This window comes from Schistocerca serialis, chromosome 5 (assembly GCF_023864345.2).
Source record: "Schistocerca serialis cubense isolate TAMUIC-IGC-003099 chromosome 5, iqSchSeri2.2, whole genome shotgun sequence".
Taxonomy (NCBI): Eukaryota; Metazoa; Arthropoda; class Insecta; order Orthoptera; family Acrididae; genus Schistocerca; species Schistocerca serialis.
The window spans coordinates 465317850-465389938 of record NC_064642.1 but is presented as its reverse complement, the minus strand read 5'-3'; positions in this window follow the sequence as shown (position 1 = coordinate 465389938).

Genomic DNA, 72089 nt, shown 5'->3' with positions numbered 1-72089 from the left:
AGAGAAATCATAGCTCGAACGGAAAGGTTTTGGTGTTCCTTTTTCCCACGCGCCATTCGAGAGTGGAATGGTAGAGAAGTAGTATGAAAATGGTTCGATGGACCCTCTGCCAGGCACTTAAGGGTGAATTACGGAGTAACGATGTAGATGTAGATGTAGAAAGCCATTCTACCCTCTCTTGTGATAAACTGGCCCGCAACTGTTGTAATTGGTCCCTGATGTTCCAGACACTGGTGGTGGGACGGAGTTGACGTCCGGGCTTGCTCCCACACATTGATAAGTAACGGCTATCTCTGCAGCTGTACATACTTCTATGTGTCGTCCAGTGTTCAGCAGCCGCTACTGCAAACTGCCTGCATACTCACGAACTAAGCACACAAAATACCAAACAACCGATTTTATGCTCAGATAGAATCCAATACAATCATACAATTATTAAGTTGATAATTGTTCACACTGCTACGTATGTACTGTTGCAGCTGCAATTTCAGCATCAACGAAATAAAAATTTAATTTAATTCATTTAATTAAAAATGACCCATCTGATTTTCAAGATTAAAAGAAAACAGATGTTTCTCGTTATGCGACCAGTAAAACATTGGAAACACCGTTAAAGTGAGACTGCCACTCAGTGAGCAAGAATCCACGGACGATATACACCGAAGCGTCAAAGGCACTGGCATAGGCACTCAACGTGACTTATTCGTGTGACCGCTGCCCATGAGAAGTTTTGCTGCGGAACCTCATAGAAGTCCGCTACTGTCCACCAACTGCTGAAGAGTTGCTGGTGCCATGCTTCCCCGCATTCCACCAACAGAGAAAAATGTGAACTAATATGCCAGAATTCATAGGCCCTCCATTTCTGATCAGAAAGTTAACGAGAATGAAACACAAAATTACTGTACACATTGAAGAGCCAAAGAAACTGGTACACCTGCCTAATATCGTGTAGGGCCCCCCGCGAGCACGCAGAAGTGCAGCAACACGAGGTGGCATGGGCTCGATTAATGACTGAAGTAGTGCTGGAGGGAACTGACACCATGAATCCTGCACAGCGTCCATAAATCCGTAAGAGTGTGAGGGAGTGGAGAAATCTTCTGAACAGCACGTTGCAAGGCATCCCAGGTATGCTCAATAATGTTCGAGAGTTTGGTGGGCAGCGGAAGTGCTTAAACTCAGAAGAATGTTCCTGGAGCCACTCTGTAGCGATTCTGGACGTGTGGGATGTATTCTCCTGTTGGAATTGTCCAAGTCCGTCGGAATTCACAATGGACATGAGTGGATGTAGATGATGAGACAGAATGCTTAAGTATGTGTCATCTGCCAGAGTTATATCTAGACGTATCAGGGGTCCCACATCACTCCAACAGCACACGGCCCACACCATTAAAGACCCTCCTCATCAGCCTGAACAGTCCCCTGCTGACATACAGGGTCCATGGACTCATGAGGTTGTCTTCACACCCGTACATGTCTATCTGCTTGATACAATTTGGAACGAGACTCGTCTGAACTGGCAACATGTTTCGAGTCATCAACAGTCCAATGTCGGTGTTGACGTGTCCAGGCGAGACGTGAAGGCTTGTTATGTGCAGTCATCAAGTGTACACAAGTGGACCAGGGGCTCCGAAAGCCCATATCGATAATGCTTCGTCGAATGGTTCGCACGCTGACATTTGTTGATGACCCAGCACTGAAATCTACAGTAATTTGCGAAAGGGTTGCTCTTCTGTCACGTTGAACGATTCTGTTCAGCCCCGTTTTTGTAGTATCTTCTTCCGACCTCAGCGATATTGGAGATTTGATGTTTTACCGGATTTCTGATATTCATGGTACACTCGTGAAATGCTCGTACGGGAAAATCCCCCCTTCATCGCTATCTCTGAGACGGTGCGTCCCATCGCTCGTGCCCCGACTGTAACGCCACGTTCAAACTCACTTAAACCTTGATAATCTGCCATGGTAGCAGCAGTAACCGACCTAACAACTGCGCCACACACTTGCAGTCTTATGTAGGCGTTGCCGACCGCAGTGCCGTATTCTGCCTGTTTACACATTTCTGTATTTGAATACGCTTGCCTACACCAGATTATTTGGGGCTTCATTGTACATGTTACTGGTTAGCGATATATGACAAACCAGTGTCGACACAATGAATTCTATTGGAACAGATACAGGGATGTTGCTGGCCGTAGGAGTACATCATCATTCAGATAGTTCACAGAGACACGTGCCATTTGTGAATCAGTATTGTTCTGTTAAAAAATGGCACCACGATACTGTAGCATGAAAGATAACAGACGAAGATGTAGGATGCCGACTGAGCACTGTGCAGTCAGCGGCCTCTTAATCACTACTAGCTGTGATCTGAAGACATACCCTATGACTTCCCGCATCTTAGTGACAGGAGTAATACCGCTGTGCCTCTCCAAAACATTGCAAGAATGGGATCTCTACCCAGGTCGCTGCCATCCTTGCCTATGATAATCATCTGGAGGAGAACCGCGAGTCATCGATGAACACAATGTGGCGCCTGATACAAGCAGTCCACGCTTATCAGTCGGGAACCACTCCAAATGGACCTGTCTGTGTTGTGGTGTTAATGGCAGCCATGGTATAACATGTAAGCTGCAAGTGCGCGCCAAATATAATGCTCTTGCAGACTGGCGTTACCTTCTGGGAGGAATTTAGAAATGTTTTGACCGTGTGTTTACCTAATGGACAGAGGGTGTCAAACAGTAATTTCGTTTTTATGTCAATTAATAGAAAACTGAACAGGCTTTGCTCTGGGAGTAACGGAAGTCAAAAGGCTCATACAAATGAAACTATAAACGGTCGCCAGCCTAATTAGGCATAATGATTTGAAACATTATGTTTTAAAAAAACGAATGAGCTACTAAATTGACTTTCATTAACACTCCTTTTGAATATTGCAATGAATACACACAACTACCGGACGAACTGAGCAGTGGGTAGCAGTAGTTACTGTTTACACAAATCAGCAGTCATAGGAAATTAAAAAGTTATTTCAATCGTAGTAATAACAGTTACTGTAGCAATAAATAGCTAAGTCAGCACTAAGATGTTATTAAAGACTTTACGAGGCAAAATTAGGCATGACAAGAGTCCTAACTAACATACAGACACCACAAATGAGGTTAAATAACATTACACAGACACTTTCCATACTCACACTCTTATGGAAATGCTTCAGATTTCTTTAGCAAAAGCAATATTTAGTTTATCTTTCTTATAATAGAAAAGAATATAGTAGGGACCCACGAAGTGGAACTGTCTTTACAGGCAAATTCTGTGACTATTTCAGAAACAAGTTGCAATTTGCCAATATTGATTTCTAACCCCACTTGAAATAGATTGTGTGTTTATACTTTAAAGCAAGTAATTCAATTATTAAGTTCAATTAACTTCAGAAAACAGTTCACGATAATAATCAAAGCAAAATTACTTTTCATATAGGTTCAATTTGTGTGCCTTGTCGATTACCTTTGAAGCAGGTATTTTTACACTACACACTTTGGCGCTGAACTTTAGCACAATTAGTACAGAAGCAAACCATTAATTAATTAGAAACAGGATACTCGGTTACTGCACATTTAGGAGGGGACCCTGCATTAGTTTCATGATCAGGACAATTTTAAGGTTCAAACACATGTTTATATCACTGGAATTATTATTGAAAAACACATAAACATACTGGTTCATACTATGATACATATCTGAGTTCCTGAAGTAGGCGGAGCAGTGGCACAATTGTGGTGGCAAGCACGTGGCGGCTATCTGGTATCACACTCTTGATGTTGAATGCTCTTTATAAATTCTTCTTGACGACTTGTTATCTTCGTTTTAGAACCATCCCATAATAACAAGAGCACCATACGAAACCACATCCGAGGCAATTTCAATATAAATTGGCTTTCAAATGCCTCACTTGGCACCCTTCATGTTAACCTTTCAACGGTTAGCCACTGACTGCGTAACGTGCTCACCCAATAGCCACCCAGATCGACCGCCAAAACCACCTTTTAACGAGCGCCAGGACACTTCCGTAGCAGAGGGGTTTCCCTACACCTTTTGTGCTGTACAATACAAGATCCATAAGCATGAACCAGTTTTCAAAGTACAGTTTCTCTTTCTGAACATCCATATTTTATAAAGTTTCATAATTCTTAAACATTATTTTTAGTTTCCATAATACATATATTACAAACTTCCACATTCTCTCTGACAATTCAATGACCTTCATTAGTAAAGAACAACCACTTCATAGTTACATACACGTAATTACACAGTATAAAGTACTTACAATCGATATTAGTCTTGCAATGGGACGATAATTCTCCAGTATGGCTCCTGCTAGTATGTGACCTATGGTGTGGGATGACACGGAATGTTGCAGGGAGTGCTTTACTTGTTCTCGGATAGCAGACGCAAATGTGAAGGGGATACGGCGTGCTTGGTGCGCAGTATGGCGATCTTCCCTTGTGGTGGTCAGGCGTGTCCGACCAGTACCTTGACGGTGAGTTCGCCTGCCTCACGCTCCCACGCAGTGTAACATGGGGCTGTTGTCACACGCGAATGCAACTCAAATGTGGATGTTGTACGTTTCGACCAGGTGGCCAAGGGAAATTTCATAGTGTGGTCCCTTTTAAACTCTCTTAGGTGCTGGTAATGCTGTCTCACAAGAGTTCGCGGCATCCCCGTGTGCTTCACAGTGATTATCAACATCTGACGCTGTTCACATCCCTTATACACTCCTGCAAATTGAAATAAGAACACCGTGAATTCATTGTCCCAGGAAGGCGAAACTTTATTGACACATTCCTGGGGTCAGATACATCACATGATCACACTGACAGAACCACAGGCACATAGACACAGGCAACAGAGCATGCACAATGTCGGCACTAGTACAGTGTATATCCACCTTTCGCAGCAATGCAGGCTGCTATTCTCCCATGGAGACGATCGTAGAGATGCTGGATGTAGTCCTGTGGAACGGCTTGCCAGGCCATTTCCACCTGGCGCCTCAGTTGGACCAGCGTTCGTGCTGGACGTGCAGACCGCGTGAGACGACGCATCATCCAGTCCCAAACATGCTCAATGGGGGACAGATCCGGAGATCTTGCTGGCCAGGGTAGTTGACTTACACCTTCTAGAGCACGTTGGGTGGCACGGGATACATGCGGACGTGCATTGTCCTGTTGGAACAGCAAGTTCCCTTGCCGGTCTAGGAATGGTAGAACGATGGGTTCGATGACGGTTTGGATGTACCGTGCATTATTCAGTGTCCCCTCGACGATCACCAGTGGTGTACGGCCAGTGTAGGAGATCGCTCCCCACACCATGATGCCGGGTGTTGGCCCTGTGTGCCTCGGTCGTATGCAGTCCTGATTGTGGCGCTCACCTGCACGGCGCCAAACACGCATACGACCATCATTGGCACCAAGGCAGAAGCGACTCTCATCGCTGAAGACGACACGTCTCCATTCGTCCCTCCATTCACGCCTGTCGCGACACCACTGGAGGTGGGCTGCACGATGTTGGGGCGTGAGCGGAAGACGGCCTAACGGTGTGCGGGACCGTAGCCCAGCTTCATGGATACGGTTGCGAATGGTCCTCGCCGATACCCCAGGAGCAACAGTGTCCCTAATTTGCTGGGAAGTGGCGGTGCGGTCCCCTACGGCACTGCGTAGGATCCTACGGTCTTGGCGTGCATCCGTGCGTCGCTGTGGTCCGGTCCCAGGTCGACGGGCACGTGCACCTTCCGCCGACCACTGGCGACAACATCGATGTACTGTGGAGACCTCACGCCCCACGTGTTGAGCAATTCGGCGGTACGTCCACCCGGCCTCCCGCATGCCCACTATACGCCCTCGCTCAAAGTCCGTCAACTGCACATACGGTTCACGTCCATGCTGTCCCGGCATGCTACCAGTGTTAAAGACTGCGATGGAGCTCCGTATGCCACGGCAAACTGGCTGACACTGACGGCGGCGGTGCACAAATGCTGCGCAGCTAGCGCCATTCGACGGCCAACACCGCGGTTCCTGGTGTGTCCGCTGTGCCGTGCGTGTGATCATTGCTTGTACAGCCCTCTCGCAGTGTCCGGAGCAAGTATGGTGGGTCTGACACACCGGTGTCAATGTGTTCTTTTTTCCATTTCCAGGAGTGTATGTCCTAGCAGACCTGATAATGACACTAAACAGGAACAATACTAATGCAGCCTGGTGGCCGTTCTACCTGTCACTTTTATTTTTCTAATTTTTGTTATTTATTTCCTTACTTTTTTTTCTGGCTGGTTTGATGCAGCCCACCACCATTTCCTCTCCTGTGCCAGCCTCTTCATTTCAGAGTAGCACTTCCAACCTACCTCTTCAATTACTTGCTGCATGTATAACATCCTCTGTCTTCCTGTACAGCTTTAACCCTCGAATGTCCCTGTAGTAAGATGCAAGTTATTCTTTGATACCTTAACAAATATCCAGTCTTCCTGATATTTTTTTAGCACCATGACGGGGATGATGTTTTCCCGAAAGTCAGATAGTGTATCGCCAGACTCATCTTTTCTACTTACTGACGAGAATAGTCGTTTTGTTGCCACTTGACCCAAAAATTTTAGAAATTCTGATGGAATGATATCGATCCTTTCTCCCTTATTTGATCTTGCGTCGTCCAAAGCTCTTTCAAATTCTGATTCTAATACTGGATCCCCTATCACTATCACTTCCACACAGACCCGTTTTCTATCAATTCGTCGTGCAAGTCTTCCCCCACATTGAGGCCTACAGTATGCACTCGACCCACGGAACCGCTCTGTCCTCTGTATTTAACAATGGAATTCTCATTACACTTGAAACACGTATGTAACGTAGCAGCGATGGTGAGGCACGTTAAAATCTTTGACCAGAGAGCCTATTATCGTGGTTAGTATGCGCTTGACCGCGCGAGTGTTACGGGCAGTCTGTGAGTAGTAGTCGTGCAGTACAGTTGCGAGCAGTTCTCTGTCTGTAGTCATTGTGGAGTTCGCTTTTTGTCGTCATGTAGAGCAGTACGCTAGTAGTCGTTGTGCAAGGCAGTCGGTCGGTAGCCGTCATGTAGAACTGTTTTGCTAGTGGTCGTCATGCAGAGCAGTCGGTCAGTAGTAGCAGCCCAGTGCGGTTGTGTGATGTAGTCTGTCGGCAACACTGGTCAAGATGCTGAATGAGGTATACTGTTACTTAAGATAATCATCGGATAATGTAAAGTTTATTTATTGTAATTAATTTTCAACAAGTGCCCCCAATAATAATTTTAATTTCAAAAGCAATTTTACATAAAAATTTTATTTAATTGAAGTAACTATTTCGTTCCACTTCCCTTAAAGTAAAGTTACAGTTTTCAGTTAAATTACAAAAAAAAAAGGAATATTATTATTTGCAATGCAGTTCCTCCAAGCTGTGCGCAAGAATAAGAGCAGAAATTTGACTAGCAGTTACAATGAGGTAAGAATTTAATTCTGATTTTTGCACAGGGCCAAAGACCGATATTTCGGTTTAATTGAATTATCATTATCACTGAGTTTTTTTATCACTGAATTGACTTTCATTATTTTCGTAAGGAACTTATACTTGGGTCAGATTGCGATTCTCACTTTTGTTGTCATTAAATTTAATTGCTAGGGAGGTTACGTTTGGCTCGTATTCATTTATTATTTCTGTCTTTAAAATTTCAGTGGAGAGGTTACACTTAGCGCAATGTCCATTAGCACTCATAAATAATATTGTCATATAAATTATGGTGTGGAGGTTACACTTGGCGACACCCAGTCCAGGATCGTATTTCGTTGAGAGTCTTTTGAACAACAGTCAGATATCTGCTCTTATTTGCTTAGATATAATTAGGATTTGGCGCTACGCTTTTATTAACTTGTGACTTTCTTTCTACAGGTCAACGGCAATTCGTTGCTCTGTTGTATTTGTGTGTTGCTTTTGCATTGTGCTTATTTGTTTTGTGAATAATTGTGACTATTGCAAAAATGCCGCGAAAGACTGTGAATAGTGTATCGCGAAGTATTGTGAATGAAATTACCGACTTAAACAACGTGACCGATAGTAATTGTGATACGCAGCGTAATGATGACAATCCTGCGTTCACTAACAATCAGTGCACTCCAACCATTAATGATGACTTTTATCTTAGTGATGAACAAACGAACTCAATTGTCTCCTCTGTTAATTTGACGACAATTGATGACGCAGAACGCTCTATTGTAATGAGCGCTGCCCAGCTTAACACACCCGATTCCGAAAACTCAAGTAATGTACAGACAAATTTGTCTAATGAAAATGAACAGGATACTCAATGTACGATGGATCTATTTAATTCCGAAATAATGACCGACAGTGGACATTCGACTGACAAACCTTTTTGTGAATCTCAAAATAACCAAATGGTTACAGAAAGCGAAACAATTCCAGATCCACCATTAAACACCACAGAGAATAGAAATGCTAATTTTGTGTCAGATCCACTTAAGGCATTGTTGCTACAAATTCTTGAAAAACAAGACAACAGTAGTAAAGATTTCAAACAACAATTTAGTGAACAGGATAAAAAATTTAATAAAATTAATGAAAAACTTGACAATAATGATGAAAATTTCAAACAACTTAGGGAAGATAACCAACAAGATAACGAAAAACTCAAACAATACTTAAATGAAAAATTAGACGACAATTCCAGACAGCTTAGTGAACAAATTGGAGCCGTTGCCGCGCAGTGCCATGACACTAAGGAACAGTTGCGCGTGGAAATTGAGGCTTGTTCACGAAAAAATAGCGAAGAAATTAAGTCTGTTGCGCAAGAATTAAGGGAAATGCAAACAGCCGCAACAGAAACACTCAGAGACGAAATTAGCGGAGTCGCTAAACAATGCTCTGAAAAAGCTACACAATTACGGGACGAGTTTAAAGCAATGACGATAGAACTTTCGCGCACAATGGACGCAAAGATAGACGCGAAATTCGAACAACAGAATACTCAGATTGACGAACGCTTTAATCTTCACATACAAAACAGTGATACGCGTTTCCGCAAATTTATTCAGGATCAAAACAAAGTAAATCGACAAGTAATGGAAACAATCACAGCACAGAGACAGGAAGACAAACGTAAAATGTTTGCGAAAGCAAAAACGTATGTAGACAATAATATTACTACAATGTCCGACGAAATTAATTCCATCAAACAGTCGAACACAGAATTACGTGACGAAATTTCCAATCTTAAATTAAAAACAGATACACACACAGTAAATATTCAAACAGTGACAGACAGATTCGAACAATTAGAACTAACACAGGATTGCGATGTCATCAAAGCTGATGTTAAAAAACTGAGCGAAACTACGTGTAAGTTGCAAAAACAGATTAATGCGTCTGATTCTAAAACCGATGATCAGGTTAAAATACTGACTGAAAAATGTGATGAATTGGCCAGTCGTATTGATGTTATCGAAAATACTAATGACAATAAATCAGACGATACTGCACCGGTTTCATTTATCCAAACACCTGAATTTCAAAATTTACAGCAGGCAATTAATGAGATCGATTCATCTAACAACACGTTACGTAGGAAGTTGTCAAATTTACAACAAGAAGTAACAGAGATGAAAAACATTTCAGTTAATAACATACCAGAACAGACGCCACTTTATGAACATTTGTCAGAGTCACGCAGCGTGTATAATGTGAACAATTTACAGAGACTACGCGAATTAAAATCCGGAAAGCCACGCGACTTAAAATCTGAAAAGCTACGCAACTTGAAGTACGGAATGACACAGACGAACAGATTCACACACAAACCCGAACGTGTTTTCAAATTCAATGACGAGAACGTAGATTACGAGCAATTTTTATCCGCCAGAAAATGTAAAGAATTTAATAATGACAGAACACAGGTACACGCTTTGAGCTGTATACGACAATTTGTTTTTATGCTTTCACCGCTATTGCCTGTAATGCAGAAGCTAGCTTTGAACCTGATGCGACAATTTGCTATTGCATTTTCATCAGCATTGCCTGTAATGAGGAAACTTGAATTAACATGGTTACAACAATTTGGTTTTGGAATTTTACCGCTATTGCTTGCAACGCAAAAGTTAAAATTTATTTGCAGTGCGTAAAAGACCTCAGGGGATTCATTACGCTTTAATGAATATGTGCCGTAGCGAGCATAGGGCCGCGAGCTGTAGTAGTGCTGTTTCATCTTTAGTTTTCTGCACTGCTGCCTTCTCTTCTACTATCCTTTATTCTATCAAAACTGCTCTTCAACTATTGCTCTATCTAGGATTAAGAATGTGTAAAGAAAACCCGATGTGACAAATTTTTAGCGAATGTGACAATTTTCATTAGGCACTCCAGAATCACGAGAACTTAAATAACAGATAAAAATCGTAATCATCAGTATGTGTAAAATTAACAGCAAACACATTTTTTGATAACAATAGACGTTTTCCACCACAATAGCATGAAAGTCAGCCGCTTAGCATACGTAACCAACAGTGGAATGTACAAGGTCAACCAAACTTTAATGTTTCGCCGCGTGCACGTATAGTCCCAGCTCCAACAAATAGTAACGCATGGCAGCAAAGAAATAACTACGTACAGATAACACACTATTTCAACTCGTATCGCAATGCGCCGTATAGAAATTACTATCACGACAGACGTAAAAAAAATGATGAGCACAATTTTCAGCGTACATTTAATAACAGTCGATCTTATGAGCAGCAACAACATCAGCAACAACAAATAATCGTGAATGAAACAGACAATAGGTGTCATCCATAGCGTAACACGTCAGTAAGAAATAACAGAACAGTTCATATAGTGGATATGCCACAACATTCTCCCGTAAATAATAACACGTACGATAGATTTTAACCAGATACAGCACAGATTGCATATTACAGTAACGCAAACATTACTTTTGACACGCAGAATTTTGCTCACGAGAATGTTAATTGAAACATGCTCTGTTGAATGTTCCACTGTTATCGCACCCAGATCTTACCAGAAATTTTTCCATTGCCACTGACAGTTCCAATACCGCTTTAGGCGTACATATTTTCCAGGAAATTGAAGAAGATGGTTCAACAGTAATTAAAAACATCGCATTTGCAAGTCGCATTCTGTCACCTGCTGAACGAAATTATTCCGTCACAGAACTTGAAACATTATGCGTTGTATGGGCTTTTACGAGATTTCGGCACTTTCTTTATGGCAGACATACCACCGTTTACACAGACCATAGAGCTATACAATTTTTACTTTCGGCTAAATTCACTCACGACAGATTAAGCAGATGGAAACTTTATTTGCAGGAATTTAATTTTACAATAGTTCACATTCCCGGCACACAAAATGTTGTAGCAGACGCACTATCGCGTTCTCTGAGCAACAATCAGCAAGACGTAGCAACCAACTTCTGCAAAACAAATTTCAGTGTCATGTACATTCAGCAAGTTGCATTTGAAAATTTTATTTCATCGTCATTACAGGACATAGCAAAGGAGCAAAATAAAGACAATGTGTGGAAATAAATTAAACACCTTTGGCAAGATAAGAATAATGTTACGATTAGAAACCACTACACTGTACGCAATGACTTTCTGTTTCGCCGCTCTCATCCTGACAGCAACAATTGGTTATTATGCATTCCTGACGAACTGGTCAACAAATTAATCTGGTACACTCATTTAAGTTACGCACATTACGGAGCACGAAAATGTTTTCTTATACTGAGACAGAACTGTTATTTTGCCAACATGGAAAAACGTATACGACGAGTTTTAGCGTCTTGTAAAATTTGCCAGAAAGCTAAATCAGACACCACTTCACATATTCCTCCTTTATATCCCATTGTACCTGTTAAATTAAGACATATGGCCGCTGTAGATATTTTTGGTCCGATTCCGAGAACTAACAGAGGTTTTTGCTACATCTTTGTCGCTGTTGAGCTCACTTCAAAATTTGTTACTTTCACTCCGTTACGCAAAGCTACTGCTAAAACTGTTTCGAAAGCATTTGTAAAACATTTTCTATTTCATGTAGGGCATGTGATGAGAGTAATTTCTGACAATGGATCACAATTTCGTAGTAGCGTATGGACACGCATGTTACGAGCCAGAAACATTTCTCCGATCTATATATCCAAGTACCATGCTTCTTCGAACCCCTGTGAAAGATTAATGAAAGAAATTGGTAAACTGTGTAGAATATACTGCCACAAAAGACATATTGATTGGGATACACACATACTCTCATTCCAAGATGTAATTAATTCCATTCCAAATGAATCCACTATGCTATCTCCGTGTGTTATATTGAAAAACGTTGAACCACCAAACAAAATTAAAGAATTAGTAAACTTCCCTAAATGTCGTCGGCTAAGACACCACGAAATAATTGACATTGCGCTGAACAACATCAAACGTGCCGCAGAGCGCCGGAGAAGACAGCAAAAACAGGTTTGTAGACGCCGAGACTTTCACGTTGGACAGAAGATATTAGTACGTACACACTATTTATCCAGCAAATTAAAAGGTAAGTGCAGTAAATTTGAACTTCTATACTCAGGTCCATATCGGATTTGCAGCATCCCTCACCCCAATGTTGTACACGTCGAAACTTTGAGAACTAGAAAATCGAAAGGCAACCACCATATCTCAAACATTAAACCGTTTATTGAGTGAAACCACTTTATGATGTAACATGCTATGATGCCATTTACTTATGCAATTATTTCACCTGACTAATTACTGATGATTATCGCATTTTTTCTTGGCAAGTGCCCGGCAAGGTAAGGTTAGCAGGTCGCTTTTCTTGTCGTTACACATCAGACCGTGCACATTTTCCACCTTTTTTGTGTGTATGATTGTTTTCAAGTTTTGTTTGTATGCACTGTGAAATAGTTAAGATATAACACACACCAGTTGACTTTGACATTTTTGTTGCTCTATGACACCTCAAGATCGTGACTGTTTTACATTTTTGCTGCTGCATTGTGATATTCTCTGTACTTTTTGGCTTTGAACACTGTCAATTTCTTTGACATATTACGTTTTCTGTCATGTTATGCTGTATGGTTAATTATGTCACCATAAACCAGTCATTATCTAGTGGGTATATGATTTAAATGCAGGACATTAATCTTTGTTCATCAATTTCAGAAAGAAATGATGCGTGTAAGAAATAAATTCAACAGAAATGGGAATTTCACCTACGGAATAAACGAAAGAAGATGCAATAACTTTATGAGGAAGAGTAAATGGATCAGGATTAACAAACATTAACAAGAATATACTATACTCATCGTAGAATAGCAGTCTTAACTAATTTTTTCTTTCAGAATACAAGGTGATTGATGCAGGCTGTCGGACAGAACTACACATCTTAGTTTTAGTGATGAAATGTGCTAGAGATAAGGAATAGTTGTATAATGAGTAATGAAGTGATTTTTTTGCAGATGATAATGAATGCTGATGAATAATGATGAAGGATATGGTATTATGAATAATGAAGTTTTTCTTTACAGGTGATGATAATAATGAAGTTATGATGATATGGATAATGAAGTTTTCTTTACAGATGAGGATAATGTTGAAGTTATGTATTTATGCTATGTAGTTATTTAAGTATTTGTTGCAGTTCATTTTGACAGCAGGTGTTATATTGCATAGTAGGATGACGGAAAGTTTTGGAAAGGACAGCTATGGAACACATTTTTATACACATTTCACTACCTGTTAATTCGAAGTTCACTACTTTTCAGCATAGTGTGCGTTTCTTCTTTCAGGTCAATAATCCATTTTGTATTTTTTCCAGGAGAAGCTTTTCATGATACTTACTAAACCTGTTACTTATTATACCTGTTCTAGTACTTGCATTTTTATTTTTTACCCATTTGTGTTTATCATTTATAAATGTGATCACATATACTGCCTTGTTACATAACCTTGCTACAGCTGACTCATGACGAATGACGTTACCTATCCTCATTTGCAGCAATAGGTCAAAAGCAAATAGTGTTATGCCTCACCAATTAATTATCGATCCCAACGCAATGCATTGCTAAAAGAGGTATTACCAGTCCCACATAATGTCACTAGTTTATGATAATTCTGAATAATACTGAACAACTCTGAATAGTATGTCACTTCAGTAATGACTTCTTAATGATACAAAAAAATATATGTATAAAATAATGCTTTGTAACTGGCTAATAACTGCCACTGTTTATTGTAATGAGACTACTTAAAATGCCCATGGTTATTAATGCTATGACTATAATTAACTGATTTTTAATAATGACTTCTTAATGATCTGAATAATACTGAATGAGGAACAATGTTTTATACTATTCGATACTTGATGGCCACTGAGTGCCAATAATTAATGTCACTCAATGAATTGTTATTAATTATGCCATTAATTAGCTCTTGTTTTCAATGTTGTTACTTTGTAACTGGAAAAGAATGTGATTCTTTCATAATGCTTTGTAATTAGGAGAAAGCTAATGATTATTACTATTGAAATGACAAATGATTAATTAACTATGCCATACTTTGTAACTGGAAAAGAATGTGATTCTTACTATACTGAAATGACAAATGATGCTATGCTTTGTAATTAGGAGAAGGCTAATGATTCTTACTATATTGAAATGACAAATGATGCTATGCTTTGTAATTAGGAGAAGGCTAATGATTCTTACTATATTGAAATGACAAATGATTAATTAACGATGCCATACTTTGTAGCTGGAAAGGAATGTGACTGTTTAATAATGCTTTGTAATTAGGAAAAGGCTAATGATTAATACTATTGGAATGACAAATGATTAATTAACTATGCTATACTTTGTAACTGGAAAAGAATGCGATTATTTCATAATGCTTTGTAACTAGGAAAAGAAGGCTACTGATTCTATGTAAAACAATTAATGAACATTTTTCTGTAATACTACATACATGGTACAGAAATGTTCAATAACTGGGCTATGAATGCCGCAAACTACTACTGTAATTGTCCATATTTTGTGACTTAATGTCCTTCACCTTATGAGCTAACTACCCTGAATTACTGCAATGTCCATTTGTCCTGTCTATCCTAGTGATCATGGAGCACTATCTTTGGTTTTGCACTAATTCTACGTTGGTGTGCCTTGTAAGAGCGTGGTGTTGACACGACATGCTGTCCACCACCATGAGCGATGAAGACGTTATTATGGTCCCACTGTTTGGTGTACCTAATGTACTACCAAAATGAGAACATGGAACATTACTACGACAGTTCAGTGTCTTGGCTACACTGATAAATTATGATGGGAAAAGAACTTCAAGTTGTGTCACTTGGTGTTGTACTTCTGTGGAAAGATATGGACTTTCAGAACAGCTGTGTGCAATCTAAAGTGCTACAACCATGATGCAATCCTTCCCTTTCCTATCCTAATTCTTGTCACATAGTGAAAATCATTTTTTGCTAACATTATTTATGTTCATGGGTTATAGATTTTTTTCGATTCGCTGAACTCCAGTGCGAGTACACCTTTCTCATTTTTCAATATGATGATTTTTTTTGCCATTATGTTTATTTATTGCGAAAATGCTAAAGACATTTTTTCGATTTGTTCTGAAGTACAGTATATGTACACTCTTGTCTTTTATATTGTATATACATTTTTTATTTGAGGAGATGTTCTGAACTACAGTGCATGTGCACTTATGTTAGGTGTTAATATGTTTTCTACTGAACTTCAGTGCCTGTGCACTTTTCTCATTTTTCAATATGATTTGTACTCATTCTGTATGTTCAATACTTCAGTGTACGATTTTTTTGCCATTCTGTTTATGCTAAAGAATTTTTTCAGTGCCTGTGCACTTCGTTTTCTGTCAAATAATTTGTTTATACAGTTTTCTGATTTACTACTATGTTTTGTACTCACATTTTGTCTTTGTCTGATATATTTTGTACTCGGTGCGTGTGCACAACATTTAATTTATGTACTAAATTTGAATATTCTGTAGATTGTAAAAATTTCTTTCGATGGCAATTCCAAATGACTCACCATCGCTGCCAAATTTTTGCCCCCCCAGTGGAGGGTTATGAAACACGTATGTAACGTAGCAGCGATGGTGAGGCACGTTAAAATCTTTGACCAGAGAGCCTATTATCGTGGTTAGTATGCGCTTGACCGCGCGAGTGTTATGGGCAGTCTGTGAGTAGTAGTCGTGCAGTACAGTTGCGAGCAGTTCTCTGTCTGTAGTCGTTGTGGAGTTCGCTTTTTGTCGTCATGTAGAGCAGTACGCTAGTAGTCGTTGTGCAAGGCAGTCGGTCGGTAGCCGTCATGTAGAACTGTTTTGCTAGTGGTCGTCATGCAGAGCAGTCGGTCAGTAGTAGCAGCCCAGTGCGGTTGTGTGATGTAGTCTGTCGGCAACACTGGTCAAGATGCTGAATGAGGTATACTGTTACTTAAGATAATCATCGGATAATGTAAAGTTTATTTATTGTAATTAATTTTCAACAAGTGCCCCCAATAATAATTTTAATTTCAAAAGCAATTTTACATAAAAATTTTATTTAATTGAAGTAACTATTTCGTTCCACTTCCCTTAAAGTAAAGTTACAGTTTTCAGTCAAATTGCAAAAAAAAAAAAGGAATATTATTATTTGCAATGCAGTTCCTCCAAGCTGTGCGCAAGAATAAGAGCAGAAATTTGACTAGCAGTTACAATGAGGTAAGAATTTAATTCTGATTTTTGCACAGGGCCAAAGACCGACATTTCGGTTTAATTGAATTATCATTATCACTGAGTTTTTTTATCACTGAATTGACTTTCATTATTTTCGTAAGGAACTTATACTTGGGTCAGATTGCGATTCTCACTTTCGTTGTCATTAAATTTAATTGCTAGGGAGGTTACGTTTGGCTCGTATTCATTTATTATTTCTGTCTTTAAAATTTCAGTGGAGTGGTTACACTTAGCGCAATGTCCATTAGCACTCATAAATAATATTGTCATATAAATTACGGTGGGGAGGTTACACACTATTAATGTTACGACTCTTGCTTTGAATTTCACGCAAGGTTGTTGTGACTTTTCTGGACGCTGAGTCAGTCCATCCGATAATTATTTCTTTTCCCATTTCTTCACATTTTTCATGGAGCAATTTCGCCCTATCTCTCCTGCATTTCCTCTTTATTTCATTCCTAAGTGACTTATATTTTTGTATTCCTGAATTTCCCTGAACGTTTTTGTACTTCCTTCTTTCATCGATCAACTGAAGAATATCTTCCCTTACCCATAATTTCTTCGCAGATACCTTCTTTGAACCTACGTTTTTCTTTCCAACTTCTGTGATTGTACTTTTTAGAGATGTCTATTCCTCTTCAGCTGAGCTGCCTACTGGGCTATTTCTTGTCGCAATATCCACGGCCTCAGAGAACTTCACACGTATCACTTCATTCCTTAGTAACTTCCGTATCCCACTTCATTGCGCACTGATTCTTCCTGTCTAGTCGCTGAAACTTCAGCCTACTCTTCACCACTTCTGAATTGTGATCTGAGTCTATATCTGCTCCTAGGTAAGCCTTATAATTCAGTATCGATTTCGGAATCTGACCATGATGTAACGGAACTGAAATCCTCCAGTATCTCACGGCTTTTTCCACATATATCTCCTCCTCCTGACATTCTTGAACAGATTATTCGCAATTACTATCTGAAATTTATTGTAGAACTCAATTAGTCTTCCTCCTGTCTCTTCCCTACGACCAAGCCCATATTCTTCCGTAACCCTTTCGTCTACTCCTTCCCCTGCCATCGCATTCCAATCCCCCATGACTATTAGATTTTCATCTCCTTTTACCTGTCACAGAGGATAGGAACTCTAATCATTTACGTATTCGACAATGATGCATATGCATACGAAGCTACATTGACAGCCGATCATGTCTGCTGGATACTTGTTTTTGCTTTCAGGCAGAGTAGGTGGTGCGCTACTGCAAACTGAATGGACGGTGTTAGCCGGCAACATTATGGTGACTGGCGGTTGAAGGACCAGGGTGGTGGAAGATCTTCCATTTCGCGCCGTTCTTGGCTGCTTCTCCACTGAACTCGAAATCCCTTCAAGAGAAGAGAGAGGACGAGTGAGAGGAAAATATGAAAACTGACGATGGTAGTACCGCAGTGAGGGAGAGACAAATGTTGCTTGATCAGTGAAGTATTGTGTGAGATCTGTTAGCAAGAAGCATGTACTCATACATTTGTAATTTAGTTTTAATATAAATACACAGGTTATTAGTAATAATAAAAACTCGATGTTTTTGCCAAGTTTCTAAACAACTGGACATTGAGATGGCTGAATTGTAGGCTATTTTTCCACCCAGCGCAGGCAAAACTCGAAAATATAGCAAGGTAGCAGCCAACTGCACTCGGCTGGAGAGATTTACATAAAAAACGACATACACATTTGTCTATTTTATTTTTATTTCTTTACTTATTTCCAACATAATTTTGTTTGTAATTACTTACGTTTAATGCTTATTATTAAGTTGTATCTTAATACTGCATCATTAGAGTTTAAGAAAAAAAAGTGGACTATTACAGTACTTGACAAAAACTGCTACGGAACAACTGACACTTGCCAAGAAAAACTACCGGTTGTTACAGAACAGCCAACAACCGCTACGGAACACCCGAACAATGGTCGTAAAAGGATTCATCGGTAGTTCATGCAGTATCGTGTTTGACGTTGTTCGTTGAGGAACTGATTAGTACTGCATTCTGTGTGGTACAGCAAAACGTCTGCAAGACATCTTATGAGTACTTACAATCGTGGTCGAGCAGCTGGGCAACTCGAAGCCGCTCAGAGTGTCACTACTGTGGCCACAGTAAATGGTGTGTCCAGAAGTGTAACCTCGCGATTAAAAGAGGCCGCTGAAGGTAGAAATGTTACGCGAAAGCATGCCGTTAGTCTTAGATGGACCACCACACCGCAAGAGGATAGATACGTAGCCCTAGTGGCGATAAGGAACAGACATCTTACTACTAGGCAGATCGTTGCAGACCTTGCACCACTAGCGGTATACGTGCCTTTGCCAGAACCATCTGGCGCGGATGCAACAAGACGAATTTGTATGCTTTTGAGCCTCTTAAATGCATCGCACTTCAATCACACTGTCGTCGAGAAACAGTTCGTTGGTGTAGGGAGCGTGTGGGTTGGGGTCAGTAACAGTGGTTCAAAGTGACGAATCCCACTTCACTATGGCAAGTGACTCTGGCCACCATTTAGTGTGGTGAGAGAGGGGAACACGTCTCACACTACAAAATGCTCATGAACGTCATCTGCATGGCATAGGCGTTATGGTGTAAGCGGGCATTATGCTCAATGGCCGAACACCGCTGCATATCTTTACGAGAGGTACCGTTAAAGCACAGCGTTATTGCAGTGACATTATTGTGGATGCTGTCCGTCTGTTTAGGGGTGTGGCAGATCCTGGCATTCTCATTATGGTCGATAATTCCCACCCAAACAGGATCGCGGAGGTGTCGGACGCACTGGAAAGTGAATATATTGAACGTATGGAATGACGTGCATACTCTCTGGAACCCTCCTGGCAGGCATGTTTCTCAACGAACACCTCCTCTCTGAACTGTGCAAGAACTGAAAAGCGCCTTGCCAGAGCAGTAGGACAACACCCCCTCAAGTACTCCTCAACAGTCTGGTAGCCAGCAACAATAACGGGTGCAAAATGTACGTTAGAACGCGAGGAGGGCAAATTCCGTACTGAGAGCCTCATATCGAGCTCTTCATGTCTGTTATCCTGCTTTGCCTTGTCGTGAAATCGATACCGTTTTCCGTTATAGAATATACCACTCCACCTCTGCTGCTTATGTACAGTGTTTCACGTCGTTCATCATTGTCTGTGATTGTTCTTGTCCAACAATGCCTCCCTTCCTTTGCAATTAGCGGTGTACTTCAGCGCAGAAAATTTTTGAAGAATGTCCCAGTATCCCGCCAAAAGCCGCAATGTGGAATCTGAAAATGTCCTTCATACATTATCTGTGGGTACTGAATATACATACAAGGACGAACAATAGGTTTTTCAACTCACGGAGAAACGCGAGACAATACTGCTTTACAAGGGAGTACTGTCATTGGGGCAATCATAGTGGCATTTGAAAAAAAAAGAAAAAAGCAGTTTCCTGAGCGTCGATACCGAGACGGTAGACCTACTGAAAGGAACAATCCAGGAGATTTACTGAAGCAACAGAAAACTTGGTGATAGACAGGGAGATGTGACTACTCCATCTTCTCCAGAAAGCGAATCCAGTTTCCTGATTCCCGCGCTAGTTACATCGGTATCCTTTTCGAATAATATCTTCAGACATGTACCAGAGCGAGGTGGCCGAATCTTGTTAACACATTGAACTCGCATTGCCGATGACCACTTCAGATCCCCGTCCGATCATATAAATTCGGATTTTCCGTTGATTCTCCAAATAAGTGGGTAATTTAAAAAGTACAGGCCTCGTCTCCATTCCAATCCTTCCCCTAATTCGAGTTTGTACTCCATCTCCAATGAATACGTCGTCTGCCGAACGTTAAATATTAAGCATGTTTGAATGTCTTTGTAGATATATGTCTGCTTCTGAACAATACCCTCTCGCGTAGTGGCAGTTCGTTGCCTTCACTAGTCTGAAATATCCCACAGAAGGCGACAAAAGGATAGTATAACATAATGTCAAAACACAAGTTCTTTCTGAGGTTTACTGGGCGATGCAAATGGGAACTGTCTTTTGCTCTCTGAATCGCAAAACATTCGGAACGTTTACAGTGAGCAGCATTCCTCCGTGTTGTGTCTCAGGTTTCACAGAAAGGAAATAAACCGGAAAGAATTTACGAAGTTGCAGAATTTTGTAAACTGTTGGAGCTACAGTACGAACTTAGACCACATGGAATCCTATCTCCTAAATTCTGCCACAAACCAGATGACCTCAACAATATCTGTAGTAATGTATATGGAATATTACCAAGTGTACATGCGAGGCACCAGTTGAAACGTATTAGTCTGTCAAAGGGCATATCACATTTCATGCCTGATCATAGCCTTTATATAGTATAACTTACCGTAATCCGTAAGACAAGACGAACCATCTGTGACTATGTTGTAAAAGGAACTCCATAACAGCAATAGGTAAATGAAACCGAAGACATGAATTGACATTTCATACTGTATGTTGTATACAACACAGTATCGTGTGGGACGGAGAGAAAGGGCACCCTCTCGTCACCTTAGCTATTCATATTTGTAAGGCTAAATCAACCGAATTTTTAACTGCCGAGTTTTTCGATAACACACAATATGACAAAGGATTAAACAATGATGTAAACAATCAATAACTTTTGCCCGTTGTATAGTTGCTAGGCTTCGCAACAAACAAATCAACTTCCTACCACATTTTTCCTATTGCCACTCAATAATGTCCTATGGAATAATTTTCTAGCGTACCTCTTCGCTTAGGAAAGGTACTGGTTGCTCTTAGGGAGCAGTAAAAATCATAAGTGGTGCTCACCCGTGGTAATTTTGTAGGTACATGTTCAAGGAGCTATACAGTTTAACAGCAACTTCAGGAAATTTATATTCACTAATGAAATTCGTCATAAGCCGTCCATCACAATTTAGGAAAAATAATGGCGGCCATAGCTGCACTTCTCATTATTAAAGTTGTCAGTAGCTCAGAAAGAAGGTAATATGCATCGATAAAAATGGTTCATCATTTACCTAATAGCATAAAATATCTGATGGATGGCAAAGCAAGTTTGAAATTTAACGAGAAATAATTGCTACTAGATGACTCCTTCTATACCATACATGAATTTTTACTGAACAACGGCTAGTTTGTTTAAATAACAGAAAAATGTTCTAGTTTAAGCGCATGTCCATGAGTAGCACTGGAAAATAACTTGTTCATTTAGGAACTTGTAAATGACTAGCATGGGTCATTGCACACATATCCCGTAAACTGACTCGTACCACGCCACTGTGAAAAAAATTTGTTGAAATGGAAAAACATATCACGAAGTAAGTACCTAACTGACTAAAGAACCAGCACGTAAAGCGTTAACAGCGTAAAGTATTTGAGAGCAAGATAAGAAAGCGACACTGCGGTAGTTGGAAAATCAGCTCCAGAGTCAAGGCTGCCAACTAGAGCCCCAGAAAATTGCTCTCGTTGTCCATAGGAGAAGATGATGTGCGATTATCTGTTTATACCGCCAGGGCTTTCCAGGAGGTCAGTCTCCTAATGTGTTGGGCGTGTAAGTAACGAGATAATTCCGTGGCGTTCTACAGGGAGACGAATGATACTGACGCCTGCATCAGTTTTCGCCTGAACTACGGACACAATGTACATGCAGCATTCAACTACTCGTACTGTTGTTGTGATGGACTAATAAGCTATAGTAAACCACTCGTTACGTTGAGCAGTGTAATTGTTACTCATATTACAGATGTATCTGAAGTATCCGCTCCAGATTAAACAAAAAATCAACTGTGTGTCTAATCGTATTACTAAACTGACACAGACAGAATTTTGTAACGAGTTTTGGCGATAGGTGAGGTATAGAGGCTACAGATGGTATATGTTTTGAATCTAGAAGCATACGTGTTTTGTCTTTCTAGGTACGAGAGCACTCACATCGAGATTGTTGTAATAGAGAATTGGATCCTCGTCTCTAGGGAGGGTAACTTCTCATCAATGGCAGAGAAACAATGGCTTGAACATATTTCGACGTAATAACAAATTTTTGTAAATTTATATTTCACGTAACATTTATGGTGTATTCTGTCAGTTCTTGAAGGAACATAGACATTAAATTCTTAAATACTATTAATTAATAGTTCTTTACGAGCCAGATCTCGGCGTTGAGCCCATCCTCCTGCAATACGTACCTTAGGATGACTGAGAGGGCCGAGATCCGGTTCATAACGAACTATTAAATAAATATCACTGTGGAACACCAGTACGGTGCAGTTAAGCTTTTTATGATATTGTAAGTCGTAGTGATGTGCACGTATAGCCTAACACGTAACGAGCTAGCTTGTAAGAGAGGGAGGAGAGCGAGACTCGGATTTATGAGCGCTGTCTGGCTGACTATGGGTTTTAGGTGGTTTTTCAAGTGCGCTTTGGCGAATGCTTGCCTGTTCCTTAGTCTCTTCCTCAGTATACGATAACACAGAAAGCAAAGTTTACATCATCATCATCATCATTTATTGCGTTAACGGACCTTAAGCCTACAGCAGAAAAAGAAAAGAAATAACCACATCACAAAAGGAGATAAAACAGCACTGTATAAAAAAATCATAAATGAACATTACAAAAGAACAACGAAAAAAGGTCACTCAGAAAAGAGGAGATATCTACTGCAGATGGCAGTCCATCGTCGCCAGTCCCCAGGTTCATCTGCACCGCTATTGGCTCCAGTTCTTTAAGGATTATTATTACTCGATCCTTCCATCGCGTCCTTGGACGTCCCCTTGGGCGCTTTCCGGCACATTGAGAAAGGAGGACCCAGCATGAGAGATATCTATCAGCTCTAGGGATGTGGCCAAACCACTGTAACCTCTTGTGCCCAAATATTCGGCCAATGAGTGGGTTTCCAAACCGCTCGTAAAGGTCTTCCTTCTTTCTTTGTTCCCCCTTACATTCGATGGTACAGTAGACGAGACTATAAATCTATAAAAGTACCTTCCTCTGTAAGGCACAGATTGCTCCTTCAGTTATTGCTGATGACGCGCAGGTTTCACAACCCTGTAAAAGCACTGACCTTGCTAATGTTCTGTACACCTGGATCTAATTCTTCTGTGATATCTGTAGTGACATGACTAAATTTTTACTTGAATTCTTGAACTCTTTCAAACGTATGCCCATCAACAACAATGGAAGAAAGGAGAACTGACGGTGTGATACAACGAGATATCTGGTTTATGATCATCAGCCCAATTTTCTTCACAATGTGGAGAAATCGGGAATTATTATCGTATACTTGCTCCAGTGTGTCACCAAGAATCACAACATCGTCTGCAAATGACAGGGTTGTGTCTGCTCCCATCATTCGACCAGTGTCACGGCTTACTTTTTTCAAGGCAAAGGTGAATTGTATTGGTGCTAATGAATGTTCTCGTTTCAGTCCATTTGGAATACCGAATGGTGGCAACAATTTGTTAACAGATCGTTAACTGTGAATAGCAAAGCTGCAATTAGTCGAATATATTTCGAATGGATGCGAAATTCCTCTAACGTTTTCCGTAACATGGAGCGGTCAACGCTGTCATTTATACCATGCGCAAGAAAATGAAGCAACGACTTCATTAAGACGTGTCTCCACTAGCAAGAAAAGTTCCGCAAATCGCTTGAAGAAGATACTACTGAAAGTTCTTTGAAGTGCAAACACGCCTACCAAGTCGACTTCCTCAAGTTTTGTTTTGTGAGAACACTTTCATGCGATTTTGCTGCAAGTACACCGAACTGCCCAATTGCTGTAAGTTCCCTTCCAACTTGTTTTGTGTGGTCAATTCCGGTACGAAAAGGTCAATGTCGAGAAGCAGATCGGTGCAAAGAAACACGGCCGCCATATTACGAGGGCTTATGGTCCTTCATTGCTCTTTATGGTCTTTTGATAGGCAGCGAGAAGCCCAGCGAGCACATAGCTTTCAGTATCCTAAATGGTAGGAGAATGTGTCAGTACTACTAACAGAGAAGTCCGATCGGCCAGCGAGGTGTTTTATTGTGATCCTTCGACCACTCCTAGCTCACTCATTTGTTACATAGTTTAATTCTTAATTTCTTTGCGTGTTTTTGGTACTTGCATTGTTTAATTCATAAATTTCGGGCGTATTATAGTATTTGAGAGTGTAGCATCGTGTTTTAGTACCTGAATAGTGTAATTTCGCTTAGTCTCCTTCCGCCGCCGAGCAGTGTCAGCAGTGCGCAAGTAGCAGCATTACTGCATTTACTAGGCAATCTTGTATTTTAATAACCGTTTAAATTTTGTCGATTTGTTTGCGCTCTCTGTAGATTAGATCAGACGTTCTTTGCAAAACAGTTTTTAGCATGGATAGGGACTGCAACTGCTGTGTTCGGATGCAGGCTGAGTTGGCATCCCTTCGCTCCCAGCTTCAGGCAGTGTTGGCTTCGGTCACACAGCTTGAGGCTGTTGCCAATGGGCGTCACTGTGGGGGTCCGGATGGGGGTTTGTCGGGGACGGCCAGCTCGTCCCATGCATCCCCTGATCGGACTACGACTGTGGTTGCCCGGGATACTGCCCGCATTGAGGCTGATCCCTCACCTGTGGTAGAGTGGGAGGTCGTTTCAAGGTGTGGCAGGGGGCGAAAGACATTCCGGAGGGCTGAACGCAAAGCCTCTCCAGTTTGTCTGACGAACCGGTTTCAGGCTCTGTCTCAGGCTGATACTGATCTTCGGCCTGACATGGCTGCTTGTCCTGTTCCAGAGGTTGCCCCTCAGTCTGCAAGATCCGGGCAGTCACAGAGGGTGGGCTTACTGGTAGTTGGGAGCTCCAACGTCAGGCGCGTAATGGGGCCCCTTAGGGAAATGGCAGCAAGAGAGGGGAAGAAAACCAATGTGCACTCCATGTGCATACCGGGGGGAGTCATTCCAGATGTGGAAAGGGTCCTTCCGGATGCCATGAAGGGTACAGGGTGCACCCATCTGCAGGTGGTCGCTCATGTCGGCACCAATGATGTGTGTCGCTATGGATCGGAGGAAATCCTCTCTGGCTTCCGGCAGCTATCTGATTTGGTGAAGACTGCCAGTCTCGCTAGCGGGATGAAAGCAGAGCTCACCATCTGCAGCATCGTCGACAGGACTGACTGCGGACCTTTGGTACAGAGCCGAGTGGAGGGTCTGAATCAGAGGCTGAGACGGTTCTGCGACCGTGTGGGCTGCAGATTCCTCGACTTGCGCCATAGGGTGGTGGGGTTTCTGGTTCCGCTGGATAGGTCAGGAGTCCACTACACGCAACAAGCGGCTACACGGGTGGCAGGGGTTGTGTGGCGTGGGCTGGGCGGTTTTTTAGGTTAGATGGCCTTGGGCAAGTACAGAAAGGGCAACAGCCTCAACGGGTGCGGGGCAAAGTCAGGACATGCGGGGACCAAGCAGCAATCGGTATTGTAATTGTCAACTGTCGAAGCTGCGTTGGTAAAGTACCGGAACTTCAAGCGCTGATAGAAAGCACCGAAGCTGAAATCGTTATAGGTACAGAAAGTTGGCTTAAGCCAGAGATAAATTCTGCCGAAATTTTTACAAAGGTACAGACGGTGTTTAGAAAAGATAGATTGCATGCAACCGGTGGTGGAGTGTTCGTCGCTGTTAGTAGTAGTTTATCCTGTAGTGAAGTGGAAGTGGATAGTTCCTGTGAATTATTATGGGTGGAGGTTACACTAAACAACCGAACTAGGTTAATAATTGGCTTCTTTTACCGACCTCCCGACTCAGCAGCATTAGTGGCAGAACAACTGAGAGAAAATTTGGAATACATTTCACATAAATTTTCTCAGCATGTTATAGTCTTAGGTGGAGATTTCAATTTACCAGATATAGACTGGGACACTCAGATGTTTAGGACGGGTGGTAGGGACAGAGCATCGAGTGACACTATACTGAGTGCACTATCCGAAAATTACCTCGAGCAATTAAACAGAGAACCGACTCGTGGAGATAACATCTTGGACCTACTGATAACAAACAGACCCGAACTTTTCGACTCTGTATGTACAGAACAGGCAATCAGTGATCATAAGGCTGTTGCAGCATCCCTGAATATGGAAGTTAATAGGAATATAAAAAAAAAGGGAGGAAGGTTTATCTGTTTAGCAAGAGTAATAGAAGGCAGATTTCAGACTACCTAACAGATCAAAACGAAAATTTCTGTTCCGACACTGACAATGTTGAGTGTTTATGGAAAAAGTTCAAGGCAATCGTAAAACGCGTTTTAGGCAGGTACGTGCCGAGTAAAACTGTGAGGGACGGGAAAAACCCACCGTGGTACATCAACAAAGTTAGGAAACTATTGCGAAAGCAAAGAGAGCTCCACTCCAAGTTTAAACGCAGCCAAAACCTCTCAGACAAACAGAAGCTCAACGATGTCAAAGCGTAAGGAGGGCTATGCGTGAAGCGTTCATTGAATTCGAAAGTAAAATTCTATGTACCGACTTGACAGAAAATCCTAGGAAGTTCTGGTCTTACTTTAAATCAGTAAGTGGCTCGAAACAGCATATCCAGACACTACGGGATGATGATGATGGCATTGAAACAGAGGATGACACGCGTAAAGCTGAAATACTAAACACCTTTTTCCAAAGCTGTTTCACAGAGGAAGACCGCACTGCAGTTCCTTCTCAAAATCCTCGCACAAACGAAAAAATGGCTGACATCGAAATAAGTGTCCACGGAATAGAAAAGCAACTCAAATCACTCAATAGAGGAAAGTCCACTGGACCTGACGGGATACCAATTCGATTCTACACAGAGTACGCGAAAGAACTTGCCCCCCTTCTAACAGCCGTGTACCGCAAGTCTCTAGAGGAACGGTGGGTTCCAGATGATTGGAAAAGAGCACAGATAGTCCCAGTCTTCAAGGAGGGTCGTCGAGCAGATGCGCAAAACTATAGACCTATTTCTCTTACGTCGATCTCTTGTAGAATTTTAGAACATGTTTTTTGCTCGCGTATCATGTCATTTCTGGAAACCCAGAATCTACTATGTAGGAATCAACATGGATTCCGGAAACAGCGATCGTGTGAGACCCAACTAGCCTTATTTGTTCATGAGACCCAGAAAATATTAGATACAGGCTCCCAGGTAGATGCTATTTTTCTTGACTTCCGGAAGGCGTTCGATACAGTTCCGCACTGTCGCCTGATGAACAAAGTAAGAGCCTACGGAATATCAAACCAGCTGTGTGGCTGGATTGAAGAGTTTTTAGCAAACAGAACACAGCATGTTGTTATCAATGGAGAGACGTCTACAGACGTTAAAGTAACCTCTGGCGTGCCACAGGGGAGTGTTATGGGACCATTGCTTTTCACAATATATATAAATGACTTAGTAGATAGTGTCGGAAGTTCCATGCGGCTTTTCGCGGATGATGCTGTAGTATACAGAGAAGTTGCTGCATTAGAAAATTGTAGCGAAATACAGGAAGATCTGCAGCGGATAGGCACTTGGTGCAGGGAGTGGCAACTGACCCTTAACATAGACAAATGTAATGTATTGCGAATACATAGAAAGAAGGATCCTTTATTGTATGATTATATGATAGCGGAACAAACACTGGTAGCAGTTACTTCTGTAAAATATCTGGGAGTATGCATACGGAACGATTTTAAGTGGAATGATCATATAAAATTAATTGTTGGTAAGGCGGGTACCAGGTTGAGATTCATTGGGAGAGTGCTTAGAAAATGTAGTCCATCAACAAAGGAGGTGGCTTACAAAACACTCGTTCGACCTATACTTGAGTATTGCTCATCAGTGTGGGATCCGTACCAGGTCGGGTTGACGGAGGAGATAGAAAAGATCCAAAGAAGAGCGGCGCGTTTCGTCACCGGGTTATTTGGTAACCGTGATAGCGTTACGGAGATGTTTAATAAACTCAAGTGGCAGACTCTGCAAGAGAGGCGCTCTGCATCGCGGTGTAGCTTGCTCGCCAGGTTTCGAGAGGGTGCGTTTCTGGATGAGGTATCGAATATATTGCTTCCCCCTACTTATACCTCCCGAGGAGATCACGAATGTAAAATTAGAGAGATTAGAGCGCGCACGGAGGCTTTCAGACAGTCGTTCTTCCCGCGAACCATACGCGACTGGAACAGGAAAGGGAGGTAATGACAGTGGTACGTAAAGTGCCCTCCGCCACACACCGTTGGGTGGCTTGCGGAGTATCAATGTAGATGTAGATGTAGATGTAGAGAGTGTCCACACGTTTCACCTTTCGGAAGCCACAACTGTATGCCGGCGACCGGCATGCTGGAGATCAGACAAGTTCATGTGACCTTGTTGCGATGACGATAGACACCTCGTCCAAAGACTTATCGTGCTTTTGTTCACTGCCAGCTCTCCGTAGACATTCTGCAATATCTGCAGTGCTCTGATTTGCCGCCAAAAGAAACTCAGCTCTCTGCTAGGAACGCACTTCCGTTACAGGCGCCATTTTCAAGGATATGAGTAGCTCTGCCACCTATCGGAACTTCATGAAATTATAGGAGCTGAGGCGGGATTACTCCATGACGTCCCACAACACATTTCACATTTTCTCCAGCGAAATTGACTGAGAAAAAATGCGTTCCACTACTTATTGAACGCTCCTCATATAAATGATCACAATTAACCAAGGAAGTGAGAAATGTATTTACTAATCATATTGTTTCACCAGGAGGGGAAGTGGAAAGGTAACACGCACAGCCACAAATTTTCGCTGACTTTCAGTGGTGTAAACATAAAACTACTACATTTGTAATAAAAGTAATAACTACTGTTTGGAAAAGTCGATGAGCAAGTAAGTGTCTGTCTCTTGGTGATATAGTTTGACGCATATTTGTGCCTTGCTTTCGAACATTTGATTGTACAATAGATAAGAGATGTTCAAAGATTGCATATGACATTCTCAAAAAGTTGTTGATCTTAACAAAGTCCTTTGATTTTAGTTCCTTCAACAGTGGTCCTTGATAATTAGATATGAGGTGCGACAATAAAGAAATGAGACTGATTTTCTTTGCAAGATGTGGCAACCCTGCAGGCTTGTGTAGGCACAATATTTTAGACCTTGGTCTATAAGCTGCTTCCAGTCAAGCGGCACATTGATGCAACTGCTCAGTGATGAGTTGTGCTGTAATAAGTTAACACGTGTTTGTGTCTCTCATCAGAGAAATGGAACCGCATAATATTGCGCAACGGTATGCCATTTCTTTTTGCGTTGAATTGGGTGAAAGCGATATGACAACTTACATTAAGCTTCAGAAGGCTTTTGGAGAGGAGGTTATGTCAAGAGCTCAAGTTTTTCATTGGCATTAAATGTTTAGTGAAGGCAGAACGAATGTTGAAGATGAAGACCGCAGTGGACGACCATCAACCTCACGGATATCAGCTTGGCCAGGGTGCGTGAACTAGTACGATCTGATCGAAGGTTATCTGTGAAAATGATTGCAGAAGAACTGAACATCAATCGAGAAAAGGTTCGTCTAATAATGACTGAAGATCTTGGCACGAGAAATATTTGTGCAAAAATGGTCCCCAAAAATCTCACACCACAACAGTGAGAAACAAGGAAAAATGTGGCAGCCGATCTGTTAGAGCAAACGGAAATCAATCCAGAATTGTTGAACCGTGTTATCACTGGTGGTGAATGTTGGTTTTTTCAGTAAGATCCAGAGACAAAACGCCAAAGATCGCAATGGTGCTCGAAGGGATCACCAAGACCAAAAAAAGTTCGTATGTCAAAGTCAGAAGTGAAACGCATGCTTGTGTACTTCTTTGATTCCAAGAGAATGGTCCATAAAGAGTGGATGCCTCCTGGACAAACTGTTAACCAATATTACTACAAAGAAATTTTAGAAAGACTTCGTAAAAGAGTTCGTGTCCATGCCAACACTGCTGATAATTGGATTCTGCTTCACGATAATGCGCCATCCCATTTTTAACCTCAAAGCAAATTTCAGCACTACCACAACCACCTATTCACCAGATATCGCTCCGTGCGACTTTTTTCTATTTCCAAGAGTCAAAACGACGGTCAAGGGACACGATTTTCAAACAACACAAGATGTCCAAAAAGCTGTGACGAGGGTATTGAAGGATATTACAGAAGATGAGTTCCAGAAATGTTACTATCAATGGCAGAAGCTCTGGAAAAAGGGTGTGCAATCAGAAGGGAACTACTTTGAAGGAGACAACACTAAACTTGACTAAAACGGTAAGCAACATTTTTTTCACATCAGTCTCATTACTTAACTGTCGCACCTCGTATGTATGCCCCTGTATCCATTTCTTCAACGAAACATTTCTTATTTTCCAGAACTTTTTGTTTCTCGTCACAACTGTTCTCCAGTAAGAACGGTGAAACAATAATAACGGTGAAAAAAGGGTGGCGGCTGCTATCGTTTTTAAGCACAATACTGTAAACTCGCACGTGCCTATCTCATAACATGACGTCAGTAGAACCATTTTTCCAGGTATTTGCAGCAAGTTCCTGATACTAACTCGCCAAGGCCAAAGTCACTTGCAGTACTACGAGGGATTGCGGATTGCCGAAGTGCAGTGCCTCGGAATATTTTGTGTGTAAGCTCTGAAAGCTTTTTAATAGAATAAACGCTATTAACATGCTACGTCTTTATTCTTCATGCCCACAAATTTATTTTTCAACATAGTCTCCATAACAATCAACCCATTTCTACCAACGAGAGACTAGTTGTGGATACCATCAGTGCTTAATTTCCATAATTTCTAGAATTTAGGTGCCAATAACGCACCCCTTCAACCCCTCCCCCCCCCCCCCCCCCCCCCCGCCCAGCCATAAAAATTTTGAAAACTTATGGTAAAATAAAACCTACAATGAGACATCATACTGTTCTACAATTCAGGTTTTTAAACCATACTTCCCTATAACCAAACCAATAAAACCACAAGATTTAATATAAACAATACGACCTTGCCCTCTGCGTCACTTTGCTCACCCATTTTCACGCTCACTAGTGCCGGAGCAGCGGCAGATTATACAATTAAGTGGCGATTTAATACACGTGTACTACTTTAAATCTACGGTGATGAATTTTTCCAGTAGTGAATAGAAAAATCTTTGAGAGGTGCCTGAACGTCTTTATGGCGCGTTCCGGCTGTGATCAAGCCCTCGATACCGTCACTGTAGAATCTTTGACGTTGTTGATGGAGCCACAATTTCACCTCTGCTTGCACCGCTATTATCGAGGTGACGCACTCAAAGGTGTTCTTTAAGCTTTAGAAGCAGATGAAAATGGGATGGGACCAAGTCAGGACTGTGTGGACGATGATCGATGCCGGAGAACCCAAAGTGTCGGACTGTTGCAGATGTCACAGCAATCGTGTGTGGTCTGGCATTGTCACGCTGAAAGCACGTTCCTTCCATGTGTGGACAAACTCTTCGAACTCGAAACTCAGCTACAGAATACTGTTTCTGACGCACCGACATAGTCAAGTTACATACCGCCACGCTACAATTTGAAGACCTCAAGCAGCAGAGGGTTGTAACTTGCGTTTGCGAAGGGGAAAAGTCGACCGACATGTAACACCTCAACCGATACTGAGAACAGAAATAAAAAATTCGGAGGCATTACTTTTCACCACGCCCTTGTAATTTATAAAAGTTTTTGTTATAATTTTAACATGTTAGCTAGTGCTCACAGAAGTTACTTGCTTCTGGTCATACGTCATTACGTTAACTTACGAGAATAACATGGAGGGCCCTGTGCCACAACGTTGAAACAACATTAATTTGCCAAATCGTGGAAACAGCGAACCTCTTACAATGGGATAAGCACTAGCAAAGAAGAGATTGTAGATCATGGTGTGTTTCAGTTACATTGGCTGAAACCAAACACAGTCATCAGTAAAGAGAGAGAGATAGAGAAGAAACGATATTTTGAACAACAGCGACCTAAGTCAGGATTATCAAGTATTTTAGGCAAGTTGATAAGGAAGATATCTAAAATCCTAGTGTGTCTTTCCAGACGCCTGTTAGCACAATTTCATAAAGGAACATGCTTCAGTAGTGTAGATAAGAACTCCGCAGAAGGAAGTACGAGAAAACCAAACGTGCGAAGTGGAACTCCGACACTCCCAGCGTCTTTGGTACTGCTATAGCAAAGATTGAAGACTCTCATCTTTTATTCGTGAAGAGCATGACCCAAATTCTCGTCCAGCCTTCTTAATTAGATTTAACATAGCTTCACAAAATGTCTTCAAGCATGCGTCTAGATGGTTCTGTTAAAAGTTCGTAGTCCATTTCCGTCCTCATCCGTATCTTAATGATTTAACTTTTCATCACAAAAAAGATTGTTAGGAGAAGTTGGGGTTTAATAGGGTATGGAGATGAAGCTGTGGTGAAACGAGTTGGTAACACTGTCTTTTGGCCGTTTTGCTATGAAGACAGCCTACAACTTCAGTACCGACATGAAGCTTATTAGCGTCAGATGCGCTGTTGTTGTGTAGCTTACTTTGTGGTTTTTGTGTTCAATAAGAACTTATACCGTCGTATTACGAAACCAGTAATACAATGAACAATACTTTTAACAGGCTTTATGAACATATGACATGCTAAATCATTCTTCACCTTCTTTCTTATGCACAAGGAATTTTGTAGATAAGGTACAGCTGGATAAAACCGGGTAGGAGCAAGGGGATGAAATCAGAACTCTCTAATATTACCCCATCACTTCGTTACATATAATTTATATATATGTGATGTAAGAACTATTTGCTTTTAACGGTACGCTGCTTGTATGTGCATGGTTCAAATGGCTCTGAGCACTATGGGACTTAACTTCTGAGGTCATCAGTACCGTAGAACTTAGAACTATTTAACCTAACTAACCTGAGGACATCACACACATCCATGCCCGAGGCAGGATTCGAACCTGCGACCGTAGCGGTCGTGTGGTTCCAGACTGTAACGCCTAGAGCCGCTCGGCCACCCCGGCCGGCTGTATGTGTGTATGTTTTAATAACTATAACTTAATAATTACATATGGAATTTACAATTATTTTTCGCCAGTTCTAGTTTATTTTTGTCACTAATAATTTGATTAATGATCCGTTATTGAAGAAGTATATTCTCATTTGAGACGGAACCATTAACCGCTTCATACAGTTACGAAATCAACACATGGCTAAACAGCCATCCGGGAAGAACGGCAACCCAGTACCAAATATCTCATTTCTTCGGACTTGCGTATGCCAGAACATCAACAATGCAAAAGAGCTATCTCGTTTCAAACAGACGAGTATTTTCCCGCTTAATGCAAATGCTCTTGGAGAAGAGGAATTTGCGCCATCAGATGCAATAGAAAGAACAATGCCAGATTCCCACGACACAACAAAGTCAGTTACTGCTTCTACTCTACATCATGGTCCGTCGACTGATGTGCAGTCTTCATGCACTGTATCACCAGAGAGTCTAAAGCCGGTTCCTCGTTACAAGAGACCATCATCAACCAGGTGAAGAGTCTCTGCACAAAAATAAACTTAGTGCAAAAGGACTTCTTCCCAGCAGGTTAAAAAAATTCTTAAAGGACTGCAGGTCTAGGCCATATAAAAAGAGTAGGAAGAGCCTGAAGGCGTGTGAGGCAAGCAGCTCTTCTGAAGATGAGAACGAAATGCCTAGTCAACTTTGCAAAGAAACCTACTCGTCAACAAGAAAATCGGATGACTGGGTAAAGTATTTAAAGTGTGAGAAGTGGGCCCATGAGAATTGTACAGGGTGGACTGAAGATGAATTGCGTGAGTATCGGCGTCTCCCATGCCTCAGACGGAAAATATAACATTGAACATTAGTGCCCCTCAGAGTTCCTGAAAGCCAAGGTGTAGGGTATAACCGTATATTGCACAATGCTGAGCATACTAAATACAATTTAAACCATCAAAAATAAGTCTTCATAGTTCATATATGTTGTTCATTCCTTGTTTATCTTTCACTGAAATAAATCTGAGTTCCAGCAGTGAAAATTGTCATTACCTAGCTTTCTCCTTAGCTACTCGATTATACCCCAACTTCACCTACTGACAAGACGTTGAAATCCGAGCTTAAGTTCAACTTTTGTTCTTAGATTTTTAGTGAGTTATTTGCAAACAGGCAAACAATAGCCGAGTAATAGTTATTCTTATCTCCACTATAAACAAGTCGAAATAGCTGTTTTTGTTAACGGTATCTTCAGAGCAATTCCCAAACATTGTGCATCCAAAGAATTGTACCGAATGACAATGGGTACAACAAAGTGGTTCAAATGGCTCTGAGCACTATGGGACTTGACATCTGAGGTCATCAGTCCCCTAGAACTTAGAACTACTTAAACATAACTAAACTAAGGACAACACACACAGCCATGCCCGAGGCAAGATTCGAACCTGCAACCGTAGCGGTCCCACGGTTCCAGACTGAAGAGCACGGAACCGCTATGCCACAGCGGCCGGCCGACAATGGGTACAATTTAACCTTCCACAATCAGAAGTTGATACATTGTAGTGCTATTCCATGTAACAGAGATGCCAACAGAACAATGGATTGGAGTGCTATGCCAACAGAGTGCTCATTGTTGATCAGTGACCCAGATCTACGCTTGTACGAAATGTTCTCGATGCATTGTCGAGTTAATTCTCCATCAAACCAGGGACTGAAATTAACACAGCAGGTGCACCAAAAACGTGTTATACAGCAAATTCACAGACAGTACTACTGTGTTATATCAAATCTGCGGTCGTTAGTCAGAAGTATTTGATTATTGGAAGGATCACATTCATGTTCTGGATTTCCCGGTTTGTGTTTCGCAATAGTATACAAGCTTTTCAATCGAACTAATATAGACTAGTCAAAATCATATGTTTTCAGCATTTTATGACAGCGTTATCTAACCAGCAAAGATGTTATCAGAAATCGAAACAGAAACGATTTGGCGTCATATAGGGTTGCGCAGTCGCATGAGCATGCGATAAGGGGCACATGCGCTGGCACGTGACTGTAATACAACGCTATTCAAAAAGAAGGAACACGTTTCAAACATTTATATCTTCCAAATCACAAAAAATAGCACTTTAATCCCAAGTTCCTGGACAGACAACAGTTTGAAATTTGTACAGTCCGGGTATACGTTCCAAGCGCGGCCGAATTGACGCTTTGGCTTTCTTCTTCATAGATAGAACTGTCACAGGACTAAGCTGTCTAGACATGTTTCAGAGCTGACTACTTCCTCAACTTGAAGATGATTCAAATGACTTCATCTTCATGCAAGATGGTGCCCCGCCACATTTGTCTAAGCACGTCTGATGTTACCTGAATGACACCATTCCAGGATGTTGGATTGGAAGGGGATGAGCAGAAAATGAATTTCATCGCAGGTGGCCTCCCAGGTCTCCAGATCTCGCACCTTCTGATTTTTGTCTATGGGATTACGTAAAAGATAGCGTTTTTATCCCCCCTATTCCTGATACTCTTGAAAGTCTGCGACATCGCATTGTTGAAGCTATGAATTCGATGACGAGATACAAGCAGCTTCGTGTTTGGCAGGAAATGAGCCACCGTTTTGATATTTGTCGTGTAACACATGGTGCTCACATTAAATGCATGAAAATTTGAACTTTTCTCTTTCCGGGAATTGTGTCCCTATCATTCGTAGTTTGCAAGCAATAAATGTTTGAAAACTGTTCCTTCTTTTTGAATAGTCCTGTATGTTGTCTTCGCCGCGACAAAATGACAATAACAGCAAAACAACAAGTGCTTCTTGCTCAGTATTAAGCAAAGCACAATTCAAGGAAAAGTTGAGCTCTGTTAACAAGAGTTTAAGAATAGATGGTTGTTGGCAAACCATTCACGAGAATCTGCCATGTAAACATTATGGCAAAATGGAGCGAAATAGACTGTTTGCTGAATAAGAACCTCAACTAAGAGCAACAAGTCCAAGAGCTATAAATCATTACTCAAGAGTTATCCTGAAGGAAAGTCAGTCAACATTGCGTGGCTTGTTAGCTGTGCAAGAGAAAACTGGAACATCTTCGTGGCAGAACGTAATCAAAAAAGACTTTCACTTTTTCCCCTAAAATTTTGAGGTTGTTACTGGGTTAAAGCATCCAGACTAATAACTTCGTGCTCTGTTGTCCTTGGCTTTGAGTGAAATGATATAGCGTCGCCTGGATTCTCGACTTTTCATATTGATACTCGAATTCAGAGAACAAGCGGCAATATGCATCAAAAAATTCTCATCAGTTTACTTAATAGTCGCTGCGTGATGTTATGAACTGTGGCTGGAGCGGAATGTCTGGTTTTGGAATCACTACACCCTTTTTTACAGAAACTTAATGATGAACGCATGTCCGGGATATACTTACTCCTATTTTAGACTAACGGATAGAAGATGAACGACTGTTCGGACATTTTCAGCAACATGGAGCAAAAGCATACACTGCGTACCCAACCTTGGCTCTAGGTCATGAGGTACTGACCAAGGGGAGGACAGTCCACAAAGAAAGGAAAATTTCCAGGCCTCAGATCTCTCCTCATCTCTCACTCTGTGATTTTTACGTTCATTATATTGAAGTAACCGGCACACACTGAAAGAACTGCACCAGAGCATTGTGGAGGCTTTTGCCGTCATAATTTCGGCAGCTCAGCTACGTGTGTCCTACCATTTTATAAATCGCGGACATTGGTCCCTTGAGATCAAGCATCTTCAGGATAGAAGAATCCTCCCCTTGATTAACCAGAGTAACTTATTTCATCCACGCTTATAAACATTTCCCATGCATCTTTATGGTAACCACTCTGCACTTTCTGTGACGAGTTTTGGTGTATGTGTGTGATTCCAATAACAATGACATCAAAGCTGAATTCCGTAAATCACGAAACTGAAATTATCTGAAAATGAACACGATCTGTGAGAGCATGATCCTCCCTCACTGGCAAGTTACTTGCGTTAAGAGTTTCTCGTCATGGAAATGGGACTGTAGGCAGCGTTCAGTCTATCTAATCGCACTGAATTTTAGCAGCATCGAGCACTTCCTTGGGTTATTATTACGTTCAGTTTGTCTATAAATTTATATTACAACTGTGTTTCGTTGCTCATGTTCTCAGAGCCTATGAAAATTTCAAAGTTCTGTCATCATATCTTACGTTGTCAGCTGCACGCTTCCTACCACATTGTCTCTGTCTTCTCACTCAGTAAGTTCAAATGTAGTCTACGTGGTTCGTATCGACTTTTCAGTGTGCTTGCAACTGATGGACTACTTTCTAAATGTTTGCCGGTTCAGGGCTTAAACTTGGAGCTGTACGAAAGAAACCCGATGGCACAAGAAAGAAACCATCTTGCTAGAGAAGTACTTCACAGGTATCGTCCCAATCACCGTTATATGAGCAAGGTTGGCCTCTGATCTTTGTTCGTCTGCAGGTCAGCGATAGTGCACAAAATAGGAACCTGACTACTAGAAGAGAATTTAGAGATTCTAGGAAAAAAATTGCTCGGCATTCTGGACTGCATTTAGAAGGGCTTTCTTTTCGTAAGTACCTGTACCTGTTTTCTATATGAGTAAAAAGGAAGTTACCCGAAAGAAACGAAAGCTGCTAATAAAGAATTCGATTGTCGAGACGAAGAATCTCAGATGGTCAACAAAGTATAAGGAGGCTTCCTGGACGAATTTTGAAGATTTCCAGGGAGAGAGAGGAGACAGACATAGTGTCACTGCGAGACTTTTCCTCCTACGCGTAGCACGTCGCTCAAGACTTCAGGCTTTACTGTAAGAACTGACAATTACGCAGAGTCATTGCTAAAGGACGCCTGAGGGCCAGTCCGACCTAGTCACAGCCTTCGCACAAGCTACATCCGCCGCCTGGAAATGCTGACGTTTCACTCACACAGTATGAAAGCAATAGGTCACTCAACGACAGCTCATCTTCCACGCTCTGTCTTGTAATGAATACACTAATCTACCTGAGTAAAAGTTCATTAGTCAACTTTCTGTTTGTCTCTATGTAATAACTATCACCCAAGAAAAGCCTCGTTGGGGTTTTTATTAGTGGAGATCTGGTATTACTGTTCCCTTTTCAGTACTGTAAGTGATGGGAGTATGTTACGTAATTTGGCTCCAACATGAAAATACATTATTAAGTGGTAGAGCACTTGCCCGCGAAAGGCAAAGGTCCCGAGTTCGAGTCTCGGTCCGGCACACATTTTTAATCTCCCAGGAAGTTTCACATTATTAAGTGATTTCGAAAAGAGGGACTAGCATCAATTTAACCGTGGTCTAAAATAAGAAATTTGGTCGAAGCATAATCAATTACTATATATTTTAATTACACTGTGCAACAAATGTTCATTGAAAATCTGTAACTTATTTATGCTTAGGATCTCTACATTTATTTAGATAGATTATATAGTAATGAAAAATAGGCATATAAAAGAAAGCTCCAGCTTTCGAAACACCTGTCCCTTTTTCTATCATTGGCAACAAGTGGCAATGTATCCTAGAAATGGTAGTATAGGGAATTTATTAATAATTTCGAATTCCTGAGGCGAAGAATCACGCCGGTCGGGGTGGCCGAGCGGTTCTAGGCGCTACAGTGTGGAACAGCGCGTTCGCTATGGTCGCAGGTTCGAATCCTGACTCGGGCATGGATGTGTATGATGTTCTTAGGTTAGTTAGGTTTAAGTAGTTCTAAGTTCTAGGAGACTGATGACCTCAGAAGTTAAGTCCCATACTGCTCAGAGCCATTTGAACCATTTTTTGAAGTAACACTCCAGTAATGTGAAATACTGGCAATGATAAATGTCAATAAACATAAGTTCACAAAACTACTAAATTTAACAAAAAAAACTTAAGAAACTGGAGAATGTTCCGTATTTTTATATTTTCTTTTAGAAGTTATAAGACTTACACAAACAATTTATTAATTAATAATTATTAAAAATAACAGTATATACCGCTAGAGTACACAAATTCAATACCGAACTTTTACTGTCATCATTGTTCCGACCTGACTATTTGAAGCATTTTTGATCAAACTATAAATTGGCTGGTTTCCGCTTGTGATGACGTTTATAAGGAACGTCTGGTGCATTTCCAACAACAGACCAGCTTTAGTCAATCAGAATAACAGGAGGCCACTTCTCTGCACACCTGTTCTCCATGACCGTAATATCCTGATTAGATCGCTTGCCATGTTCGTCAGAAACTGCTCCACAATATTCAAGGCAGAAGCTGAGGTGGCTGTGAAGGAGATGTATTTTAGAGGTGTGATACAGCCAGGGTTTTCATAACATGACAACGTTTCGTCGTCAGGCTAGTTATAATTTTGTGCTCTCATACTTCCTAAGAAATTGGATCATACAGTTTTAAGTTTTCCGCAGGCAGCCTTCTCATCGCTATGTAACATTACAAGAAAACTTTGTCTCTGAAAAGCTCTCAAATCCGCGAACCTACAAAAGTACGCACTTCTGCTATAATTCGCTCTATCTAGAGAACTTTTCCCTCAAGCACTCATAAGCCTCGCCTTCGTGATTCATTTTCTTCACAAAAGTTTCATGAGTAATATAAAAATCACTTTAGAATAAAAAGTAAGTACAAATTACGATCACTACCACCTACTAGACGAACTGAAGTAAAGTACTGAACTGGCATGACCTGAACTTCGAATAACACATTTTATATTGTTTCAGTCTTGTTTTATGTAACAATTGTGCATAGATTGGAAATAATCTTCTTTTAATTTCTTTTATGGATCAAAATCTTTATAAAACAAAAACCCGAGCTGAGTTTCAATTTTCATTGTGATCCTCATTATGAGAACAATAGAAATGACAATTATTATATAATTGCATGCAATTTACGCATTCACTATTGCAGGGTGTTACTTTTCTACAACTGGCACACTTAACTACTAGTGACTGCAAACTATTTATAATTTATAAATATAATTAAAGAACATTAGATTCCAAGCTGGAGACTACCATAAGGCCTGCACTACATTCCTCCAAGTATCCCGAAATAACTGCAGTACTTGATTATATCGTCCAGAAAGTGCTGCTCATAGCGGCCTCGATGTGAAACACATTGTAACAGCTAGCAGTTTCAGAATGTAACCCTACCGTCTCCCACATAACTTTTTCATAGAATTACAGATCACGTATAGAATTAAATGCCACAAACGCTCCATTACAAGACATTGTCAGAAATTATTGGTAAGAAGTATTTACACTCTCTGAGTACGTTATTGGCTTCAGTGAGTAGAATAAAAGTAAGTTGTACCGTTCAGTTTTTAAATGGCTTTTACATGTCACGAACATCAAGAATATGCAGACAAAATACTCAGAAAAATGTGTTAAGTGCAGAAAGTTAATGTTTAGGCAATTATATTATCCTTGTGGTAAAACGTTCGTCCATTAATAAGAATTTTATGAAATTTTGATAGGAGAAAGCTGAATGTGAGTACTACTGTATCATCTTTAATGGTGTACTGACACTACCTCAAAAATTTCGATCATAAAGGACCATAGCAAGACTCATTTAAGGACGTTGAGTTCATTTGTAATGTTTGAAGTGATCTAAAGCACAACGCCGGATAATTTAAAAATGAGCACAGTTCGAGGAGTGTACCTTGTGACAAGCCTTACATAAAATATCCGGAAGGAAAATAGTTACGTCATAACAAAGTCATACTTCTCACGTTTATCAGGTGTCAAGGAATCCCTGAAATGCAGATGAAATGAAATCTCTTCTAGGTGTAGTTATATACGATACAGAGGTAGAAGAATTATTTTCATATTGAAAGTACAGTAGTTTCTGAATGAAGTTTCACGTGACCTCACTCTTGTATAAAATATCCTTGGGCTTCTGGCAGCGTAGATTCTGGGTAAAACCAGGAACTGCCGACAAAATCGACTTTGCTGTTCCTTATCTATATAAACGATTTTGGAGACAATCTGAGCAGCCGTCATCGGTTGTTTGCAGATGAGGCTGTCGTTTATCGATTAATAAAGTCATCAGAAGATCAAAACAAGCTGAAAAACGATTTAGAAAAGGTATCTGAATGGTGTGAAGAGTGATAGTTGACCCTAAATAACGAAAAGTGTGAGGTCAACCACATGAGTGCTAATAGGAACTCGTTAAACTTCTGTTACACGATAAATCAGTCTAATCTAAAAGCCGTAAATTCAACTAAAAACCTAGGTATTACAATTACGATCAACTTAAATTGGAAGGAACACATAGAAAATGTTGTGGGGAAGGCTGAACAAAGACTGCGTTTTATTGGCAGGACACTTAGAAAATGTAACAGACCTACTAAGGAGAGTGCCTGCACTACGCTTGTCCGTCCTCTTTTAGAATACTGCTGCGCGGTGTGGGATCCTTACCAAATAAGACTGACGGAGTACATCGAAAAAGTTCAAAGAAAGGCAGCACGTTTTGTATTATCGCGAAATATGGGAGAGAGTGTCACAGAGACGATACAGTATTTGGGCTGGAAATCATTGAAAGAAAGGCGTTTTTCGTTGCGACGGAATCTTCTCACGAAATTTCATTCACCAACTTTCTCCTCAGAATGCGAAAATATTTTGTTGACACCGACCTACATAGGGAGGAACGATCACCACGATAAAATAAGGGAAATCAGAGCTCGTACGGAAAGATGTAGGTGTTCATTCTTTCCGCGCGCTATGCGAGATTAGAATAATAGAGAATTGTGAAGGTGGTTCGATGAACCCTCTGCCAGGCACTTGAATGTGATTTGCAGAGTATCCATGTAGATATAGATTTGTAGATGTTTGTCAGGAGCAGCTGAATGACGTGGCCCTTGTTGTGGTGGCCTTATAAAATCCATAGACGGTTTCTAATTGGTCGGAAATTACTTCATGTGGCAACAGATAGTGATCAACGCCTGCGATGGTCTTTTTAATGACTTGCTCACAATTAAACCTTGTTTTCACAGATATGGTACGCGTCATACGGTGAATTTGTTGTGAAACAAGGGTCAATAAGCTTCATTTATGCAGTTTCCTAGGAACACACCAAAGAAATTCTCGTGTTTAAGCATAGACGGGGAAAAATACTCATACTGGCGTTAAAATTCACACAAATGTTCTAAAACCTTCCTCTTTTTTAACTGAGGAAAGTACGAAATCGTGAGTAGGCCCTCCAACGACCTTGAAAGAGACCCCCATACTTAGTTTACAAACATTCATTAAGCTAGTCACCGGCGTCATTACAAAGTGTGGCAAACAAAAACGTTACCTATGTGCGTAGTCTCAACATAAAGCACCGCAGCGCAAATAACCTTGAAGATAAGAGGAGGAGCTCAGCGCAGCAAAACAAAAGCTTATTTACAAAATGTAATGGATTTTTCCGTCTACACTTGCTACAGTGTGATGAGACACAAGCTATAGATTCACTTCATAAAAATGTAACATAATTTTAAGCTTTAACAAACTGTCTTCCGACTTCTTAACCCTTAACAGAGTGGCGAATGAATAGACGAGAACCCGTCAGTAGAACGATGAAATAATGGGAATCATTCAAAGATATGAGCTTCATTCATGTGTAATTCTCAAACACTTGTGACCTCAACCAACTTTTATGTAATTCTATGAAAAAGTTATGTGGGAGACGGTAGGGTTACATTCTGAAACTGCTAGCTGTTACAATGTGTTTCACATCGAGGCCGCTATGAGCAGCACTTTCTGGACGATATACAATTACAAGACTGCCTCCAACCTCTCCAGTCCTCGTTAAGCTGTTGCTTTGTTTGCTATCGCTGTACACAATGATTTAAGACTGTGCTGTCGAAGCTACGTATTTTGTCTTACAATGAAACCCGCAACTCTGCGATCGTAAGTAGTGTATATTTAAACTGTGTATCGACGTACAGGTTGGGAGAGTTGCTCTGGCGAACTGACACATGGCAGTGTGTAACCGATGGGACTGGAAGACTTCTGACTGTCTGACAACTGCCATTAATAACAGTAATAATAGTTTGTTGATAATGTGGTAGTCATTACGTAGTTACTGTTGTGTTGTACTGTGAATTAGTTCGTTTATTGTTGCGAAATGCAGCACGAAACAATTTATTGTCCACTGAGGGAACGATCTACGACTCGTAGAAGGCATTTTCATTAGTGATTTAAGGATATATGATGTATGTATATCAGTTTTGCTGTCATAGATACATGGTACAAAGTACGTATGTAGCGGATGAAATATATCTGAAAGAGGTTGTTCATACATTTCGGTTCCCTAGCGGTAATCTCCCCACATTGTGTATTGTGTATTTGGAAAAAATGTCATTATATATAATTTATATGTGTATAGATAACTTATGTAATTAGTACTACGATCTTATGAAATAGTGATGATAATAAATACGTTTCAAAAACAATTTAAGTTCGTGTACCTAAATCCAGTTGAACCCCCTTGTTTTTCACCCCTTAGAAAACTACTTTTTGCCCTTAGAGTGAGGGAGCTGTAACGGGAAACAACTGTAAAGGAAGACAGAGATGGAATACATCCGACAATCGGGGCGAGACTTTGGCTGTCAGTGCTACTAGAGACGACGAAGTTGGCACCGGAGAGGAAGTCGTTGCAAAACAAAAGTGTACACACCCTTACCCTCCTTCAGCCACTCAATTATTCTTGGACTAACAATGGGCGAAAACGTAACTTGGAATGAAAATAAGTGTGTGCTGGAAATGATGTCACATCATATTTTTGAAAATTACAAACAGCTTTCTTCCGTGTGCATGTTGAAGGAAAATGGTCCACGCGATTGTTCCACTCAGCTCAGCGTATATTCTCGTCTTATAGCTAGGTATAAATTTCCAGCAATTTGGGTTCAGCCCACCATCATATGTGAGGTACGCTACCGACAAGCAATGTATGATCATACTTCTCCTATTGCAGAGAACTACCCTAATTTACGAGGGGCGTTTCATGAGTAATGCAACACGCTTTTTTCTGAAAGTGGAAATGGAAATGAAGTCCCAGGCTTCTTGACGGAGAGCAGTAGCTTTTTTTATTCAGGAATCCGATACACCGTATTATTAGCAAATCTTTCGGCTACAAAACCCTATTCTTCAACACGCCCACATCAAAAAAAGTTTTGCATCACCTTGTTCCGGAACCTGTAAGAACATTGGATTAGAGATCAACATAAACATCATTTCCGCCCTGTTTATTCCTCATGAAAACCACACATTGCATGTTGTACCACCATACAGCGACACCTTCAGAGGTGGCGGACCAGATTGCTGTACACACCGGTACCTCTAATACCCAGTAGCACGTCCTCTTGCGTTGGAGCATGCCTCTATTCGTCGTGGCATACTTCCACATGTTCATCAAGGCACTGTTCGTCCAGATTGTCCCACTCCTCAACGGCGATTCGGTGAATATTCCTCAGAGTGGTTGGTGGGTAACGTCGTCCATAAACAGCACTTTTCAATCTATCCCAGGCATGTTCGATAGGGTTCAGGTCTGGAGAACATGCTGGCCACTCTAGTCGAGCGATGTCGTTATCCTGAAGCAAGTCATTCACAAGATGTGCACGATGGGGGCGCGAATTGTCGTCCATGAAGACGAATGCCTCGCCAATATGCTGCCGATATGGTTGCACTATCGGTCGGAGGATAACATTCACGTATCGTACAGCCATTACGGCCCCTTCCAAGACCACCAGGGGCATTCGTCGGACCCACATAATTCCACCCCAAAACAGCAGGAAACCTTCACCTTGCTTCACTCGCTGGACAGTGTGTCTAAGGTGTTGACTCCAAAATACGTCTCCGACGATTGTCTGGTTGAAGGAATATGCGACACTCATCGGTGAAGAGAACGTGATGCCAATCCTGAGCTGTCCATTCGGCATGTTGTTGGGCCCACCTGTATCCCGCTGCATGGTGGTGACGTGGTAGCAAACACAGACCTCGCCATGGACGTCGGGAGTGAAGTTGCGTATCATGCAGCCTATTGCGCACAGTTTGAGTCGTAACACGACGCCCTGTGGCTGAGCGAAAAGCAGTATTCAGCATGGTGGCGTTGCTATCACGGTTCCTCCGAGCCATAATCCTTAGGTAGCGGTTATCCACTGCAGCAATAGCCCTTGGGCGACCTGAGCGAAGCATGTCATCGTTAGTTCCTGTCTCTCTGTATCTCCTCCATATCCGAACAACATTGTATTAGATCACTCCGAGACGCCTGGACACTTTACTTCTTGAGAGACCTTCCTGGCACAAAGTAACAATGCGGTCGCGATCGAACCGCGGTACTGACGGTCTAGGCATGGTTGAACTACAGACAACACGAGCCATGTACCTCTTTCCTGGTGGAACGACTGGAACTGATCAGCTGTCGGACCCCCTACGTCTAATAGGCGCTGCTCATGCATGGTTGGTTACATTTTTTGGTGGGTTTAATGACATCTCTGAACAGTCAAAGGGGTTGTGTCTGTTATACGATATCCACAGTCAACGTCTATCTTCAGGAGTTCTGGGAACCGGCGTGAAGCAAAACTTTTTTTGATGTGTGTAATATGCGTTCAGTGCGACGGCCTTACACCATCTTACTGGAGGTTCAAATGGTTCAAATGGCTCTGAGCACTATGAGACTTAACATCTGAGGTAATCAGTCCCATAGAACTTAGAACTACTTGAACCTAACCAACCTAAGGACATCACACACTGCAAGTAGGCTGTTTAGGTTTTTATATTGGTAACGCCACGTAGCGCTCTGTATGAAAATCACTGGCTGTGTGCAGTCTGTGGCTGGGTAGCTTTGTTGTAATATTCGCTATTGTAGTGTTGGGCTGTTGGCTGTTAACAGCGCATACCGTTGCGCAGTTGGAGGTGAGCCGCCAGCAGTAGTGGATGTGGGGAGTGAGATGGCGGAGTTTTGAGAGCGGATGATCTGGACAGAGACAGTAAATTTGTAATATTGGATATCATGGACTGATATATATATTATCACTTTTGAACACTATTGAGGTAAATTCATTGTTTGTTCTCTATCAAAATCTTTCATTTGCTAACTATGCCTATCAGAAGTTAGTGCCTTCAGTAGTTTGAATCTTTTATTTAGCTGGCAGTAGAGGCGCTCGCTGTATTGCAGTAGTTCGAGTAACGAAGATTTTTGTGAGGTAAGTGATTTGTGAAACGTATAGGTTAATGATAGTCAAGGCCATTCTTTCGTAGGGATTTTTGAAAGTCATATTGCGTTGCGCAAAAAATATTGTGTGTCACTTTAGTGAATTCAGTTTTGCTCAGCTGTTTGAAAATCAAATAATGTAAGAGGTTTATCAGCACAGTAACTCAATAATTTTTCTAAGGGGACGTGTCATAAAACATCCATGCCCGAGACAGGATTCGAACCTGCGACCGTAGCAGTCGCGCGGTTCCGGACTGAAGCGCCTAGAATCGCTTGGCCACCGCGGCCGGCTCTTACTGGAGGGCGCCATTCTACTGGTCGACGTTGCAGCCAACGTCTTGCTGCATTAATAGCCTCCCCATTGCCACATACTGCTTGCCGCTGAGTGCATCCCTCATTGGGCCGAACAGCTGGAAATCGAAAGGAGCGAGATCTCGTCTGTAGGATGGCTGCGGAAGAACAGTCGAAGTGTCAGCACTGTCAACAGAGACGTCCTGTTGTGCTGCGATGTGTTTGACTGTGATCCGTCGATCACCTCGAAAGAGAATGTCTGCAAGTTGTAATAGTGCAGGAGTCACAGCTGGGTGCGCCCGGCCGGCATGCGGGATATGGGACAGGTTTGCGCTGCCTTGCTGCAATGATCACAGATGCCTCGCCCAATGACTCACGGTGCCTTTATTCACTGCCAGGTCTCCGTAGACATTCTGCAAGCCCCTAGGAATATCTGTGATGCTCTGGTTATTGGCAAAAGGAAACTCAATGACATCTCTCTGCTTGTAACTCTCATCCTTTGCTACATATAGCCCTGCCACCAGTCGCAACTTTATGGAACTTAAGCGAGAATATTCCACGACCTCCCATAGCAAATATCGAATTCATACGATCGAAACTGACCGAGAATGAAATGTGTTGCATTTCTTGTTGAGCCCCCCTCGTGCATAGAGTCCATGTGGTGCGAGTGAGTGGCAGCTTGGACTATTTGTTGTAGCATATATTAAAGTTTCTTCTCTAATCTATTCACGAAAGGAGTGTGGGAAAAATTTAGTATTTTTGTCTCTATGTTAGTTGTTATTTGCCTTGTTACGTCTGCACGATCAGCCGATATTTTGTTAAAGTATGCCTCACTTATTACTGTATACAGATTCCTCATAGATAATAACTACATCATGAAAACTCGACTAAACAAAGCGGAAGTTAGATAGCACACAAATTGGGGCAATAAGGAACAGTTAGTTTCTCAGTGCTAGCAACCGAAGCATGTAAGAATCGTAGAGTAGACCAAGGTTTGAATACGTGCTATAGTTACGCAGATATGAAAAGATTGTCACAAGGTAGCATGGAGAGTCTCATGATATCAATCTTCGGACAATACACATCAGTAGAGGAAAATCTCCAAAAGCATTTTTCTCTGGAAGAGATTGAAAAACTCTTTAATTGTTATATGAAAGTGTTCAAACAACGTGTCGTCACGTCTGCGCCTGTGCCTGTGTCGATCAGTAAACCACCAAGAGATTACCACGTTAGCAGTTACGACTTCTAGTCTCAAAAAAAGAAAAAAATGAAAATTAAGATTTGAATTTGACATTTCGTTAATGACGAGGTCATTAGAGATGGGCCTCTTAAATCGCGATCCTACTGCAGGATCTCAAACGATCTATCACTTCAATCGTTACTGGAGCTATGAGCTTGACAACTGTCTGCTCATGTGTTAGCTACCTAAATGCTCATAGATATCCGAGATAACGTGTCTGGAGCTGCTTTCTTCGCTTTAGAGAATGTGGGGATAGATGTTACAATTTTTTTTAGAAATATCTCTATATAAGGAATTTGCTTATAGTAACACTATACAAAAAACAACCCTGTTGGTAAATGGTATAATTAATTAAGCTCTGTCAAACATACATTCTGCCTAGTATGTAGCACTAAAGCGATTCATGTGTTATATAACAATTCTCCCCTTGGTGTAGAAACATGTTACAGTAGGTTAGTAATTTTGTGGTCTCAGTTGCAGAAAATTTAATTTGGATTTTTCTGAGCACATTTTAGGTAAAGTCATCTTTCTACTGTATGTACAGCACCACATTTAAGACACACAGGTTTATTCTACGTATTTACTTGCAGGGGTTTTGAACTATAGTTCACACAGCCCAGTGCAAAATTCCGAGACATGTCACAAAATTAAATTGATGTTCCTATATATACATATATATATATATATATATATATATATATATATATATATATATATATGTGTGTGTGTGTGTGTGTGTGTGTGTGTGTGTGTGTGTGTGTGTGTGTGCGTGTGTGTGTGTGTGTGTGTGTGTGTGTGTGTGTGTGTGAACAATCTGATATTTTTAACGTTAATGCCTGTACATTTTGTTATCATGAACACACAGATGTTCAAGACTGTGACACACAAAGTAAAGTTTGTCCGCAAACTAATCGTATTAAAGCACCATGCCGAAAATAAGCACAATTTTGAGTGATCGCTGAACAACCCTAATGCAAAGTCTAACGATCTTACAAATGCTTTTACAGATTTATTGTTTTAAAGAACTTGCAAGTAATCGGAGTCGTAAGTAACTATTATTTTGAGGTTCTTGACTTAGTGCGTTTATCATTTGAAGTTTTCGTTATATTTTACACACTACGCTAGAAATGCAGGATGTTGCCTTCAACTTTACAATAATCGCAATTTGGAGCAATTTGGAGAGAGAATTAACTTAACAGATGTTTCGTTTTGTTGGTAACAATGTGACCACAGAATTTTATCTTTATTACCAGAATTTAAGGATGAAGGACCTCGTTGTGCAGAATTCTTGCTAGAAGTAGCGCTACAGACATGCTGCTTCGGCTTATATGCTTTTACTTCATGCTTATTCCTATTTTTCTCTTTTAGCTTCTCGTTTTCACTGTTTTGCTGTTGATGTTCTGAGATTGTACGTTCCAAGAAGAGGCGGTGCATATTATTCTTGTCCATATAAGTTACTCGAAATGAGGAGGATTTCAGAAAACTTAGAGCTAAGAAGGATTACCAACAGTCGTTCTCATCACGCGCCGTTTACTAATGGAACAGAGAAGGGAGGAATTAATAGTGGTACGAGAAGTGCCCAAAGCCGTAAGATAACATGCGATATATAACTGTAGGTGTAGCCTGGGAAGCATGTTAATGAGGAGCAAATATTATGGAAACCTCTTGCTAGCTAAATGGAACGAGAGGAAACAATATATCAGCGTATAATTTTGAAAAGAAGGAAAGGAACTGTTGCGCTGAGTAAGATACCAGAAATGCACAAGAAACCGCAAGAGAAGGGCTTATTGGCAGCCAGGCGGCAGGCGTTGCTCATCTGCGTGGCATAAATTCACCTCACATGAGTCCAGAAGAACAGACTGGTGTACGATGCGGCGAAATACTTCAAAATAAGAATGAGGAGGATGTGCGGACGTAAGTTCAAAGGTTGAATGTTGTTACTTTTGTTATAAAGATTACTGACGCATTAGATGCTCTAGATTACAACTGAAGACAGACATAAGATTTCACGCCAGGAGCTATCAAAGAGTCCTGTTACGGTGTTAACATAGCAGACAGTCGTATTCATGAGCACTGTAATACAACCGCTGTTAAGTTTATGGTAGCCAGGGCGTACTGTATACAAATGCGGATGGTCGCTGTGTATACTTCATTCAGCGTATAGTATGACGCACTCATTCACGACTCTAACGCTTAGTATCATGTGCATTTCTGTACGTCTGTATTAAGGTGAACATCTTCACTTACAAAACTATTTAATGCTTGCGAAGATTATGGTGTTTACGTAGTTCATTCCCTTACCTTAACATGACGGATCCAGGCAACACCGTTTCTACCGTAAACACACTCAATTCGAGTGTTTTCAGGACTTTGTCCTGTAATGCAGGAACGATTTACCTTACCGAAGAAATTCTGTGACCGATGTTGGCTCAGCGACGTCATGTTTCACAACGCTGTCTGCTGGCTTAACATCTACTGTGACCAATAAGACAATCACTTATCACCCACCGTTCTGCTGGTGACAGACGTAGACAGTTCATTTAATATCTTTTAATATATGTGTATCAGTTTACGACCTAGTGGTAAAAGCAAACGAAAGTGCTACGTGCTACGCATGTCAAGCAAAACTAAAGCTCAATGTTCCCTGGAATAATACAACATTCGAACACACAGATAAACCAATCTATTTGGGTGTGAAGCTGGATAGATCTACGGCATACAGACAACACAGTGAAACGATCCATCAGAAGGTGGCCTCCGTAAATAATATTTCGCGAAAAAGCGTAAAAATCAATTGGAAATAAAAACTTGCAATCCTGGGAATCACTGCACAAGCACTATGCTTCTCTAGGGCCGAATACGCCTTCCTGGTATGGACCTGATCAACCCGCGAGAAAAAAATTAGCATAATCCTTAATGACACATCTAGAACAGCAACGCGGTTTATGAAACCAATGCCCCTATCAAAGCTACACAGAGTTTGTGGCCTTGCGTTTTGCAGCTCCAGAAGAGCGTCTCACGAATTCACAGAGAAGTTCAGAAAAACCATCGATTATCGACATCCTCTCTTTGGCTCTGAGCGTGAGACTGGACGACAGAACGCGTAAAAGGTTCTTAAAGGCGACCGTTGAAGAACCACCATCTGACTGTCCTCCAGCATGCGCAGTGCCTGAAGGGTCCGCAACAAACTGGAAAACATGGAAGGCTCTGGACAGTATAAAGACAGGAGTTGACCCGGTGGAAACAGACATGACCAGGTGGGGCAATGGTAGCTTGGATGGCGACACTTGCGACGGTGGTGCTGTGCAGGACATGGAACACCTTCTGGCCTGTCCAGACGGTCCCTGCTGATGCAACCTCGACGATTTGTGGCTGGAGAAGAGAAGCTTTGGACGTAGCCCAATACTGTACTGAAAGACTATGAGTTGGTTTCCGGAGAAGAAAAAGTAAAACTAAAGTAAAGAAGAATCCTGAAGACTAGATAAGTAGCCTGGATAACTAATGAAGATAACTGGATTGGGGGGAATAGGAAGTTATGGTACAAATTTACTAAAAGAAGGAGTCGGTTGACAGGATACATTCCATAAATATCTCTGACAACAAATCAATATCATTTTCGGTTTCATAGGAACCACTATAACGTCTTCGAGTGTTGCCTTTTCTCTGGCCCATTTATTTTTATTTCTGAACTTCCTCGTCGGTTTCAGTGTTCCCAGTATCTCATCAGTCAGTTGAGCGTAGATCAGATTTCGAATGGTTTGCTCACTTAAGGTTCGTGTTTGTTGTTACAATAAAACTAAGCAAAACGCAAAATCGTTGTGAAGATTTTAATGTTTTTACTAAGAGGACACAGTATCAATAATCGGAAAAAACACAACAAAATTTCAGTGGCAGAATTTACTGAATACATTGATTTGCTTTAAACGATACTAAATTACAGTTATTTCGCTTCGAGTGATACAGTTTACAAACGGCCCAAAGGTCTAGCAACTGCCTCCAGAATACCTGGTTTCTTAACTGCCTTGAAGAAAAATGATTTAACACTAATATACCATGGTTACAACATTAAATCAAATATAGGATGTGTATATTTACACATTGTTTATAATAAAACGCGGAAATAAGCAAAAAGTCGGCACACTACTTGAAGGACTCAACAGCATGCAGAAAACATTCATTTTGCGTATGAATACTAATGACCTAATTCAATAAAACTTCATCCTCTCGCCGTCAGAAGAAACCAGTAAACGTATTCTAACTGTATACATAAACCCTACTACTACAAATATAAAGGGTCATCTACCTTCCCGCCACAGTTATACAGAAATTAACAGCTTAAAGATCTATGGCACATAGAGCTCACCAAACGCTACTGAGAGATGAAAATGGATCTGTCTGAAATTTCAACACTTCAACAATTAGCAGGTGCAAATAGTTTCCAAATGCACTCACGTAAGAGATGACAAATAATGTTATGAGAGGGATAAATAAAAGCAAAAATAAGAACAGCAAACAGACACCACGACAGCACACATTCCTTGTTTCTGCGCCACTTAACACGAAATTAATAATTTATTGAGTGTACATAGTGGAAGAGTTGCGTCTCCACCAGCAATAAATTATGTAATACATCACCGCACAGTGTAAAAACTAACAACGACATATTTCACAAGTCTGGCATCGACGACATAAAACGCAATTATTGCATGGTGCACTGTGTAGATCAAACTGCAAGAAGCTAGATTTAAGGAATATACACTCCTGGAAATTGAAATAAGAACACCGTGAATTCATTGTCTCAGGAAGGGGAAACTTTATTGACACATTCCTGGGGTCAGATACATCACATGATCACACTGACAGACCCACAGGCACATAGACACAGGCAACAGAGCATGCACAATGTCGGCACTAGTACAATGTATATCCACCTTTCGCAGCAATGCAGGCTGCTATTCTCCCATGGAGACGATCGTAGAGATGCTGGATGTAGTCCTGTGGAGCGGCTTGCCATGCCATTTCCACCTGGCGCCTCAGTTGGACCAGCGTTCGTGCTGGACGTGCAGACCGCGTGAGACGACGCTTCATCCAGTCCCAAACATGCTCAATGGGGGACAGATCCGGAGATCTTGCTGGCCAGGGTAGTTGACTTACACCTTCTAGAGCACGTTGGGTGGCACGGGATACATGCGGACGTGCATTGTCCTGTTGGAACAGCAAGTTCCCTTGCCGGTCTAGGAATGGTAGAACGATGGGTTCGATGACGGTTTGGATGTACCGTGCACTATTCAGTGTCCCCTCGACGATCACCAGTGGTGTACGGCCAGTGTAGGAGATCGCTCCCCACACCATGATGCCGGGTGTTGGCCCTGTGTGCCTCGGTCGTATGCAGTCCTGATTGTGGCGCTCACCTGCACGGCGCCAAACACGCATACGACCATCATTGGCACCAAGGTAGAAGCGACTCTCATCGCTGAAGACGACACGTCTCCATTCGTCCCTCCATTCACGCCTGTCGCGACACCACTGGAGGCGGGCTGCACGATGTTGGGGCGTGAGCACAAGACGGCCTAACGGTGTGCGGGACCGTAGCCCAGCTTCATGGAGACGGTTGCGAATAGTCCTCGCCGATTACCCAGGAGCAACAGTGTCCCTAATTTGCTGGGAAGTGGCGGTGCGGTCCCCTACGGCACTGCGTAGGATCCTACGGTCTTGGCGTGCATCCGTGCGTCGCTGCGGTCCGGTCCCAGGTCGACGGGCACGTGCACCTTCCGTCGACCACTGGCGACAACATCGATGTACTGTGGAGACCTCACGCCCCACGTGTTGAGCAATTCGGCGGTACGTACACCCGGCCTCCCGCATGCCCACAATACGCCCTCGCTCAAAGTCCGTCAACTGCACATACGGTTCACGTCCACGCTGTCGCGGCATGCTACCAGTGTTAAAGACTGCGATGGAGCTCCGTATGCCACGGCAAACTGGCTGACACTGACGGCGGCGGTGCACAAATGCTGCGCAGCTAGCGCCATTCGACGGCCAACACCGCGGTTCCTGGTGTGTCCGCTGTGCCGTGCGTGTGATCATTGCTTGTACAGCCCTCTCGCAGTGTCCGGAGCAAGTATGGTGGGTCTGACACACCGGTGTCAATGTGTTCTTTTTTCCATTTCCAGGAGTGTATAAATGCATTTTGGCATACTATCCCACAAAAATTTGCTGCAGCTGCCCACAAAAACGACACACGCCTGCTTTTGACAATATAGATGAGAATGTAACAAAAGCTATAAACTGAACATTGCTCACAAAATGAATCTCTTTTTGAGGAATTGGAAATTTACCGTCTCAACGGGAAACATAGCAAAACATACTCAATGACATGTAAGCTAGTCAATATACTTTAATGTTGAGTTCCAAACATTCTTTGGTGATCGAAACTATAGAATCCTGAATTCATTGCTTAAACTATCAATTCAATCTGAGGTTAAAGAAATACGCAAATATATAAGATTTTAAATTTTTTAAATGCTATAGTCACAGCTGCAAAATACTAACACGAATTCTTTACAGGCGAATGGAAAAACTAGTAGAAGCCAACCTCGGGGAAGATCAGTTTGGATTCCGTAGAAACAATGGAACACGTGAGGCAATACTGACCTTACGACTTATCTTAGAAGAAAGATTAAGGAAAGGCAAACCTACGTTTCTAGCATTTGTAGACTTAGAGAAAGTTTTGACAATGTTGACTGGAATACTCTCTTTCAAATTCTAAAGGTGGCAGGGGTAAAATACAGGGAGCGAAAGGCTATTTACAATTTGTACAGAAACCAGATGGCAGTTATAAGAGTCGAGGGACATGAAAGGGAAGCAGTGGTTGGGAAGGGAGTAAGACAGGGTTGTAGTCTCTCCCCGATGTTGTTCAATCTGTATATTGAGCAAGCAGTAAAGGAAACAAAAGAAAAATTCGGAGTAGGTATTAAAATTCAGGGAGGAGAAATAAAAACTTTGAGGTTCGCCGATGACATTGTAATTCTGTCAGAGACAGCAAAGGACTTGGAAGAGCAGTTGAATGGAATGGACAGTGTCTTGAAAGGAGGATATAAGATGAACATCAACAAAAGCAAAACAGGGATAATGGAATGTAGTCTAATTAAGTCGGGTGATGCTGAGGGAATTAGATTAGGAAATGAGGCACTTAAAGTAGTAAAGGAGTTTTGCTATTTGGGGAGCAAAATAACTGATGATGGTCGAAGTAGAGAGGATATAAAATGTAGGCTGGCAATGGCAAGGAAAGCGTTTCTGAAGAAGAGAAATTTGTTAACATCCAGTATTGATTTAAGTGTCAGGAAGTCATTTCTGAAAGTATTCGTATGGAGTGTAGCCATGTATGGAAGTGAAACATGGACGATAAATAGTTTGGACAAGAAGAGAATAGAAGCTTTCGAAATGTGGTGCTACAGAAGAATGCTGAAGATTAGATGGGTAGATCACATAACTAATGAGGAAGTATTGAATAGGATTGGGGAGAAGAGAAGTTTGTGGCACAACTTGACCAGAAGAAGGGATCGGTTGGTAGGACATGTTCTGAGGCATCAAGGGATCACCAGTTTAGTATTGGAGGGCAGCGTGGAGGGTAAAAATCGTAGAGGGAGACCAAGAGATGAATACACTAAGCAGATTCAGAAGGATGTAGGTTGCAGTAGGTACTGGGAGATGAAAAAGCTTGCACAGGATAGAGTAGCATGGATAGCTGCATCAATCCAGTCTCAGGACTGAAGACCACAACAACAACAACAAATGCTATAGTTGTGTGAAAAGGGCTTGAGTATGAAAACACATACAGGCGTGTTGTTTGTGTCTTTCACTCGTAATGTAACCTGGAAATGCTCTGAATTTCTGCATCTGTACGATCTATTGAATACTTTTGTCTTTCTTTTGTGTTCGTTTGCTACACAGCGCTACAGATGGTTCAAATGGCTCTGAGCACTATGGGACTTAACTCCTACGGTCATCAGTTCCCTAGAACTTAGAACTACTTAAACTTAACTAACCTAAGGACATCACACACATCCATGCCCGAGGCAGGATTCGAACCTGCGACCTTAGCGGTCGCTCAGTTCCAGACTGTAGCGCCTAGAACCGCTACAGATGTGTGTGCACATAACAGCCCGTATTCTTCTTTTTGCTTTGAGGTTTTGCAAGCAGCTTTGTTATTGTTTATAATGTACGACTTAAGCTAGTAGGTGTGTTTCTGTACCTGAAAGATGATGTCTATTCAAATTTCGTACCAGTCGCATTAGAGTGGCGCTAGTAACGCCGCTGTGAGGATGGAAATCATGTTTGCCTTAAACACTCGCTGTAACGGTCGTGAGCGTTAGTTATCTTTGAGATTGGATGTGGTGCGTTGATGTTACTCAAGAATGCCTTTAAGGCGACAGAGACATTATTATCAACACTCGCTGAGTCTGAACGAGGTCGTGTAATAGGGCTACAAGAAGCTGGATGTTCCTTCTGCGACACTGCAGAACCACCTGGCAGGAACGTGGCCACTGTACATGACTGCTGGCAGCGGTGGTCACGAGAATGTACGGTCACATGAAGGCCGGGGTCCGGACGGCCACGTGGCACTACCGAGAGGGAAGACCATCGTGTTCGGCGTATGGCTCTGGCGCATCGTACTCCATCAGCAGAAGCAAGTTAAGTAGGGGTTGGCACCACAGCGACACAACGAACTGTTACAAATCGGGTACTGGAAAGAAATTCCGCGCCAGACGCCCTGTAGCGTGCGTTCCAGTGAACCCAAACCACCACTATTTGCAATTTTAGCCGTGTCGGACGAGAGCTCATTGCAGGGCTGGATGGAGTTCCGTTGCATTTTCTGATGGAAGCTCGTCTTGCCTTGGTTAGGAGAAGTCCAGTTGAGTGGCTTTAACCACACTGCACCTACACTTGGCGTTATGGTCTGGGGTGCTATTTCGTATGACAGCAGAATCACTCTCGCGGTTATCCGATGCATCCTGACTATAAAATTGTGTATCAGTTGTGCAGCCACTCATTAACAGCAGTCCAGGTAGCGTTTCCCAACTGGATAACTTTCGCCCTCATACCATTGTTATAACCCATCGTACTCTACAGAGTGTCGACATGTTGCCTTGAGCTGGCCGCTGTGGCCGAATGGTTCTAGGCGATTCAGTCTGGAACCGCGCTGCTGCTATGGTGGCAGGTTCGAATCCTGCCTAGGGCATGGATGTGTGTGATGTCCTTAGGTTAGTTAGGTTTAATTAGTTCTAAGTTCTAGGCGACTGATGACCTCAGAAGTTAAGTCGCATAGTGCTCAGAGCCATTTTGAACCAAGACCGTCAGCCCTCTACGCAGCAGACAGCCTATGCTTAACCAATAAGAGTCTGTAATAGACCCCAAATTGTAGAAAATATATTACTGCGGAAGACAGTGGCACCAAACATCCCACCATATGGAGGCGATGGAACAAAAGTTATCCTGAACTCTACGAACACCAATAAATCCTCACCGATGCAATCGGAAGAAGAAGGCTAGCTTTCTATGGCACCGTACAGGATGGATCCTCAAAGGATGTTCGATGAGATCTTAAAAGCAGCCGAGAAGGGTAAAGCCGCTGGGTCCCTGAGCATCAAGTAAATAGAGAAAGAACTTGAAGAAATCCGCATTAGGCAAGGCATGATAACTAACGTGGGGCATGGCTAATTAGCTATTGAAATCAGATCGTTCCTAACATTCCTTACTGACGTTCACAACACTGATATCAGGAAATTGTTCGAGATATGGAAGATAGAGTTCAGCAGGGAAATGAAGAAATAGTGGTCTAAAAGATGAGCTCAAATTACCAACAAGGAAACACCTACTAAACTTCTTCAAGAGCACCTGATGTGGTAGTCAACAACGGCAAAGCAGAACCACAGACACCGCCATTCAGAGATGGCCCATAAGAGTTTTACACAAATTTTAGAGAAATCAGATGCATGGTAGACAACAGGATACATCCAAGTTGATCTAACCCTCTCATCTACCTGACGACGTGGGTACAAGATCTCGAGATAAGGTCTCGAACCACGTCTTCGAAGAAATTAAAAGGTGACTGCCACAGTTTATTGCTTCAATTTACGTTTTTATCATAACCAGTTGTAGTTTTCATAAACAGTCCTACAATGATGCCGAAAGGTTAGGCGTTAAGGAGATGCTGCGAGGTCGTAATTTCGGTAGTGCAGATAGCTCTTGCTGAAAAATATTACGTGCAGCGGCTGGGAGTTCCAATAATGAGAAATACGGCCGAGCAACGCCAAGTGTCGGTAGCGACTCGAAGTTACGCCTCTGCCGAGCGACATAGAATGTTCGCCAGCTGCGGCACTGGCGTTCAGCCTTGGAAACCCGGAATGTTTTTCGGGAACGGCGCAGTCTTGCGATTCTATTTCAAGTTTGCGGCAGGGAAACAGGTGGCGAGTAACAGCCGGTGTCGAGCACGGGACAGTTAGCACCGCGCTGCGCTCAGGACAGCTGTGACGCGCGACACACACAAACACACACACACACACACACACACACACAGGGCGCACCTGCCTGGTACCGGGCTGCCCGCCCATCTTGTCCACTCTGACCAAAGAAGTTACGTGGTTTATCGGCATTTTCTGCTCAGTAGATAAGCACCGAGAGGCTGATAGGAGTCCCTCCAATACACTGTCCTTCTAAACACACATCATAAATCGGGGAAGTAAATAGAGAATGATACTCGCTCTATATTATTCTGTTGAATGCAGAGGAAAATAGGAAATATATGCCCGAAGGATCTGTTCTATCACTCTTTCTTCATCTCCTACTTTTAGTCAGTGTTCTTAAACCATTCCCTCCCATAAACCACTTCGTCATCCACTTCCATGGCTGTCCATCCCGACCAACATTCGTCCCAACGATGCCACCAACACAGCCTCAATGACTTCACTTCTTGGTACATGTCCATCAATCCTGAAGAGTCGATGCAGTAATTATAAACTGAAGCGCCAAAGAAACTGGTACACGCATGTGTATTCAAATAAAAAAATAAGGAAACAGGCAGAATAAGGTTCTGCGGCCGGCAACGCCTATATAAGACAAGTGTCTGGCGCAGTTGTTACATCGGTGAAAATTTAAGGGGGATAGGACGTCAAACGGGCCGACTTCGAGAAGGAGAGGCACCACAGGACATTTTAATTTGCACTTTCTATACTTTTACAAATAAATTCATAAAACTTTGTCAGCATGACCAGGAAGGATTCAGGATTTACACTCATAGCAGTGGAAGTTCAAAAACACGAAAAAATAATTTTTTTTAAACGTGAAATTTCATGATTTTTTTCACTTATTGTTGGCTGCATTTGTTGCTATAGATACACTTTTCTTCATAAGTAAGAGAGATTCTTCGATGAATTTTGCACAGCTTACAAACCATACTTACAGGTGCATGAAACTCTAGAATTTCCCAAATCTGTTAAAAACTGTGGTAAAGATTGAGATAGTTAACTATAAAATTCGCGTTTTCTCTAAACACGAAGTTTAAAACGTAACAGCCCACTCATTTTTCCATAGATTAAATAAATTCTAGAGTTTCAGTTTGAACGCGATGTTATAATCGGGGCACGAGCGAAAGGATACAGGATATCAAGGTAGCCATGAAGTGGGGATTTTCTCATAAGACTATTTCACGAGTGTACCGTGAATATCAGGAATCCGGTAAAACATCAAATCTCCGACTCCGCTGCCGCCGGAAAATGATCCTGCATGAACGGGTCCAACGACGACTGAAGAGAATCGTTCAACGTGACAGAAGTGCAACCCTTCCGCAAATTGCTGCAGATTTCAATGCTGGGACATCAAGAAGTGTCAGCGTGCGAACCATTCAACGAAACATCATCGATATGGTCTTTCGGAACCGAAGGCCCATTCGTGTACCCTGATGACTCCACAATACAAGTTTTGCGTCTCGACTATTGTAGCCGTCAACACCGATATTGGATGATGACTGGAAACATGTTGCCTGGTCGAACGAGTCTCGTTTCAAATTGTATGAGGGATCGGATGGATGTGTACGGGTTCAGAGACAACCTCATGAATCCATGGACCCTGCATGTCAGCAGGGAACTGTTCAAGTTGGTGGGGGCTCTGTAATGGCGTGGGGCGTACTCAGTTGGAGTGACATGGGATCCCTGATACGTCTAGATACGACTCTGACAAGTGACACGTACGTAAGCATCCATTCATGTCCATTGTGCATTCCGACGGATTTGGGCAACTCCAGCAGGATAATGCGACACCCTACACGTCTAGAATTGCTACAGAGTGGCTCCAGGAACACTCTGCTGAGTTTAAACACTTCCGCTGGTCGCCAAACTCCCCAGACATTAGCATTATTGAGCATATCTGGGACGCCTTGAAACGTGCTGTTCAAAAGCGATCTCCACCCCCTCGTACTCTTACGGATATAGGGACAGCCCTGCAGGATTCATACTATAATTCCCCCTCCAGCACGACTTCAGACATTCTTTGGCTCTTCAGTGTAGCATAAACCAACTTCAGCATTTTGTCTTCGAAACTGTGACAAGTCAGACTGAAGCGAGCTCCGAGGAGGTTTGTATTCGATTGAGAGTGCGGCGGCAAGTCTGTGCTGCGCTATAACAGAAACCTTGAGGGAGGTGGGAGGGGTGGGGGGGGGGGGGCAGGGGGAGAGAATGGGTAGGGCAGCGTGATGCCAGAGCACGGCGGTAGAGGCAGAACATGTATGTCTCTGTGACATTCGTCAAGGTCCGTGCGTCACGAGTGTAACTAGCACTTAACAAAATGCGTCATCGTGATTCACATGTGAAATGTAAACCACTAAACATACAGCAAAGCACAATATGCCAAATTAGATACCTCAACGAGAAGGCCACCACGCAGCCCAGATTTGAACCCCATCGATCATATCTGTGATGTCTGGAGGGCACGCTCCGTGACAAGGATCCTGCAGCCACAAACAGACCGGAACTGTCTGCCGCTCTTGAAACTGTTTGGTGGCAGCTGCTTCCAGAGGAGCACAACGGACTTGTAGACTCACTTCTACAGCGTCTCACTGCAGTCTGCAGTGCCAGAGGAGACCCCACGCGATATTAGGTTTAGGTGTCTATCCCACGACAATTGCTAAGACAGTGCGTGTATTGTTCGCTCACTATCGAGAAACTGTGTAAGTAGGCTGTTTAGGTTTTTATATTGGTAACGCCACGTAGCGCTCTGTATGAAAATCACTGGCTGTGCTGTGTGCAGTCTGTGGCTGGTTTGCATTGTTGTTGCGTATTGTAGTGTTGGGCTGTTGGCTGTTAACAGCGCATAGCGTTGCGCAGTTGGAGGTGAGGCGCCAGCAGCGGTGGATGTGGGGAGAGAGATGGCGGAGTTTCGAGAGCGGATGATCTGGACGTGTGTCCATCAGACAGTAAATTTGTAAGACTGGATGTCGTGAACTGATATATATATTATGACTTTTGAACACTATTAAGGTAAATACATTGTTTGTTCTCTATCAAAATCTTTCATTTGCTAACTATGCCTATCAGTAGTTAGTGCCTTCAGTAGTTAGAATCTTTTATTTAACTGGCAGTATTGGCACTCGCTGTATTGTAGTAGTTCGAGTAACGAAGATTTTTGTGAGGTAAGATTTCATGAAAGGTATAGGTAATTGTAAGTCACGGCCATTCTTTTGTAGGGATAATTGAAAGTCAGATTGCGTTGCGCTAAAAATATTGTGTGTCAGTTTATGCACAGTCATTTATAATTTTTCTAGGGGGACGTTACAACTGTGCGTACTGACTGTCACACACGTAGCTCTAAGATAGTTGTACAATAATTTTCTTAAATATTTAGAGAACGAGAATTCTTTAAAAAAAGCTACGCCGATTTTAAAACAATTATCCTTTTTCTGCTTCCAGAGGAGCACAAGGGACTTGTAGACTTACTTCCACAGCGTCTCACTGCAGTCTGCAGTGCCAGAGGAGACCGCACGCGATATTAGGTTTAGGTGTCTATCCCACGATAATTGCTAAGTCAGTACATGTATTGTTCGCTCACTATTGAGAAACTGTGCGTAATGACTGTCACACACATAGCTCTAGGATAGTTAAACAATAATTTTCTTATATTTCCAAAGAACGAGAATTCTTTAAAAAAAGCTAAGCCGATTTTAAAACAATTATCCTTTTTTTCTAATTTCAATTCCAAACTGCAATAATGTGTATCATCGTTCTAGTTCATTTTAGCGTACTTTATGTATATTTTATATCATTTTCATGTTAGTTGAGTCACCTCGGAAGATGTTGCCCGCAGTTGGCAACGAAACGCCAGGAAGAAGTTTTACAGATCGACCGCAGCCTCTCTGCACGGAGGTTTTATCTAATGAAGACGCCGGCCGTGAAAGTCTACAAGTTTTGATTTTAATTTTAATTTATAGATATTTTCAGCTCATTTTAGAGGTGCTTCACATCATAAAAATCTGGGCCCAGCGATTTCAGGTCTATTTTTAGATCCGTAAACGAAATGAATTATCACTGGAGACAGCTGTCCCTTCTGCCATCTCCCCCCTCCCTCTCCGCTGCTGGCGCCCTCGCTCTATGCACAAAAGTAAAAATTCGTTATTTGCTATCCGTTCTGGTGTTGCCGTGTACATGCTGTTGCGGTTTACGCGGTACAAATAACGATTCGTAGTTTCTCGTAACTAGTGGCGTTGTTCCATTACATTTTTTGGCTTTTTAACTTTCTACTTTGTCATTTCCAGCCCAATGTTCCCTATGTCTATGTTCCCCCGTCTGCGTTATCCCTGAATGTTGACTCCCAATGGGGCACTGTTAAGTGGGGTGTTCCCCAAGGGTCGGTGCTGTGGCCTTGTTTCTTATTTATATAAATGATATGCCTTCTAGTATTACAGGTGATTCAAAAATATTTTGCTGATGACACCAGCTTGGTAGTGAATGATCTTGTGTGTAATACTGAAACATTATCAAATAATGTAGTTCATGAAATAAGTACGTAGCTTGTGGAAAATAATTTGATGCTAAATCACAGTAAGACTCAGTTTTTACAGTTTCTAACTCACAATTCAACAAGAACTGATACTTTGATCAGACAGAATGGGCATATTATAAGCGAGACGGAACAGTTCAAGTTCCTAGGCGTGCGGATAGATAATAAGCTGTTGTGGAAAGCACATGTTCAGGATCTTGTTCAGAAACTAAATGCTGCTTTATTTACCATTAGAACAGTATCTGAAATAAGTGACATTTCAACACGAAAAGCAGTCTACTTCCCATATTTTAATACGCTTATGTCGTACGGTATTATGTTTTGGGGCAATTCTTCTGATTCAAAAAGGGTATTTTTGGCTCAAAAACGGGCTGTTCGATCTATATGTGGTATAAGTTCGAGAACCTCTTATCGACCCCTATTCAATGGTCTGGGAATTCTGACATTGCCCTCACAGTATATATTTTCTTTAATGTCGTTTGTTGTTAGCAATATTAGCTTATTCCCAAGAGTTAGCAGCTTTCACTCAGTTAATACTAGGCAGAAATCAAATCTGCATGTGGAATGCACTTCCTTGACTCTTGTGCAGAGAGGAGTGCACTATTCTGCTGCATCCATTTTCAATAAGTTACCACAAGAACTCAAAAATCTTAGCAGTAGCCGAAACGCTTTTAAGTCTGAAGAGTTTCCTCATGGCTCACTCCTTCTATTCTGTCGACGAGCTCCTGGAAGAGCTGAAAAAATTAAGCAAATTCCAGTGTTACATTGTTGATTTTCGTTATTTAAATTTACGAATTGTCGCCTGAATACGTCTCTTGTATTTCATTTTATCTGTTTCTACTATCGTGTTATAATTTCGTGTATTGACTCGTTCCATGACCGTGGAGACTTCTCCTGATTTTGGTCCTACGGAACAATAAATAAATAAATAAATAAAATAAAAATAAATTACCACCGTGTTATGCTGTGGAGGTCTTCGCCTCGTATCTGGCGGCAGCAGCGGTCGGAACGGCGGCGCAATGAACTGCGTAGCGGCCGCCCGCGACCTGCCACTCAGGCGCGGCGCAGGATTGAGGATGTCTCCAATTGGAGGCGGCGCGAATCAGCGGCAGTTAGCGAGACTTCAGGGACCAGGAAACCGACGCACGCCGCTTGCGCAACTCCTGCCGTGGCGCTCCGCGCCTTGCGTGCTTACAGGCGGCGTGGCGTGGGCCTCCCGTCCCAACTGCTGCCAGCTGCCCAAAGTCGCTGCCCGGCCCCGTTTCCTGTGTCGCAGCACAGCCATCAAGAGAAACGTTAATTTGCACGGACACACCGCAGCTGTATTCATGGGACAACGTTCTTCTGGTCACTCTAGACGCTATCATCTGCGCCCCACTGTCGCATGTATTCGCACTTGCGAATACGGGCAACCATCCATTATGTATCGGGTGATCAAAAAGTAAGTATAAATTTGAAAACTTAATAAACCACGGAATAATGTAGATGTTGTCGTTGTGGTCTTCAGCCCTGAGACTGCAGCTCTCCATGCTACTCTATCCTGTGCAAGCTTCTTCATCTCCCAGTACCTACTGCAACCTACAACCTTCTGAATCTGCTCAGTATATTCATCTCCTGGTCTCCCTCTACGATTTTTACCCTCCACGCTGCCCTCCAATACTAAATCTGTGATCCCTTGATGTCTCAGAACATGTTCTACCAGCCAATCCCTTCTTCTAGTCAAGATGTGCCACAAACTTCTCTTCTCCCCAATCCTATTCAATACTTCCTCATTAGTTACGTGATCTACCCATCTAATCTTCAGCATTCTTCAGTAGCAACACATTTCGAAAGCTTCTATTCTCTTCTTGTCCAAACTATTTATCGTCCATGTTTCACTTCCATACATTGCCACTCTCCATATAAATACTTTCAGAAACGACTTCCTGACACTTAAATCTATACTCGATGTTAACAAATTTCTCTTCTTCAGAAACGCTTTCCTTGCCATTGCCAGTCTACATTTTATATCCTCTCTACTTCGACCATCATCAGTTATTTTGCTCCACAAATAGCAAAACTCCTTTACTACTTTAAGTGTCTCATTTCCTAATATAATTCTCTCAGCATCACCCGACTTAATTCGCCTACATTCCATCATCCTCGTTTTGCTTTTGTTGATGTTCATCTTATATCCTCCTTTCAAGACACTGTCCATTACGTTCAACGGCTCTTCCAAGTCCTTTGCTCTCTCTGACAGAATTACAATGTCATCGGCAAACCTCAAAGTTTTTATTTCTTCTCCATGGATTTTAATACCTACTCCGAATAATGTAGATAGAGAGGTAAAAATCGACACACATGGTTGGAATGACATGGGGTTTTATTAGAACAAAAAATAAAAAACAAAGTTCACAAAATGTCCGTCAGATGGCGCTGGACAGCAAAACGTCAGTGACTGCGCATGACAATCGTGTATTCGTGTATAAAAGAAGCTGTAATGGGAGAGAGAATCACATGCGCCAGCAGTCGCAGCATGTTGACGTTACCTGAAAAGGCGCTTTTAGTGAAGCTGTACTATCGGAATAGGGAATGTGCTAGTTCAGCGTTACGATCCTATCGCCATAGGAAGGGGATTCGAACGGGTAAAAGTCCGTTGACAAATGCAGCTGTGGCGAGAATGATATCGAAGTTCGAAGCCACGGGTTGTTTAGACGATAGACCCCGTAGTGGCCGACCGAGCACAAGGCGTACCGCTGCTGAGACAGCTCAGGAAGAAATGGAGACTGTAGTGGGTTCGCCTATGCACGGGGAAGTCAGTGCTCGTGCAGTCGCACGTCGCACCGGCATTCCATACACTACTGTTTGGTTGGCACTTACGCGTACCCTCCGATGCTATCCGTACAAAATCCATCGGCATCATGAACTGTTACCTGGCGATTTAGTGAAGCGGAGGACATTTGCGGTGTGGGCGTTTCAAAAGATGGCGGAAGATGACGATTGGTTGAGTAACGTGTTGTGGACCGACGAAGCTCATTTCACGCTCCGAGGGTCTGTCAACGCCCACAACGGCAGAATTTAGGCTACCTAAAATTCTAGAACTGTCGTGGAAACTCCATTGCACGACGAGAAAGTCACGGTATGGGTTGGATTTACCACATCTACCGTTATCGGGCATTTTTTTTCTAGGAAATGCGTGATTCTGGTTTTGTAACTGCTACCGTGACGGGTGAGAGGTACGCCGATATGTTACAGAATCGCATCATCCCCAGCCTGGCTGATAAACACCTTCTGGAACGTACGATGTTTATGCAGGATGGCGCTCCGCCCCATATTGCTAGACGCGTGAAAGATATTTTGCGCGGGTCGTTTGGTGATGATCATGTGCTCAGCCGCCGCTTTCGTCATGCTTGGCCTCCCAGGTCCCCAGACCTCAGTCCTTGCGATTATTGGCTTTGGGGTTATCTGACGTCGCAAGTGTATCGTGATCGACCAACATATCTAGGGATCCTGAAAGACAACATCCGACGCCAATGCCTCACCTTAACTCCGGACATGCTTTACAGTGCTGTTTGCAACATTGTTCCTTGACTACAGCTATTGTTGAGGAATGATGGTGGACATATTGAGCATTTCCTGTAAAGAACATCATCTTTGCTTTGTCTTACTTTGTTATGCTAATTATTGCTGTTCTGATTAGATGAAGCGCCATCTGTCGGACTTTTTTGGACTTTTGTATTTTTTTTGTTCTAATAAAACCCCATGTCTTTCCAAGCAAGAGTGTGAATTTGTACCTCTTTATCTACATTATTCCGTGATTTATTCAGTTATCAAATTTATACTGACTTTTTGATCACCCGATATATTCCCGGACAGGTCAGACGTTGTACTTGAGAGTCACGGTCACTGTTCCTTTGGACATGTATGCCTGTCCAAAGTGACTTTGCATCGTAATCGGAATAACACAGGCACTGCAATATCGTATTTCTCTGTCGATAACGGGTAAGCGACTTTCATGTACAACGTCTGACCTGTAGGGAAAATACATAAGGGATGTACGAGTCCAGGTCGTACACGCATGGTTGACGACATATGGAAGTCTGGGTGTGGCCGTGAGTCATGCACGGATAGCAAAATGGTAAGGCGACCGGTCGCGATAATTAGGAAATACGGGTTCGAGTCCCGCTCCGGACCTAATTTTCATTGTCGTCGTTCCATTCTACATCTGGTGGTTATCCTTATTCGCAACTGCGAATATATTTAATGTATTTCATAAAGGCTGTAGTCGCCACAGTGCCTTTTTCTTTGGACTTCCATGCAAGTCCAAAGGAACTTCGCATCGTAATCAGAAAAACACTGCAATATCGTATTTGCTAATTAGGTGTACTTGTAGTTAGAAAATCTTCCTACATTTTCCTTTACCTTCTCATTGCCTAGTCTCTGAAATCGTTTTTAGGAATGTGTCTTCTTACAAAAATCCAGGAATACGTAATCAAATAATGAAACATCCACCCCTTCCAGTAACACTTAATCGCAGAACGTGGAAGCAACGAAGCGTTCGAAGTGTATGTATCCGGAGTTATCTAAAGTCTCACGACCATATAAAGTTAGCTGCAGGAGAAGCAGATGCTAGGTTGCATCACATCGACTGTTGAGCACTAGTTAATCCCCGATCCTTTAAACAATTGAATTCACATCTAAATAACGTTTATAACTTCTGGTTACTTTACAAATGACTTAATGTGTTAAACATTGGGCTTTAAGCATGTAAACGAAAGCAGGAATAGGAAATGTTTTGAAATTGTGCTTTAAGTTTATCGGTTGTCGCTAAATGCCGTACTCAATCGCTGGTTGAATATAGTCCAGGTATTTTCACGCCGGCAGTTACACTGTCTCAGGGCAAAAGTACGGTTTCCAACTGTAACAGTTGTGTTACTGCGCTAAACTTTAAACCTAAGATTGTGTTTGTTGACAAGAAGATTGTGACAGCATTTTAAGTTTCTGAATTCGGTCAATAATTACATGAAATATTTAAAATAAAATTTTTCTTGTCTCTGGAAGCCGTTAGATAAGCTAATTGTAACTGGTTCCGGGTTTCGCGATACCGATATAGCAATACTGTCCGTCATATAGTTTTTGCGAAACAGTAAACAGGTGCTTGTAGCTGCAACACACATACATCAAAAAAAGGTTTGCATCACCCCTGTTCCCAGAACTCCAAGACAGACGTCGACAGTGGATATTGTATCACAGACACAGTTCCTTTGACTGTTCAGAGATGTCACTAAACCCGCCCAAAGATGTAAACAACCGTGCATGAGCAGCGCCTATTAGACGGAGGGCGTCTGACAGCCGATTAGTTCCAGTCATTCCACCAGGAAGGAGGTTGTCTGTAGTTCAACCGTGCCTAGACGGTCAATACCGCGGTTCGAACGCGTCCGCATTGTTTCTTTGTGCCAGGTAGGGCTCTCAACAAGGCCAATAGAAAAACATTGTTCTCCCGCGTTAGTCCTTGCTTTTCATGACTAATCAGTTAACAAATAACACACTTTCGAACTTTTTCCCGAAATAAATATTTAACATTCTGATATTTTGTTATACTTTACGTTATTAACTATTTTCTTTTGCGGTCGAATTAGCTTTCCTTTTACCATAAACTTACTTAACACATTGTGACACAAAATTTCCCGTCGTCTGTATTCACGCTGTCTTAAAACTTTCTCACACTACGACTTTCATTTGTAGAACAATGATCTATTTATTTACTTTAGACCACATCCACGAATCATTCACACTACTAAAAGCATATACAAACCTATACAAACATAAATAAACAAAAAGAACCTTCAAGGAATAAACAGAACAATTCGCAAAAATATTCTCTTGAACTGTTTCTTGAATGTTTCAGCGCACTACTGTACTCTGGTGGATGAAAATTAGATCAACGTACTCGACTGAACCCACTTCAGACCATCTGTCACTGTGCACACATAAGTTATTCTCCCGATACACAGGCTCTAGACAGGAGCAACATAAGGCGCCACGCCTCAAACGCGCTATTGAACGGTCTGCACATCAGAATTTAGCATACACAACCCCTTTCAGATGCCCACAGAGGTAAAAATCCAGGTCTGTTGACCTAGGAGGCCACGCTACAGTGTCTCCGCGTCCTTTCCAACATTCGTGGAAGGTGTTGAGGTGTTGGCGAACCATAATACGTAAGTGGGGTGGTGCTCCGTTATGTAGAAACTACATGATGTGTCGTATTGCCAAAGGCACTTTCACAAGCAGCCCAAGCAGAGTATCCGCAGGACGTCCAGATACAATCTTCTATCGAAACGTTGTGGAATTATAATCGGTTCGAATATGTGGTCGCCAAGAATCCCTGCCCACACACTGATGCTGATGAGCCACCTCAGTCATTCTCCGAGAATTGTCTGCAGCACACAAATGACGATTGTGCAGATTCATGATGCCAATTCCGGTAAAGGCTGCTTCGCCGGTAAAGAGGACTGCAAAAACCATCGACAAAATCCTCCCTTGTAGAGGAACATCCGCTGCTCATAATCCTTGCACCCGTTGCTGATAATAGGGATAGTAGCAGTTGTCATGCAGGATACACGTAATCTCACTTTGGCTTACTCCATGTCGGCGGGCCACTTGGTTGGGGCTTGTACTAGGGTTGGTCTACATATCTTGTAGACCCCAGTCCTCCAGATTTTATGTACCCACGTTCGTCTCTCTGAAAGGACCCATGATGAGATAAACTCCCAAAAAGGGCTAGAAATGTTGTGTGATGTGGTTGGTGTCTGTGAGCATACTTCTTTGGTAAAGCCGTGCTGCCTTTCGACCATTTCTACCTGTTTGGACGTTCACAAACACCATATCGGCTTATTCATTACATGAATAACGGCCCATTCTACTGCTTACAGTACGCTGAGTCAATCACACAGCCTGCAACACACAGGGAACACACGACATGTGGTCAGAGGAAGTTTCATTCGTCAGAGCCATCTATCATGACAACTATGCATTTCCGAACACATGTTCGTAGGACATTTTCTCCTCCATTAAAATCTGAAGATGGTATACTGAATCACAGAAACTGGTAGCAGTACAATAAATCACATCGAAAAGACGGCTGTAGGTGTTCCATTTTGTTGCATAAGTGAACGGCCGAAGTCCCTCAAGCCCTCACTCAGAAGGATGGACGTACAAAAACCTTACAAAAGACTCCACTAGAAACACTACAGTTTCTTTTCTCTTTCATGTTGCATAACACATTGTTTCTCAAGCAGTCGGTCCTCCTCGTACTTCGAGACTCTTCTGAATGCGGTCACGAATATTCCTTGGCAAATTGTCCAGATAATCATGTGGCATATAGTCACATTCCTCTACAACGGCCTCTATAATGGTGTGACACGACGATTGCAAACCGCTCGTTTTATCAAGGCCCATTCATTTTCAACCCGGCTGAGATATGGAGAATATGGAGACCACTCCGTCCTGCGATTCTATGTTCCACTAGGGAGGTGTTTACAAGATTGAGGCGATAAGGGCTTGCATTGTAGTCCATCAGAGTGAATCGAACTCCAATATGTTCACCAAGTGGGGCCACAATGCGTGCAAGGATGTTGTCCTGACACTTCGCACCAAAAGAATGTTCAAATGTGTGTGAAATCTTATGGGACTTAACTGCTAAGGTCATCAGTCCCTAAGCTTACACACTACTGAACGTAAATTATCCTAAGGACAGACACACACACCCATGCCCGAGGGAGGACTCGAACCTCCGCCGGGACCAACCGCACAGTCCATGACTGCAGCGCCCCAGACCGTTCGGCTAATCCCGCGCGGCCGCTTCGCACCAGTTATCCTCTTATGTATTGGCACAAAGAATGTCCTGCGGCTATACATAATTCCAATCAAAAACATTATTGAACCACTTTGATAAGGACAGCGGTCTACGATGCAGTTAGGATGTAAACGTTGTCCTCATTGGTTCCAGACAAGAATATCAGGATCGTTAGGGTGGACACTATCACGGGTTTCATCACAAAATAGCGCTGTGTCCCACTGCTGCCTGCCCCACGTAGAGTGGTTTCGTGCCCATGTGACATGAGCTTCTCTCCGAACCCGATTCGAAGGAGGAGCCTTGACAGGTCTTCTGGTACGTAGTCTCTGCTCATGGAGCCTGTTTTATACCGTTTGCGTTAACACTTGCAATCCTATAATTGTCTGGAAGCATTGTGCTGATGGTTTCTGCTTGCTGTTATACGCGGATATCGGTCCTGACCTATGACCTCGTAGTTTGGTCCCTTCTCCCGCCTTTAAACCAACCATCGGTCCTGCACGCATCTTGCTTTCCTTCCGCAGTCACTTCTGTGACGGTCATCAACTGATCCCGTTGCCAGAAACTTGTTGCGCATTCTCGAGACCACGCTTTGACTTACAGCGACATTCGCTGCGACATCCACCTGTGTCATTCCCTGCTCCGTTAGCGTGCCTATATGGAGCGTCTGACGGTAC